This window comes from Ziziphus jujuba, chromosome 5 (genome assembly GCF_031755915.1).
Source record: "Ziziphus jujuba cultivar Dongzao chromosome 5, ASM3175591v1".
NCBI lineage: Eukaryota > Viridiplantae > Streptophyta > Magnoliopsida > Rosales > Rhamnaceae > Ziziphus > Ziziphus jujuba.
This window is the reverse complement of record NC_083383.1, coordinates 29,346,582-29,418,670: the sequence shown is the minus strand read 5'-3', so window position 1 is coordinate 29,418,670 and position 72,089 is coordinate 29,346,582. Positions and strand designations below refer to the sequence as shown.

Below are 72,089 nucleotides of genomic sequence, written 5' to 3'. Positions count from 1 at the left end.
CATGAATATATTTTCTTCTCTAAATGAGGCTCCCTTGGACCATTACTATCATCAAAACCAAAATCATCTTCAAAATAAACAGCCCTGTCTTATTTAACAATCCTGGTGGTGTAAGATGGACAAAAGAATCTTGAACCCCTAGATCCTATACAATAGCCAACAAAATACCCACTTATAGTTTTAGGATCCAACTTCTTAATTTGAGAATTATAAATCCTTACTTCAGCTTTGCAACCCCATACTCGAAAATGATGCAACTTAGGCTATCTTCCTGACCACAACTCAAAAGGAGTCTTAGGAACAGATTTACTTGGAACATGATTCAAAATATAAGCAGCCGTCCTTAAAGCCTCTCCCCACAAGTAATCTGGCAAGCTAGAATTTGCCAACATAAATCGCACAATGTCCAACAAAGTGCGATTTCTCCTTTCGGCTATGCCATTCTATTGAGGTGTACTAGGCATTGTATATTACGCATCAATGCCACACTCACGTAAATAAATTGTGAATGGCCCTGGGTTCCGTCCAATCTCATCATATCTGACATAAAATTCACCACCTCTATCAGACCTCACAGCCTTTATCTTCTTATTCTTTTAAAGTTCCATCTTTACCTTAAACTCCTTAAAAGCAACTAAAGAATCTGACTTCTCACAGATAAGCTCAACATGTCCATAACGAGAAAAATTATTAATAAAGTTAATAAAATACCTATAACCACCCAAAGCAGTTGGAGTGAAAGGTCCACATACATCAGTATGGATTAATTCCAAAACATCTTCACACCTTACTATCTTATCATTTCTAACCTTGGAAGTTAGCTTCCCTTTTACACATTCTACACAAGTCGATAGATCGGAGAAATCAAGATTAGCAAGTATTCCATCCTTCACTAACTTTTCCATCCTGTGCCTAGAAATATGTCCCAAACGCTTATGCCACACCATTGAGGTATTATCATTAACTCTTGGACGTTTAGAAGCAATAACAGGGGCAATAACAGAATTAATAGAAGAATTGAGATCATTATTAAATAAATCAAGTCTATATAAATTTCCACATAAAGTTCTCAAACCAACAACTTTATCATCTTGTGTCCAACTTTATTACAACAGCCACACTTTCCATTAAAGTACTCTTTCCTTTCTCCTATCTGATAAGCATCATCATACTTAATATTATTCTAAAGGTCTAAATAATAATGTTTCTCATTCATATCAAACTTGATAAATTTTTTTCCTGTCTCCTTAAGAAGTTCTTTTGCTACATCAACCTTAGGAATACTAGTATATATAGCTTCATTCATGTAATTCTCCATCATCATCATGCAGCACTTATTAGAATGCTTCCAATCCTCATAAAATTTCCTAATTACTGCACTACTATCATTAGTTGGTATCTTGGGTGAATTTATTTCCAAAGCCAAATCCAATTTCATAAATGTCAAATTCATAACCAAGGTCTTTTTCCACTTCTGATAATTTATCCCATCCAATTTCATCATAGCAGTCATAGGCAAAACATTCAGGGTGCTACTAACTGTGAAAATAAGAAGCATAATAAAGCATTTAATATATATAAAACATTAACAATTTTCCACCATGCCCAGGTTTTAATTCGAATTAAAACAAAGTTTATATACTTTGCACAAATTTGATTCAAAACCCGATTACCACTAGTTTCGCATCACAATTTCTTTTTTTTTCTTTTTTTTTTTTTTGTTTTACAAATAACAATCAGGCATGTATTATGTTTCTTCACACATCAAGATCATAGCTTCACATATCCATGTACGCAGAAGAAAAATAAAATAAAGAACATATATTTGAATCCCATATATCATTCAATGGCCACATATAGTTCAATTCGATCATCGTAGATACAACGAAGACTAATCACAAAGAAATTTATTATGCATATTAACCATGCTCTGATACCAATTGTTAAAATTTGTGGATCTAAACATACATAATAAATTCCATAAATCATAAATTACTAACCTCTAAACACAGCCATTGATAAATTAAATCTTTAATCCTGCAAAATAGAAAATAATGTAAAGTAGTGCCTATGGACACACTACTCTCAAACCACTTTCAAATCTTGGAAAACCCTAATATTAAAATACCGTATGGCATATATTTATTGCTTGCCCTAGACCTTTTATAGTCTCTGCAAGTCACACTTACCCATTAATTTTAACACATACAAAATACTAATAATTTAATAATATAATAATACTAGGAAAAATATGGATAAGTCATTAGGCTTTTAAAGAGAGTTGGTCCTCCAGTCTAATGGGCCAACTGGAGTCTTATAGAAAGTGTGTGACCAAAAGCCCTACTATAAAACATTAAAATAAACCAATCCCATTAATGGCATAAATAGGTCCTGTAAGTGAGTAATTGATTATGCTAAGTCCACAAATTATTTATTTATCTAACAGTCTTTGCATAAAAGATGAACTAGTGCTATGTACTGGTAAACCTTGTCCATCGCCTACAACAATTTCTCAGTGCCTCCATATTTGAATCGATTCTGAATCTTTGTTGGATCAGCAATAATATGATTAGTGGCATTACCATCCATTAGCCAGTGAGGATTGGCTACAATATCAGGAGAAGAGTAATGTTCATAATTATTAGTATAATTGTTTGAAGGAAGCTGAAAATTCTTATCAAATATGTGCCAACATTCTATCACAACATGACCAGGTCGATGACACAACTAATTGAAAACTTGAGCACTTCTACCTCTATTGTTACTGTTTCCACTTCGATCATTTCCACATCTGCGGGTTCTTCCACCAAGGCCACTGCTTCTATCAACCCAAGTATTACCTCTGTTTACTAGTCGATTAGATGATGAATATTCCTTACCTTTGGAACGATCTGCAACATTTGCAGTAGGAATAATGTCAGGACCTGCTTGATGTTTAATACGCATTTCTTGACTTAATAATAAGGATTGGACATTTTCAATATCAATTAGCTCACCAGAAGAATTGATGTTGGCAAGGAAAATTGTAGTTAGGCAGAGTAACTTCACTCAAGAATGGAACTTTTGGTGGTGAAATAACAATTTGAGACATTTTGCTGAGCTTTGATACCATGTAAACGTAAACACAAGAATATATGATTTCAAAGGGATAATTTTGTATTGAATATACAGGGGTTTACTTATACAGAGAGTTGAGACTTGATGATAACTATCCTAACTCACCACAAGGATATACATTGAAGATATATACGATATATTTACATATATCAATGTATAATGATCTTTCACTTTATCATAACGGTATGTAATTGAAGTTCTCTATCAGGCCAAAAAGCTGCGGTAACAATGGAGGTCACGAAGAGAGTGGAAGGAGTGGAGGATGTTTTAACTCACGTGGACAAGGCTTTGGTCTATCTCATTCTGGTCCATTAACCTCATGGAACGTCAATTCAGATTCTCCATTAAACTCCAACCCGCCAAATGGAAACATGTTTATTTAGCCCAAACAAAATAATAGAAAAGTTATGTTATGCCAAATCTACACAAGGCCCTATCACATAGTTGATAATGTTGAAAGAGGTATGACGTCATTGATGATAATGGAGAAGTTCAACAAGCTCATATTGCCCATGAAGAAGAAACATCTACTTTCTTTGTTGATTCAGGTGAAACTGCTCATATGATGAACAACACAGGTATTGTCATTTCTTCAAAACCTAATGTTGGCAATGATGTTATTTATGTGGAAAATAAACACTCTTTACCCATTTCTCATGTTGGTAATTCTTCTATTAAAACTAAATAGCAAGATCTTTCTTTGAAAATTGTATTGGTGGTTACCAAGTTGACAAAGAACCTACTTTATGTAAGCCAATTGATTTTTGATAACTCTTGCACTGTGGAATTCATTTCTTCCAGTTTTTATATTAAGGATCACAAGAACTAGAAAATGGCCAAGTAGCATAGGCAAAGAAGGTTGCTTACACTTGGTTAAGGATACAGTGAAGCCTTAGTTACAATAAAGGATGGAACTGCAACTTCAAAGCTGTGGCATGAAAGAATGGGACATCTGAATTATAATTTCTTCCAAAGTTTAAATAAACAAGAATTTATTCGCATTTCAAGCTAGGCTAAGAATTTTTCTGTTTGCACTAGTTGTCGGTTTGGTAAATAGTGTAAACTTTCTTTTAATAGTTCAAATAATATTTCAGTTGCTCTTCTAGATAAAGTGCATTATGATCTATGGGAATCTGCCCTAGTTATTTCAAATCAAGTTATCAACATTATGTTATTCTCACTGATGATTTCAACAGGCTTAGTTGGTTATTTCCATTTCAAAAGAAATCAGACTTTTATGATTTCTTTTATCAAGTTTCAATCTCTTGTTGAAAACCAATTTGACAGGAAAATCGTGGAACTCATCACCAAATCTTTTGTCTAGGTACACCTTTGCAAAATGGTGTTATTCAACACAAACACCAACACATCATTGAAATAGGTATCAGCATGATGTTTCATGCCAGGAAAATTATTCAGTGCTAAACATGTACCAGCTGGCATGGGATTTGGTAGACACAACAAATAAAAGAAAGCTATCAGTATCATTAACCACACATGGTGAATCTATAATTATTGATATATATACATTTATATATATATATATATATATTCTAAAAGTGGTGAGCTAAAATTACTAATATGTTAAGGACCATGTGCAAATTTATGGAGAACTTCTATGTGCCAAATCCATATACTTCAAATAATAACGCATTATTTAAATTTTTTTTTTTTTTTATCTTACTTAAAAATAAAACTCAAATAAAAAGTGTAACTCATAAAATTCATAAAGTCTATGTAGGATCCATTATTTAATTATTATCACTAGTTGATTCAATGTTCTTTTTAAAGTTACATTTATGATATATCCCTTTTATAGATCCCAATTCTTTACCATATCAAGTGCACATGATAGAAATAAGACTCTTTCATCAAAAATAAATAAAAATAAGACCCAACTCACACAGTCACACTCACATCCACACCCACTCCGCAGGACAACTGGTCACTCCATCCTCACCTGTTCGAAAAATGGCAACAAAGGTTCCATCAATCAAGCTCCATGAAAAGGTGGCCAGTCACCGGCAGTGCCAGCGCCGCTGAAATGGCAATGCCAGCATTATCACCCAGATGTCCGAAAGGGTAACGGACCTGGATCTGTCGGTGTTCGACAAGATCTTCGACCGTCAACGCATGTGAAATGGCAGCATGTGAGAAGCACACGGCATGTAGAAAATGGAAGTGAAGGGGTTATGAGTACCGGACTGTCAGAGAAAAATATAAAAAAAAAAAATGAAAACCCACCTTCTATAAAGTTTAAGCTTTTAAAATTAATGGTAATTCAACTGGGACGGGACGGACTACTTGATGTCGAAGCAAGCCGTGCTAGGGTTGGTGAGGTCGGTGAGCTTGAAGAGGGCCGAAGATGGGATTCACGTGAACTACATGTCGCCTGGGATGTTGCCAACGGCAATGACATGCAAAAGCTGTCATGGTTGAAAGAAGTGCTGAAGGAGAAGCATGCGGATGATGCGGCGGTGTTTCTGGCTTCCTATGAATCAGAGTTTGTCATAGGCACATTCAGAGATCGGCAGCCATTGAAGTAGAAGGCACTGAAAGCTCTTGAAGGAGTCAAGTGATCACTATCTATCTCTAATAAAACTAGTCAAAATGAATGAATGAATTATAAAAAATAAAAAACAGCTATTGAGACTGTTTTTGGTCCCTCTGTTTGTTTTTGCTTTAATTAGAACCTTTTTTTTTTTTTTTTTTTTTTTGGTGATTAAAATTTAATATGATTTTCTCTGTTGTATTTGTGATGCGTGAATGATAATCAATCATGGCTTTCCACTTCAGACTTCAAATTTAAAAGATAGCTACAAGTTTAAACTGAAGGCTGTTATAAGTAAACAAAGTCAGATACATAAACAAGGTCGGATATCATATGATAGGCAACAATCATCTGATGATAGCAACAATTATCTACAATCGTCGGCTTTTAGATGATTGTTACCCACCAAATAATGAACTAACTTCTCTCACAATATATCATTATCAATAAAATAAAATATAGAAACAACAATTTAAATCCATTTCAAATAATTCATTTATACAAGCAGTTTTTCTCATTCCCATTACAAATGGTTGTAATAGTTGTCATTTACCATTTTAATGGATACTTATAATATTTTAAAAAATAAATAACAACAATAACAATAATAATATTCTATCCCTCACCAGCATTGTATTAGTTGCCTTAATTTGAAAATCAAATAATAATAATAATAATTATTAATAATAATAACAATAAAAAGGGTGAGATTCAAGATATTCCACTACAGCAATCATTAACAGATACTAATGATGACAATGATAGTGATTACAAAAAGGATGCCTTCAAGATGATATAGGGTGTAGCAACTATCATATAAAATGCCTAATGAGCCTTCCTATTCAACAGAAAAGAAAAAAAAAATTACCAATACAACAATTCCAATGGCCAGACAGACTCGATCAATTATTAAAGCACATTCCAATAACTAATAACTTCCCTAATCAACAACAAAGTTATTTGTATGTAAATGGGATTTTACAATTTGACAATAAATATCATATATAGAATCCTTGTCTTTGGTAGTTGACATATCAAAATCGAATTTGAAGCTTACAGGATACAGAAGCAAATGGCTGTGGTGCTATATGCAGACTTTTGAGAATGATGAAATCCATTAAAACTTCTCTATCTCAATTTGTGCCTGATGGTGCGATTCTGAACCAAGAATTACACAAAGTCTTCCTCTTTGGTACACCATCCGTCTTCGCTTCCAGAGGTGTGCTCTCAGTGCTTCCTTAACAGAGCACAACGACAAAGAATTTCCCGAATAGAAGCAACAAACATTTCAGACTATACTAGGTGGGTCTCCCATCCAATTGCAAACAGCTCGAGGCCAACGTGTCCTTATGCAGTCCACCAAAGGTGCATGCTGAGGTGGCTCTGGTTTAGCCACTTCATTGTCCTTTTCTTTGGATTCATTTCCCCCAGTACTAGAGGACATTGCCACATCTGCCATAAATTCTTCAGGAGTCCACCTTGGAGGAACTGAGACCCTCAATTTGGTGAGCCTAGGCCTTTGCACTGGAGTCTCACCACCACTGGTTAATTGGCTCCCGTTCAAATCTGATTTTGCAATCCCATTAAAATGGTAAAGGTCAAACACCTTTTTACCCATCAAACCAGTCGAATCTTTCAGGCCTCCCAAACTCTTGTCCAAGTCTAAGATAACCTGCCAGAACTCACTCCATACAATAAAACCTGTGTTGCAAAGTTGATCGATCCTCTCAGTTGGAAGCTTTATATTCGTTTCCCTGAGGACTTGATGAAAACCTTCCACACTAATGAAACCACCACCTCCACTCTGATCCTGAGCATCAAAAGCTTTCCGAATCTGTGATTCCCTTTCTTCCAGTTCATTCTCATCTTGAACAGATGTATCAAGAGCAAATATGACTGTATAATGGGACTCACTCCCAACAACCCAAATTGGCCATTTTGGACATTTAAGATATTGGCCAACTTTACAGAAATTTAAGGATTCAAGCAGTGTGAGGAATCCAACTTCCACAGTTTTGGTTATGCCCTTCACAGACATACCGCCACCTAAGTCCATCCTTCCATCAAACACATTAGGAGCTGCCTGCCCGCAGAGCAGTAGGTTCACAATTTCCTGTTCAATAGTAATGTAGGCAGGAAATTTAATTCAGAATGCCGAAAATGCCAAGGTAGAGCATGACCATCAAATAGATCAATTGCTGAAGCAACAAGTCAGGAGAATAATTTATTTACTATACCTGTGAAGCATGCCCAAATGGAGCAGTGACGAGGGGTAAACTGGGATCATCCCTGTCCGCCTGAACTGAGTCCTAAATATCAATAATTTCATTGCATTAGCATCATGAAGAGGGAGTAGGGGATAGAAGTAAAAGTGGCGCCTTATCAAGGGTTCAACAGGCCCATCATCATAGTATGTTAATAGAAATGAAATTAAAACAATCATATTTTGGAAAGAACTTCTCTGCAGGCAAAAAATTACTGCCAGCTGTATGCCATCTTAAATATTCTAACTTCTATGGCTAGTTTGTTGGGTTGGTATTATTTAATTGATTTTCTGTTTTTCAGATTTTAAAAATAAGTCAACCAAACATGTATTTCTCTATTTCAAAACCCTAACATGAATTTCTTTATTTCAAAACCAAGTAAAATCCAACATCCTTAAGACGTGTGTATTTCATTTTCAGAAGCTTGAAACTATTTTCAAATTCCATACATTCAATCTTACAGATCACTATAAAATGCTTTTGAACTCAATAATATTGTGAAACTATTCTCAAACATGAATCTAGCACACCTAAACTCCATTATTGTGTAAATGGCCTCTCTCTCTCTCTCTCTCTATATATATATATATGTATATGTGCATGTGTGTGTCCTAAACTACATATTGTGTAATTGGACTTTCTCTGTCTTATAACTATGAGTTCATATGTGTGTATATGTAGACACACTGTTTAAGCAAACATCCAACATTTGTTTTCCGACATTACATTGGGAAAACTCTAATTGTAGTTTTGCAATCATTTTTAGTTACAATTCAGATATTCAAATACCTTAATTATAGCCAAAGTACAACGCCACTGGAATAACAAAATCTAGTAATAGTGGATTTTCAGGCTTATACCAATAACAAAATCTAATGGTGCACCACTTCCTCATTAATTTGAGAATTCGCAGTAATTTATGTTCTGAAACATAGAAGTAATGCTTCCTGTCATACATAGTTCCCTTTTAATTGTCTAGGGCTCTAGAGATTAGAAACCAGGGCTCCAAAAATAAATTTGGAATTTCAACAGCATTAATATTCCGTTTCATTTCTGCTTTTGGGTTGTAATCCTACCCTATCCTACTCTTACACATTCTGCTTTTAACTAAAATGCAATTAATAAAAGATACACAATTCTAGGCTAACGACCCAGTAAATTATTGCATAAGCACAATCAAATTGATCACCGGTAAGTGATATTCTACTCTGTTACCCATTTGAACTTTAAAAATTAATAATAATAACAATAATAATAAAATATTCCTAAAAGAATTATGGTAGGTGAGATTGACAAGCGAGCTTTCAAGCTGACAAACATACCAGTCCTCTAGATAGTAAGGCAGAGATAAGGAACAGCAATGCCCCCATGCGACTTTGGAAAAGTGGAAGCATTGCTTCAAGCCTCCGAAAAGCACTTGCTTGCACCGTGTAAGTGCTAACTCTCAGCACTTTCTGCAAATCCAGAGCTGATTCGAATGAAAGACCTTCAAGTGCTTTAGCCACGACCTGAGTAAATTTTACACCAACTCAGTAAATTAAATGCCCAAAACCGTACATCACAAAAACAATGCAAGAATAAAATTGGAAATTTCAATATAATCAAATATCCATTTAATCGCCACATGCGTGCAACAAGATCAACCAATCAGCCTACCTCATCCTTCAGGCTACCCTCAAATTCCTTGATGTCATGCTCAATGACATTTATAGTTGCAATCACAGCTCTTTTGTTGCTTCCACATACGAACAATATCTCACCCATGCTTCTGATCAGGGCTCTGATAAAAATAAAATAAAATAAATCTAGATTTTAGAAACCATTTTCCATGACAAAAAACATGTATTGATTAATTAATATGAAAATAAAAAATCAAGGTTCTAGCATGGAACAAAAATTACTTCCATTTAATAAGTGCTTTAAATTAGAAAGAAATAAAAATATTTCCTCTACAATCTTTATAACAGCTACCTCAAAACACCTTTGCTAAGCTAATTGCCAAAATGGACACACACACACACACACACACACACACACACACATATATGTAGAAGTATCTTACGAATACAGGTAATAACAGAAAAACCTTGAGCATAGTCATATAAAGGGTTTAAATTTCTATTTAGCTGAAGAAGGGTCATAACAAAATGACATAAGATCATGTTGCAAACAATGGGAATGGGGAGAAGTACTGTATGAGCAGTAAGGTCTTGAAATTTATTGAGTTTCAAATATTAACAAAACCATAAGGGGGAATAAAAAAGAACTTTAAAAAAGTTCTATGACACTAAAGAAAACAATTTGCAAAGAAGAGATTCAAAGAAAAACTTCATACAATGATGTTTCTCATTTTTAATAAACGTGAGAAACGAAACTTACTATTCCTGTGCATTTAAAGTACAGGCAACGAAGAGCAAAGAGAGCCAGAATTACAGAACGCTCAAAGAATTCTTCTTTTCTTCCAACATAAACAAACCACAACGCAATTATACATATTATACTCAATAGGAGAATGACAGATGCACTATGCATAAACGAGAAATTAAGGAAGGTGCTACACTAGGAATTAATTTCAATAGTGGTAAAGATCCCAAGCCTCTTCTCCAAATTGAAGCAATAAATGCATAACTTGAAATCAGTATCCATCACCTAAAATAAAATAGAAGTATAATTTACCATTCAAAGCTAATCACCTTGCTTTTGCATCTTCAGTAAGAGAAGAAAAATTATATGATGCAACACATTGACTTTTAGACAATCTCCTTGAACCCAAATTTTGTGGCGTGTTTGGTGCAAATTTACCTAATTCATCAGGGACGAAAAGGAGATATTTGAGAACAAAAGCCTGCACAAAATCAGCAAACGCTGTAAGGAAGGGAAGAAAAAAGGACCATTACATGAAATGACATTAATAAAAATTAGTTGAGAACTTTGTCAGCACAACTTTTTATAAAACGTGAAATAGCATTAAAAAGTAATCACTAAAGATAAGGATTTGGAGTGGTTGCCATACTATACTAACATATACACAGTGAGATGAAGATTTCTAACTTATCAGTCAAACAAATGAGATTCACCCTAAAGATCATCAGTGACATATATTCCACATTCCAAACACCTTTGTGGTCTATATTTTTAAAGACCAAGGTTAGTCTGACACAGGCTCTGAAGAGGTTTTCAATACAAAATAAGCAGTAATTCTAGCATAATCTGATCTTAAGTTGGTTAGGAGATGAAAATTCAAATCTTTAATTACAATTGTTTGTGTGCATGGCAGCGGAAGGAGCTAGGATCCAGGCCCTTCACCTAGGAAGTATTAATGTTAACCAAGAAAGTAAAGTGGCAAATTTTGATGGATGTTGGGGCAACTCAAGGGTAGGTTTGAAGTGACTCTAAGGATAAGCTTTTAGGGCCTATTTAGGAACTGGAATTGTCTAAATTAAGTGGCGTTAGAATACATATAATTGGGTTAGATTGTAGGCCAATCCTGCTGCCCCCTAGTCCAGTACAATTAAAACTCTGAAACAAGTCCTTAAGACTATGGTGAGCCAGTAAGGTTTCACTGTGGATAGAAGTGAATGATGGAAAAAAATAAATAAATAAATAGTAACTAAAGAAAGACATGAAAGACACTAGTGGATACCACCCTTGATATTAGGGTGCTAAATATTTTCACAAACCTTTTTTTATCCATTTCAAAAATAAGAAACTAATATATACACGCTCTTCTAACACTCACAAAGTTAATGGAACTTAATTTGCTCAACAGATAACTATTAAAACTGACCAAAAATAAAAGGGCCCGATAACAAAACCAAATAATATAAGGAAACCTAGGATGCAATATAAACACCACAGAACATTAAAAGAAAAACGAAAACACCAAATGTAGAGTTCAAATACCAAATTTTCACAGCTAATTTCTACAGATATTTCTGATTATAAAAGATTTGAGAAAATGTAAATATATGTGTGTACAAGTGGAATTATGGAAAAAGGTCAAGAATTAGTTCTCTTCAAACAAAATGGGATAATAAAATTTTGTAAAATCTGCTACATTATTGTTAATGGCTTTGAGCCACTATTGCTCCTAGGAAGTTCAACTAATTAATTGCCTTGGGAAAATAAAGGAAAATTGGTATGTAGATTTAAAATAGAACCTTTAACATCTCCAAATTTTGAATTTCTAAATTTTCAAAATTTTTATGTTTAAATCGCTATAAAAAATAAATAATTTTTGTGAGAGTTCCGATAATGGTAGAGGTCTTAAAGTTTATGTTTGATTGATTCATGCTAACACATTTGTGCAGTTAGCAAATTATAGTAAGAAGTGTAACATAAAATTAGCTTGCTCAGAAGTCAAAATAATGACTTGATGTAAGTGCAAATGCAAACCTAGAATGATAAAGTACAATGACATATTAGGCAATTCAAGTTCAACTAACATAATTAAGAGTCAGGCTCTGCATGTTACATGAAACTCAGAGACCAAAATCTTAAGAAATCAGAAAATTACCTGAATGGCTGCTAAGACGCCACAGGGCCCACCTTCATGCTGCACTAAGCCCATAGATGTTTCTGGATCAGGGCTAAACCTAAAGGAAAGAACTTCACAATATTAGCCAATAGATTGAAAGTGTTGGACATTGCCACAAGGATGGTTTTTCAAATATTACTATAATAAATGTTATTGTCACCATCCAAATAAACGAATATAAAAGAAGTTAAAAAGGCTACTAACATGGCAAAACGAAATACATTAAAATGTTAAGTGTAGAAAAATAAAGCCTACTACAATAAGTAGCATAAATAGACATAAAACAGGCTTACATTGGGGGACGGGCTGGGAAGGAAAATAAAATAAACAAATAAATAAACAAAATGGTGCCAGAATAGGACAACACTACAAAAGCAGAAAAGAAAATTTCTATGATACCATTCTGAAACACAGAACCTCTTTATTACCAAAGAGAAATTAAATCGAATTGTCTCGACATGGATAAAGAATACATAAACCAGTTAGCACACAGCTTGAAATGGAAGTCTATTGATTTAGCGCATGTGAACATAAACAAATTCCTACACTTTTTCTTTGAATATTTTGGCCATTCACCAAAACGCCAAGACATATATCTATGACCATAATCACAGTTGAAATCTAATTCCCCTCTTTAAAGTCCATGTAATGAAGGGATTACCAGCCAGAAAACTTGAAGAACAAGATCATCCATCCGTTCAATTTTGGTTGATAAATGGTTCAAAATACCCTTCTTCTTTTTTTCTTTTTTTTCCTTTTTTTTTTTTTTTTTGGGTAGAAGGTTCAAAATACCTCATTCATAGACATTATAAAGGATCAAAATTGTAATACACCAGATCAACTCTATAGAAGATTGTAATAAGAAATAAGAACTATAGAAGACTGTAATACACCATAATCAACTCTATCCCAAGCTCTCAATACATGTATACCCAACCATTTCAAACAATAATAATATATTGAGAGCAAGCAGAGGGCAGCATGAATGTCATCCAATAATGTGCCAAATATAGCAGAAAAGACACAAAAATTCCTAGTCAATTATTAGACATGTTCAACCGCAATTTTCAGAGAAATTTTATTACCATCAAACCTATAAAATCCAGTTTAAAGCCAGTTAAGTAATTTATGTAGCAATGGTAGCGCAAACCGATTCGTCTGGATTATAAGAACCCAAATTCAGTAGCACAAATAGCGTTTATCCCCTAACTTACCACAACCAAATTCTTTGGGAATATTGAAGAAGCTTTTTACCAACTAACATAAAAAAAAAATAAAAAATAAAAAAACATATCCAAAAACTTCCAACCTGATCAAATTGTCCACTACTAATCATTTGACGAAAATGTTAATTGCACAGAATTCAGAATCATACAAAAATGTAAAGGTTAAGCTCGAAGAAAGCGATTCTTTTGCCATTCAAATTCAATACACACAAACCTTATACCCTGATTGCTCCACTGTGCAAGAATGCCCTTGGTTACTTCTGCTCCGAACACCATTGAAAACAACTCGTTCGCTTCGCTTTCCGTTAACTCCTTCCCCAAATTCATCTCCTCAACGCCCGATTCTTTCTCTTTCCTAACAGCCTTGGATGCCGAACTTGAACCCGAACCCGAAACCGAAACCGGAGAGCGAGATACAGACGGAGGAGAGGCTTTCCTGGCGTCCAACATTCGCTTCTCAGCAGCGGCAGCCCTGAGCTCCCGTTGAAGCCGCCGGCTCTTCATTTCCGGCGACTCGTCCGCCGGAGCTCCGATTGGAGTGTCCCTTGGTTTACTCCGCTTGGGTTCCGGCGGCGAGCTCTGCATACTCATCCGCAGTGCCATTTGGAGCTCCTCATCCTCTTGATCCGCCATTGGAAGTCCACAGATCCAAAGCCCAAAAAAACAATTAGGGTTCCGATTTCCTCAGCAATTTACAGACCAAAAACGCACCGTATTAAAAGGTCGGAGAGCTCTCGTTTTCACGAAGAACGAAAAATTAATAAATAAAAATTTCGAATTAAACTAAAAACAAAAAAAAAACAAAAAAAAAAAAAACTGCTAGAGGGGAGAAGGACACAAATGGAAATTTATTTATGTGGGAGCAAATTCCGACGTGTCCTTACGCGGGTTAGTGGTGAATGATACGACGCCGTATTAAGCCTTTTGGCGGAATCTTCAGCCTCTAATGACAATTATACTTCTTAGATCATGGTTTACCATGCAGAACAGGTATGAGTAAATTACAGAAAAGGTAATGGCATTATGGGAAATAGGTGCTCATTGAAGGGGTGTATTTGAAATAATGACTGGCGATACTTTCCTTCTATGGAGAGGAAAGTGAAAGCATTTTTTGCAATTTGGTCTGGTCGGACAAGAGTCGCAGGAAGCTGGGTTTTGCAACGGTGTTTTTATGTGGTGGGATTGAAGTTGCACGCGGGGATTTCGCGGCCGCTTGATTGTTATCATGGTGGAATTCCAGCTAAGATTTTGACCTTTTTTAGTCAATGGGATTGTCGACCAACATTGCAATTTGGGCGTGTGCGGTGAAACCGTGAGACCACAATGGTACTTTTATTTGGCATGGTTTTTACTACGCCTACCTTTTTTTTTCTTTTTCTCTTTTTTTTTTTTTTCCTTTTTTCTTTAGGGGTAAGACCTCTAGTTTTTGTTTGGTTTCGTTTGTAAGTAAGTAATTTGCTTGTTTGTTTGTTAATTTTAGTTAATGGCTGTAAAATTTGGTTAAACATTTCAAATAAGTATACATTTGAAAAATAAATAAATAAATGAAAACGAATACAATTTTTTAAATTGTGTTTCCCTTTTTTTTTTTTTTTGTAATTAATTAAGATGTTTAGTACAGTCTTAGTTATTGCTAACTAATATTAAAATTTTCTTTTTCGATATTTAGATCATATTAATAATTAAAATTTATAATTATATATATATTAATAATAATCTCGATAGAATATATTTTTCTAAATAAAATTTTAATATATTATTAAATTTATATTTTATTATTTTTAAAAATTAATATTAAAACTATCAAGTTATTTTAAAGTTAACCAAACTAATATATAATTAAGTAAAAAAAATCAAAAACTAATTTATTACCAAACAAAACCTAAAAATTATATTGCAAAAAAAAAAAAAATCTATCATTTGTCACTTATGATAATAATCATATTTGAAATATATTGCACATAGCAATTGCTGATTGATTGTGGTAATTTTATTTTTATTTTATTACTTTTTCAACTATAAACACTCATAAGGGTAGCCAATCAAATTTGCATTTGAATCCCACCATTAATAATTCTCAATAATAACAAATAATATTTTTTTAAAAATATATTTTTTTTTATTTGATTTTTATTATTCTTATTAATAATATTGTGAGTATCAAATTGTTTTTTAAAGTATATTAAAGCCCTATTTGTCAAGGTTTTTGGAAAACCTTTAAAAGCTATTTTTGAAAATATTTGTATAATTTTTATAAAATGCTTATGACATCCAAAAATATATCTAACTATAACCATTAAAGAGTGGCGTATATGTGAAGAAACAGAAGTAAAAGCGGAAATTATGTCAAATAACACCTAAGTTTCATACATCTTTTTAAAAGTTGAGTCATTCATATTTAATTTATATTAATTTTTCAACAATATTATTTGATAAAATATTAATAAATAACTTTGTATATGTGTTGTATGGTATAATTGATAAAAGAATAATTATTATCTATAGACCTTTATATAATAGATTTTTTTAAAAAAAAATATTATTAAAAAACTATAAATATTTGGTTGTAAATAAAAAAATTATATTAAATGCTCAATAAATTTTCCACATAAGTTTTTTAAAAAAAAATTTCTTTTAAAAAAGTTTAAAACTCTAACTTATCTAAAACAATTAAAAAAAACTATTTTTTTTATGTAAACAAATATTGTTGATGCTTATCAAATGCTTTTATTTTGAAAAAAAAATAAAAAAAGAAATACAACAACCAAGTAAAGCTTTTAGGCCAAAACAAACTCTACCAAACCGATTCTATCTAACACCATTGCGTTTTATAGAAAGTTACTATTAATAATTTGAAATTTCATAAGTTTTTTATTATTATTAAAATATTAAAATATCTAACTTTATCGTATAAAACCATTCGCGGTTAGTAAAGAAGCGAAATGACAAATTCAAACACTATTTAAATCAAAATGAAACAATTTAAAATTTAAAAATCTAAATGTATGTTTTTTAAATTTAAAAATCAAATATATAACTTTTTCAAGCTAGAAAAAATTGCAATTAATCCAAATACCAATAGTACATAACCATAAAACTTCTCCTTTCTGTGCTTTTATTCTTTGGCAATTCCTTTCAATGTTATTTTTTATCTTCCATTGCTCTATAGAGCATGTGCGAAGCCAGGCTCTCCCACAGACGTCGGGTTCTTTTTCTGAAGTATCATTCTGACCTACACTTCGGGCCACGGAAAATATCTCACGGCTCATATTACTTTTGGAACATGAAAGTGCATATAAATTCAAATTCTTTCACAACCATTTTTTAAGACAAATATTTGTCACAACGTATATGATTACCCACTTGCTGGTTGATTAATTTTTAGTTTATTTTTTATATTTTGACGTTTGAATTTTAATTTTTGTTACATTTTAATTTTTAAAATTAATTTTAACCTAATTTTTAACGATTTTAAGGCATGTAATATATCTATTATAGCATAGCATGAAAATAAAAAAGAAACAAATTACGAAATTAAGCAACCGTATAAGATTCCTATATTTTCAAATATATTGGACACATCAAAATATATTGGACATATCAAATTTGATAAAAATTAAACTAAAAATAGCTTTAGCAAGTAAAGTTCAATAAAAATTAAAGTTTAATTTATCAAAATAAAAGAAAAACATAAAATTAAAACTAAATTTTGGACACTCAAATGCCCCAAAAAGAAAAAAAAAGAAAGAGTTCAAAGATCAAAATAAAAATAAGATTATAGATTAAAGAATAACACTGATAGGGTCAATGCCCAGTTCATCAAAAGAGAAGCTCAGCATCCATGAGATATAGAAATAAGTTTAGAGATGGTAAAATAGAGAAATTTTTCATTAAACAATATGTATCAATGTGGAATTTTTATTGGTGTACATAATCAATGAAAAAATATCATATATAGCATTATAAAAAAAATTAAAATAGATTTTTATAAAATAATTAGGATGAGAATTCCATATTGTTACACATTATATACAGAAAAATTTCTCCGTAAAATAACTCATAACATAATTTATATAGGGATCCGCCTTTAATGGGATGGGAATTCCCCAATTAAAATGGAAACAGTATAGTGATCAGAACAAACTTCTTTATCCCAATTCGAGGATGGAGCGAGGATGAGGATTGTACTCCTCGACTTGTTTCTGTCCTCTTTATATATATTTATATGTATATATATACATACATATACATATTTATTTAAATATAATTTTTTCATTTATTGAAATATGTATATATATTTATACTTTTTTATAATATTAACCTTATTATGATTAATAAACATTATATTTATATAATATAATTGTGTAAATATAATTTTTTTTTATGTGAAATAAATGAAAAATATATTTGAAAAAGTAAATTTTAAAGTTTTTAAAAAATCAAAAGGTAAATCTGCCCCACCTCGATTTTTCACCAGGGTATTCTCATCGTGTCCCGCTTGGTTTGAAGTGAGAACTGGAGCGGGGATGGGGCACATTTTTCAAGAGATGGGGCCGGGAAAGGCCGCCCCAACCCCACCCTGCCCGCGTATAATTAGACGTACGGTCCATAATTTTGGAGCTCAAGGACCCGGTTAAGAGTAGGTAAGATAAGAGCCTACACAAAAAGGCAAAACTTATATGAAACAATGGTACCAAGTACCAACTCATCTCGTACCATTCCACATTATTTGTCAGGTCATGTCGAACTCACTATCCCTTTTAATTTATTTTTTAATTAATTTTTAAAAAGTAAAATATTTTTTCCAGAATTTATCTTCTTCCTCAGAACCTTTGAGCTTCCTTCCATGGCAATCCTCTTCTTCCTCTACAACTTCCTTTCTCCATCTCCACTCTGAACAAAGAGTTTCAAAAAATTTGTCCTTTTAAAAAAAAAATTAATAATAATAATTAATACATAAACACAAAATCATCATCTATTTAAATCTGTAAAATTTTAAGAAAGTGAACTACTATAAAAATTTCATATTCAATACATACAGACATGAAAGAATGCAGATTGAGAGGTATTATGGTAGTAAATTCACATATGCGCAAGATCTCTAGCTAGAGGCCTTTTATGCATCGTCTATGTATCTAACCTAAACTTATAAATGATTCAAAATTGAAGAAGGGAAATTTCATCTCTAAATCTGTTTCAAAATTTTAAAGTTTTGAAAATCCAGATTCTAAAATTGCAAAAGTAAAAAATGGATTATCATGGAAACGAAAGGTCAAGATTATTTTAAAATAGAAGAAAGGGCCTATAATTTTACTTTTTTAAAAAAAAAAATTTGAGATATGAGTTGGAAAGAATCTGGCAAGTTTTTACAAATGCCAAAAAATCAGTGGGAGTGCCATTTGATAGAAGATTTTCTCAACGAGAATATGGCACGCAGATCTCCAGGGCAATGAAAGATTGACGTGCTGTAAGAACGAATCTATAACGTGTCAGAATTAAAGTAAAGCATCAGTTTCACAATTAAAGTAATTAAACGTAGGGTTGTCAGCTTTTTTAACTCACTGAATACTTCTTTTTTTTTTTTTTTAATATCAAACTATGCTTTGTACTTTGATCATCGATTTTTTTTTTTTTAATCTTTTTTACGCTTTTGGTTTCTAATCTTAAGTTTTTGGTGTATTATTAATTTTTAAACTTTTTTTTTTCTTGTCCATTTTCAGTAATTGTGAAGTGTGAAGTGTGAAGTGCATTTGATGCAATATGTAAAAATTTTGTGAAATTGTTAGATTTTGTAATCCATTGTTTGTTGTTGATAAGTCCGTTACATACTTCAAAAATGGCAAAAACTGGATTAAAAATAGTTTAAAGATCAATAATTAATTAATAACTGAAGTAGCAGTTGAAAGTCAGTTCAAAAATCAAAGTATAACTTTTGAACATACTTAAGGATTAACAATGAAAATAACCCTTAAGATATTTCATTAACAATAGAGAGCCTAGTGTGACGGTCCGCACCTTTGGAATGGCCTAGTGGCATTTTCGTAAATATTTGAAGGTCGGGATCTTCGATCCCGGGCCGTGGGAAGTTCTTAAGAATGTCACTAGGATGGTGCATATCGAATGGCAAGCCAAGATGTGAAGGTTTGCTAGAGAAAACCCCATTATGATTCCTCGCACAAAGTGATATCTATGGCTGCCAGAATGGAAATGGCTCAATAAGCTCTTTAGGGGGGTGGTCCGTGTTGGCTCTCCACGGCCCCCGGCTCCGGCTTCTAGCTTGGGCTAAGCGAGCTTCCCATGGGCGACGGCAAGCCATGGGGCGGACATATAGTGCCACGAAGGTGGGCATATGTCTCCGAGGGACAGGGAGTCCCGAGGACAGTACCGGTAGGCGCTATGAGCTGGTATTGCGCGTCACTCCTGTGTCAGAGGCTAAGTGTAGCATTCGCTATGCCGTTTTCTATCGGCTATGCCAAGAACACACGTAGGCCTTTGTTACAAGGTTGTGGCAAATGTGCCAATGAGCGGGGGCTCGGGTTCTGCCTCGCTCAAGAGGGTCGGAAGCTAAATAGGCACGGACGGGGCGACACCGTGCCATCGGGTGACATTCATATGTGGGCTTCCAACCTTGTGTCGCTACCCTGAGGGCATGTTGGCATGATGCTGGTGTGCATGCTCTAGGGTCGGATGCTATTCGAGATGTGCATGGACCAAGGCCCGAGTGAAGAGATGGGTTGCTGGCTAGATCTTGGCACAAGATTGAGTAACAAGCTACCGAGTGGGCGCAAGGCCATCGGGCTAGCTTGCTGAGCGACATGAGCCATGACGACTATGGGAACCTCATGAGCATACAATTGGTATCAGATGGGTCGATATATGAACTCGGATAGTGAAAAGGCTGGCCATGACTGGAGAGTCTTGGCGCCGCACGGTCTATTCCGCTGCATAAAATGTAGGACCGTGACAAGTGGTATCAGAGCCCGGTTTGTCCTGCAATAGGCGAACCGAGGAACGGATGGTATTGGTTGGTGATGCTTGGATCCGTAGAACCCCGATGCTACTGTGAAGGGGGCGTTCTTGCATGGAGCGTGGTTAGTTGTGGCAGCATGCCCAACTTGAACATGATGTGGGGATGTTCACCAAACGAGTACCAGTGTGCGATACAAATATCTTTAACTGGATGCTCGAGCAGCGAGGCAAATGCGAAGTTCATGAATGGGACAAGCATTTGGAATAAGTGACTGGTGCTCAGAAAGGAATTCATGCGTTGTTAAATGAGAGCACAAGCCGTAAGTAGTGCAGTTCTCTTGAATAATTGAGGGCTTGTTAGCCATGTGTTTCTTTTGGGGTATTGGTCTTAAGAATTACAGAAAATACCAAAAATAGATCCATTTTGACGAAGAGTCTTGACAGCCACAAAGAGTGGGGAAGAAAGAGCAAGCCAGTGCGGCTGGGTGGCAGAGGGCCACGTTTGTCCAAGAGAAAAGACAACCTTGTCGAAGCGAATGAGAAGTCAAGACGAGTGGATGCGTGGAGCACTGTAAATTTGCCAGAGGGCAAAACTGGCTCAGAGGAGGAGCCGAGATACAAAAGTGAGCAAGATTGAGGCAAAGAACTAAGGAAAGGACTTAGTTCAAGACGACACTAGGTGTCAACAGCCGAAATAAGGAGGTCGCAGAATAGAGGACCTCCATTCAAGATGTGGTAACTCGTCGGGAAGAGGATGCCACTTGCGCAAGGGTTGGCTTTGGAAGCCACAAGGATAAATGCACACTCGAGGGATGTTGTGCATAAATTTGCCTTTGGAGAAGGCAAAGCTAGCTTGAGAATTGCTAGCACATCACCATCGTGGAGATGGAAATTTGAGATGCACACTCAAGGGATGTTGTGCATAAATTTGCCTTTGGAGAAGGCAAAGCTAGCTTGAGAATTGCTAGCACCTCACCATCGTGGAGATGGAAATTTGAGCGCGGGAACAAGAGCTAAGAAGGGAAACTTAGCTCGTCACGGCAACAGAGTGCCAAAAAAGCATGAAGTGGAGTTCAAGAGAGAGAGGAGAACTACCACATGAAGAACTCTCGAGTTTGGGTACCGTTGGGATAGTTGACGTAAGGGCACCACCTGAGAGGAGACGGTGTGCTCGATGAGAGGGTCAATGTCACCATCGGATTATTTGGTAGAGTTCGGTCCACGAGAGGACCTTGAAGGCAAGAGGATGCCTTACTTTGGAGCTCGGGAAGCTATTCGTCCAAGAAGGGACATGAAGTTGGCTAAGAGTGATGCCAACAAGTGAAGAAAGCATTTGTCCAAGGGGGACATGAGTCTGGCTAGGGTGCCAGCGAGATACACAAGAGGCAGAATATGTCCGAGGGGGGGACACCATCTGCATATCGAGCTGAAAGTGCGGGGCGAAGCACTAATTTATGCACAAGGAGGTGCACGTTTTGAGGAAAGCTTGAGTTTGGGTGAATGCATGCAGTAGGTCCTTGGCCAAGTCCAAGAGTGGGTGCGCGAAGGTCGTCACGGGGGTGATTCTACAGAGGTAGAGGGACGAAGTATGCAGGATCTTGAGTTTGAGCCTGAAGAGCTTATGTGGATGAAAGGTGTTGCGCGGAGTGCAGGAGTCTTGAGGATAGCCAGCGGGCACGTCGATGAGGGCATCGACGTAATGAAGTGGGGGAGGATGTGACGGTCCGCACCTTTGGAATGGCCTAGTGGCATTTTCGTAAATATTTGAAGGTCGGGATCTTCGATCCCGGGCCGTGGGAAGTTCTTAAGAATGTCACTAGGATGGTGCATATCGAATGGCAAGCCAAGATGTGAAGGTTTGCTAGAGAAAACCCCATTATGATTCCTCGCACAAAGTGATATCTATGGCTGCCAGAATGGAAATGGCTCAATAAGCTCTTTAGGGGGGTGGTCCGTGTTGGCTCTCCACGGCCCCCGGCTCCGGCTTCTAGCTTGGGCTAAGCGAGCTTCCCATGGGCGACGGCAAGCCATGGGGCGGACATATAGTGCCACGAAGGTGGGCATATGTCTCCGAGGGACAGGGAGTCCCGAGGACAGTACCGGTAGGCGCTATGAGCTGGTATTGCGCGTCACTCCTGTGTCAGAGGCTAAGTGTAGCATTCGCTATGCCGTTTTCTATCGGCTATGCCAAGAACACACGTAGGCCTTTGTTACAAGGTTGTGGCAAATGTGCCAATGAGCGGGGGCTCGGGTTCTGCCTCGCTCAAGAGGGTCGGAAGCTAAATAGGCACGGACGGGGCGACACCGTGCCATCGGGTGACATTCATATGTGGGCTTCCAACCTTGTGTCGCTACCCTGAGGGCATGTTGGCATGATGCTGGTGTGCATGCTCTAGGGTCGGATGCTATTCGAGATGTGCATGGACCAAGGCCCGAGTGAAGAGATGGGTTGCTGGCTAGATCTTGGCACAAGATTGAGTAACAAGCTACCGAGTGGGCGCAAGGCCATCGGGCTAGCTTGCTGAGCGACATGAGCCATGACGACTATGGGAACCTCATGAGCATACAATTGGTATCAGATGGGTCGATATATGAACTCGGATAGTGAAAAGGCTGGCCATGACTGGAGAGTCTTGGCGCCGCACGGTCTATTCCGCTGCATAAAATGTAGGACCGTGACACTAGGTAGGATACCGAGGAGATGATCAAAACTTTAATTTCACAAACATAACAACCATAAATGTTAACATGAAAAAATTCTACAAAAATATAGGGATACTGTAAATTTTTTGAAAAGAAATCAATTTTTTAAAGATTTAAAAAAATAAAAAAATTGAATAAAATATGTAATATTAATTGATAGTCATTTTAAATATGAACTATGATCAATAAATAAGATATTTCATAATGGATATTAATACCGTTAATTTATATGTAACATACATAACAATTCAAATTAGTTTAGGTTGGAAATGTTCTAGTTAACTCATCACCAAGTTTTTATGGTATCAAGACTAGATTCATTTTGAAGGGCGGTAGAAATTTTATTTATAAAGTCCAATAAAAAAACAATTATTTGGAAACATGATTTTATTAATTAATCAAACTACAAGACAAGGCTGAAAAAGCAAAAAAAAAAAAAAAAAAAAAAAAAGGAAGAGGAAAAAACATAAACATAACATTTAGAAAGAAAAACTTATATAGCATTATATGAGAAATATATATGAAATATGAAAAGCTATGATCTTAGGATGTGTTTGACGAAAGAGTCCCACTCCATGCGAGAAACTCCTCCTTCATCAGTAGAAGTTCGAAGTGCAGCGCCTAAATCTGCAGCCCTTTTCCTCATCTCATCTCCTTCATCAGAAGCCATTAATGTCCTCACAGATTTGCTTATCATTGACGAGCTCACCAACTGTTTTTTGGCAATCTGATCCCAATCCCCAACACTCACACCAACTTTAAGCAATAGAGTTATAAGTATGGCATTCCTAGGTTGATCCGAATGCATTGGCCAAGCAGCTATAGGAACTCCCATGCCGATGCTTTCCATGCAAGAGTTCCACCCACAGTGGCTCATAAATCCTCCTGTTGATGGATGCCCAAGAATCTGAGGTTGTGGGGCCCAACCCCTCACCACCATCCCCATTCCTTCTCCTTCAACTCTCTCCTCAAACCCTTGTGGAAGGGATGGGCTTCTACAACAAGCTCTAGCTCTTGTACAATGATCTCCTTTATCTGCATCTCTGAAAACCCAGATGAACTTTGTCCCACTTTGCTCTAACCCAACAGCCACTTGTTCGATCTGATCATTGGTCATCGAAATTGTGGTTCCGAAACAAATGTACATGACAGAGTTTGGCTTTTGGTTATCTAACCACTCCAAACATTTATCTCTGCGGCCAGTACTGCTTACCTTGGATGATATTGTGACGGGATTCAAAGGCCCCATTGCCCAAATGTTGATCTTTTTTTCGTTGGATATGGTCGTCTCAGTTAATTTGGAGAGAAGCCCGAGAAAATTTCCTTCTATGGATCTACTAGTATTGTAGAGCTCTCCGGATCTAGATCCCAGAAACTGATATTCATGATCCATCTTTCTTATTGACTCGGGAGTTAGCCCTTCTAGAACAGATGGAAGGTAAAGATTATTAATGGGGATCGATATTTCATGTCCACCGATTTGGGAAGGTTTTCCCATTTCTTCCCAATAGTGTGAGAAGATGTTGAAGGCAGAGGCACAGTTGAAAGTGTAGGACTCTGCATTGGCTACGGATCTCGCATCTTGAACTGCAGAAGATGTCAAAACGTCGTGGATGATGACAACTCTTCTTGCTTTCGAGGAAAGTTGTTGGAGAAGAGCGAAGAATGGCTGGCGAAGATGCTCTGTGACATGAAAACATGGTAGGAAATTGTCTGAAGAGTTCGAATCGGACCCGTCCTCGTCCTCGTAGACGTAAGGAGGAATTGGGAAGTCATGGAAGTGGATTTTTGACAAATATTGATCGACAGGGTTTGAACCACCATGAACACGGTTTCTTACTTGGGAATTGCAGAAGGTGGATCCAAGATAATGAACGGGAACATTGTAGGAAGAAATGAGACAGGAGAGTTGTAAGAGCTGGTTCATATGGCTTTGCAGTGAGAAAGGGACCATGATCACAATCACCGACCCGGTCCCTTTGAGACCACCATTTTTGTTTTGATCATGTTGCTGCCTGTGTTGGGTAGCCATTGATGAATCATTTAACATCTCTCTCTCAACCTCTCTTTATAATTAGAAGTAAGTAAAAGTGGTACAAGTGGTAGGTAAAATCTTTATTAAATGATTGTATATTTTGAAAAATAAAACTAAAACTTAGGTATAAAAATAAAAGCTCATGACGTCAAACCCACACCAACTTTAAACCCTAAGCCCTAATAAAAATAAAATAAAAAGAAACGAGCTTAATTATAATTTTTCGTTTACAAAAAATACTCATGATATAAACGTTTTAATTAGTAAATATACTCTTAAAATTTTTTTCTTTCCATTCATCTTGCTTGAAGATTAATAAAAACTTAAAAAATAAAGAAAAATGGATATGTTGACCTCTCTTATATCTCAATAAAGATTATAATTCATGAAAATGCAGCTGGGATGGGGAGTTTTATTAGAGAAGTACTTTTTGCAATGTGAAATTAACAAAACATCCCATAACCTCTCTTCTTCTTTTTTTTTTTTTTTTAAGTATTGCTATTGTTTTATTTATTTATTTATTTATTTTATTAAGGTGTGTTTGCCTCTCTCACTAGCTTAGACTTTAGATAAATAATTTTTTCTTTGTAGATATAAATAAATCAAAATAATTCTTTGATGATTTTGTGAGCTGGGTTTTTGAACTTTTATAGAGTTATATAATGAGCGTTTGATTCTCATTTTCAGAGAGAGAGAGAGAGAGAGAGAGAGAGAGAGAGAGAGAGAGAGAGAGAGGTGGGTGGTAGTGAATGTGAAAATGTGAATTAGAGCAACACTCCAATCAACCCACAGCAATCGGCTTTCATTGGTGACCTTCACATCAGTAGGCACAGCCACTGCTTGCCAAAGTTCTTTTTAGAAAAAATTGAAAACTTTCAACTTTAAAGGGGTGTATTTAATTTAAAATTTGAAGGATTTTAAAAGTTTTTAAAAATTTAAATGTATTTGATTTAGATTTTAAAAGAATCCATACAAATCTAATGATATTCAATTCAGGTTTTGATGAATTTTATAAAAGTCCATTAAAATCTAGGTGTATTCAATTAAGAGTTTATAAATTTTTTTTAAAATTTAATAGTATTCAAAAAGTCATTGATTTTAAAATATTTTAAAAATGATGGATTTTAATGGATTTGAAAAGATTTTAATAGTAAAATTATGAAGAAAATTGTCAATATAAAATCCAGCCTTAAACTCAAAGATTTTATTGGATTCTTATAAAATCTTTATGAAGTCGGTAGAATTCTATAACAATCCATCAAATCTTTTAAAGTATATAACTCATTTTAAATCCATCAAATTCTAAATTAAATATATCCCTAAAAGTTTCATTAAATATATTTCTTTTTTTGCTAAATTTGGAATTCATTTGTCAAGTTTCATTAAATATATATATATATATATATATATATATAAGTACATATAAAAAGCGGAATGTCCATAACTGTTACAGGTTTTCGAACCCCCTTTGATATTACCAAAATTCCCATCAGTTTTTACTTTGCCTTCAATATACTCTCTACTGGTCCTTGAAATGTGTGCTGTCTATAAAAGCGACGAAAAAGCGCTGACTCCTCTTAAACAATAGACATACATACTCTCTCTCTTCGAAAATAGATCAAGTACCCCAAACAGAAGTTGTAAATCATTTAAAACATGCATGAAAACAGAATCATATCATTTCCAGAAAAAATACACGTATATACAGAATTTTTTTTATGTGTTTTTCATTCATTATAGTGGCAACAATCTTAATATCAGCATATAGAATTCCCTTCCCCACAATCATATCATCTGAAAATCAGATCTCGTGGTATAATAGATAGAGACAGACAAACTTTGTAGCTATGAAATTTGAGGAAAAACTATTCAAAAAAAAAAAAAAGGAAGAGGAAAAAGAAAGAAATCCACAAAAAAATTTTCTGGAACTTGTTTAGAAACTATACAAATAAGTCGATGAAAAGTCCACCTGATACAAACCCAGTTTTGTTCCCATAAAACTCTAAAACTCAACAAAAACATGCTATAAAACATACATCAACTGAAAGAAAAAGTTTCCAGCTTCACAAATCGATCAGAGTTTGAGAAAAACACTAAAAACCCACAAAAAAACTGCAAAACAAAATCAAACCCAGAAAAAGCATAAAGCAAATTAGACCATAAAACCAACCCCATAAACGGAATAACTCAGAGAAATCTAGGAAAAAGAAAGGAAAAAACAAAACATAAAAGGTAAAAGAATTTTCAATTTTCCATAGGTTTACCTAAAGAAGGAAATTAAGAGGATGTATTCCATTTAAAGTTTGATAGATTTAAAAAGAGCTATAGATTTTAGATGATTTGATGAATTGTTATGAAATTCTACAGACTCCATAAAGATTTTATAAAAATCCAATGAAATCTTTGAGTTTAAAACTGGATTTTATATTGACAATTTTTTTTATAATTTCACTGTTAAAATCCTTTTAAATCCATTAAAATCCATCATTTTTTAGAAGATGTATTCAATCTAAACTTTAATGGATTTAAAATGAGTTATAGATTTTATAGGATTTGATGAATTATAATGGAATTTCATAAATTTTTTAAAGAATTTATAAGAATCTAACGAAATCTTTGGGATTAAGACTGGATTTCATATTGACAACTTTTTTTCACAATTTCACTGTTAAAATTCTTTCAAATCTATTAAAATCCATCATTTTTTAAAATCTTTTAAAATCAATGACTTTTTGAATACTATTAGATTTCAAAAAAATTTTACAAAATTCTAATTGAATACACCTGGATTTTAATAGATTTTTATAAAATCCATTAAAATCTGAATTGAATATCATTGGATTTGTATAGACTTCTTTAAAATCTAAATCGAATACCTACAAACTTTTAAACACTTTTAAAATCTTTCAAATTCTAGATTGAATACACTCCCTTTAAAGTATTTTAAAATCAATGATTTTTTGAATACCACTAAATTTTAAAAGAATTCTACAAAATTCTTCTAATTGAATACAAAAATCTGAATTTAATATCATTAGACTTGTATGGACTCCTATAAAATCTAAATCGAATACTTCTAAATTTTTAAAAAATTTAAAATTTTTCAAATTCTAAATTAAATACACCCATAAGTGATGAGTCTTCTCTCTCAAAACCAGTGTCTCAAAGTAAAGTCAATCCCAAGAGAAGAAAGGCTTTTAGAGAGACAAATAGAGAGAGAGAGAGAGAGAGAGAGAGAGAGAGAGAGAAGGGGAGAAAATGACTCTATCTTCTCGTCCATTTTATTGCAATAGAGAGAGAGAGATCATAATTGTTTTATTTTGTTACAAATAAAAATGTTTAAAATTTATCAAAAAAATAATAACAATATTAATACATGCTTACTAATTTTAGTTATATGTACTATTTTATTTTTTGAATAAATTTTTTTTAAAATTGATAGTTTAATTTTAATATTTTAGATATTTATTATAAATTAATCCAATAAATTTTTAATTTTATACCTAACAAAAAATTAATAAAATAATATTTAATACTATTAAATAGTGGTCCATGCAACATGGCCATGCCTATGCCTAGTATATATATAAAAGAGAAATATTTGGTATCAACGCCATCGAAAAACTGCCAGTAACTTAATGGAGGTCCGGTAACAGCCTCCACCAGATTGGCATTCCTCTGGTGCATGTTGTGTTTGGAGAAGAAGACATTAAAATAAATTAAAAGACTTTTTGAAAGCCAAAAATAAGAAAAAGATTTAATAAGGGTATTATTATGATATAAATTTTTTTAGGAACTGCATGGAGTTAATTTTACTTTATAAGTACAATTTCTTTTTATTGTTATTATTATTCTCATTTTGTTTACTCCAAAACTAGTTGAGCCGTCACTTGTGTGTTTGGAATGATGGACTGGGTTAAAATTGTCCCTAAACCCACGTTTGATGACTATAATGGATAGGATTATAAAATCTCAAACTCCAAAATAATGTTGTTAGAGTATCTCCAAATGACGCTTTAAAATAAAAAATTATATTTTTTATATAAAAAGCATCTTTTAAAATAATTAATAAAATTTAAAAATATTCTTTAACAAAATTTTCTATTTATGTTCTTTATTATTTTATTTGTAGTTTTTCTTTTTTATATAAATTATCTATTTTTTAAATATTATAATAATGGCATAAGAACATATACTATATTCAATTAAATTTATATAATATTGAAATAAAAAATAATTTTAATTCTCTACATTTGGAAAACCAAACAAATTTTTTATATTAAAAAATCAAAATAAAAATCCATTAAAATTTTTTTAAAATATTATTTTTTTAAATAAAAAGTATAATACATTTAAAAAATCCTTTGGTATGCTCTTGTTACCGGATTATTTCAACTCGCCCGATGGTGAGGGATCATTTACTCCAGGCCATGTGGAAAGCCAAATAGCGTTAGTTTGATGCCCATGCGGCTGACTTTTTTTATATTTTATTATTTTTTTAATTTGATTCTTTATTACATTTTTTTTTTATTTCTTTTCATCTGTATCATTTATTTCTTTTTCTTTTAATTTAATTCCTTGCTCTTTTTTATCTCATTCTTTGTTTTGCTTTTCGATTTCATTCTTTTTTCTTTTCTTAGGGATCATTTTTTTTTTTTTTTCATTTGGTTACCGCCTTTGTGAATATTTTATTATTTCATTTTTATTTTTATTTTTTTTAATTGAGATCTTTAATTTTAGTTTTATTTTAATTTGGAAATTGTATAGTTAACCTTTATAGTAGGGAATTTTGTTTAGTTTTTAATATTTTAAGTTAATAATTTTTTTTTTGACTTCTAGTAAAACATCTATATTGAGTAAAAATTTTCTTTAATTAGATTCTATCCATGTTGAAAGAGAAAACTAAAATTGAGAATCTTAATTGAAAAAAAATAAAATAAAGATGGAGCCTAAGTTGAAACCAATAGGAAAATAGAGACAATCAATCGAAAATTTTGGAACTTGAAACATTCAATTGAAATTGAGGGCAAAATAGAGAGTCAAAAAATATATTCAACTTTAGAATCCTTTTTGATAATAGGTATAGTGATAAAAAACTAAAGTAGAGAATAAATCACATAAGATAGAAAAACATATAACATTGAAAGATACTCTTTTATTCAAAGAGCAGTGCTTATATAGACATTACATCTAACAAACTCAACCGAGTAATACATAAAAATAGGACCACTATGCTACAGTAACAATATTCTTAAAGACTAGTTAAAGACTAGACATTACCCAACAAAATTGAACATGTACTCAACAATAAACAAACTTCCTAAAGACCAGGTCAATATAAATTTCCAACAATCTCTCCTTTAAACTTATGTTCTAAACATCTAGTTTAATAACTCAAGTTGCATTCTCCATATTACAAACCCCAAGCAGCTTCCTTAGCCTAAAAAAAGTTACTGAATTTAGAGGTCTAGTAAAGATATCTGCAACCTGATCTTCACATCTGCAATATTCAAGCTCAATGACATCATCTTTTATAAGATCTCTTAGAGAATAATATCTCACATCAATATGCTTGCACCTTCCATGTAGAACAGGATTCTTAGACAGCTTGATAGTTAAACTATTATCACAATAGATTTGTGTAGGACATTCTTGCTTGAACTTCAGTTCTTCAAGAAGTCTTCTTAGCAAAAGAACTTGACAAGCACAACATGATGCAGCTACAAACTCAGATTCAGTTTTGATAATGTCACAAGTGGTTGCTTTTTAGATAACCATGAAACTGCAGCTGATCCCAACACAAACACATATCTAGATGTGCTCTTTCAGTCATCTACATCTCCTGCATAATCACCATCAGTAAAGCCATATAAATACGATTTTCTCCCATTTTGTAGAAAAGCCCAAAATCCATGGTACCGTGCAAGTACCGAAAAATTCTTTTTGCGGCCAAAAGATGTATCTATCTCGAATGTTCCCTATACCTGCTGATGAACTTACTTAATGCATTATATCAGGTCTTGTTGCTATCAAATACATTAAAATTCCAACTATTTGTTTATAAAATGTACTATCAACCATTTTGCCTCTTGCATCCTTTACAAGCTTCAAACCTTTCTCCATTGGAGTAGTGACATAGTTGCAATCCTTCATGTCAAACTTGTCTAAAATTTCTTGGACATATTTCTTCTGAGGAATAAAGATACTAACAGTAGATTGCACTACTTCAATGCCTAAGAAATAGTGCATCAAACCAAGATTAGTCATATCAAATTCTAACATCATAGAATCCTTAAATTTTTCAAACATGGCTCTATAATTTTTGGTATAAAGCAGATCATCCACATATAAACATACCATAATTATCCTCCCATCAACTCCAATTTTAGTATAGAGAGTATGTTCATATGGACACCTTTGAAAATATTTGTTTATAAAATAAGCATCTATACGACTATACCAAGCTTTAGGTACTTGTTTTAGTTCATAAAGAGCATTTTTCAATTTGTAAACTTTATGCTCACTACCAATTTGCACATAACCAATAGGTTGATCGATAAATGCATGTTCTTGCAAATATCCATGTAAGAATGTTGACTTCACATCTAGTTGATAGATGGACCATGAATTTTGTGTTGCCAATGCAATCACCAATCTGATTGTATCATGCCTTGCAACAGGAGCAAAAATCTCTTTTTTCCACGCCATATTCCTACTTATACCCTTTAGCTACTAGATGTGCCTTGTACTTGTCAACTTCGCCATTCTTCTTTAACTTGGTCTTATAAACCCATTTAACATTGATTGTTTTCTGCCTCTTTGGAAGATCTGTCAATTCCCAAGTGTTATTCCTTTCAATAGCTGCAATTTCTTCATCCATTACCTTTTGCCACTTAACTTCTTTTACAGCATCATCAAACCTTGTAGGATCACAATCAGAAAACAAAGCTAGATGAGTAAGAATATCTTCAGAACCAACAATTCTAGTTATCTCATAGTCGGTTATCTAAGCTGGCCTTTTTCTATGACATTGAGGGCGAGAACCAGCTGTTTCATCAAGTTAAATGGTTGCTGTGACTTGATTTCTTTTAGGAATATCTAGAACGTTTTAAATTTCTGGAGGAACTTCCAAAGTTGCTTGCTGACCTTTGTCACCTTCATCTTCATTGTCAACATTTACTGAAATTTGCTGTCCATTGCCAATATCATTCCATGACTAAATTTTTTCTTCATCAAAGACCACATCACGACTTATAATAATTTTCTTGATAATAAGATTGTACAACTTGTAAGCTTTTGACTGATCACAAACACCCAGAAAAATACACTTTTCACTCTTTGCATCCAATTTTTTTCTTTTCTCGTCAGGAATATGAGCATATGCTATGCATCCAAAGATTCGAAAGTGACTAACCATTGGTCTACATCCTTTCCAAGCTTCCTCAAGGATCATATTTTGAACAGGTAGAGTGGTGCTTCTATTCAAAATATGAATACTCCATTTAACTGCTTCGGGTTAGAAGCTCTTGGGAAGCTCACTTCTCCTCATAAGACTTCGCACCATATTTAGAATTGTACGATTTTTTCCTCTCTCACACCTCATTTTGTTGAGGTGTATACGTTGCAGTAAGCTGTCTTTTGATTCAATGCTCTTCACAAAAATAATTAAATTCTTGTGAATTAAACTTTCCTCCATGATCTATGCTAAAGACTTTTATTGGACTTCTAGCATCTTTCTCAACAAATGCCTTGAAATGCTTAAAGGCAGCAAATGCTTCAGATTTTTCCTGTAAAAAATAAACCCAGCATTTTTTACTAAAATCATCAATGAACATTATGAAATAATGTGAGGTAAACATTATTTCATAACGTTTACCTCCATTTGATGTTGGTTTTAAAGGGCCACAAAGATCGGAATGAACTAGTTCCAACGGCTTCTTAGCTCTCTAAGATTGTCCTTTTGGAAAACTATCACGGTGTTGTTTGCTAACAACACAATCTTCACAAACTTCTGTAGGTGAATCAAATTGTGGAAGATCATCAACCATCTTCTTCTGTTGTAAAGTCCTCAACCCATAAAGTTTAGGTGTTCATATCGTAACTGTCATAACCATGCTTCATCTTTTACACTTGCAGAGAAACTAGAATGTGTTGTCTTGTGAAGATACAATGGGAACATTCGATTTGTGGTCATTCTGACTTGGGCAATTAAACCCAAATTGTCATCTTGAATTTGACAAACACCATCCTTGATAGAGATCTCATATCCCTTTTCTTGAAGCTGTCCAACACTAAGCAAGTTAGATTTCAAATCAGGAACATATAGAATATCTAGAATAGAAAGTGTAGAATTTCTCTTTGTTTGGATAGAAACTCTTCCTTTACCCATAATAGATACTGTAGAGTTATCACCAAACTTTACAGTATGCCTAAAAGATTCATCCAAATCAGAAAATGTAGATTTGACTCCACACATATGGTTGTTGCAGCCAATATCTAAATACCATAAATTCTCATTAGTTTCTTCTTGAATGTGAGACACAATAAGAAGAGAAATCTCTTCTCCCTTTTCTGCAAAATTGGACTTTTCACTACATTCACCACGATCTTTGTTTAAATTAGTACGACATTTTGAATGATAATGTCCATACCTATGGCAGCGAAAACATTCAATTTTTTATTTGTCTACATACATGGATTTAGACCTAGCTGAATTTTGACCATCACGACCCTTTCCATTTCCTTAAGAGTTAGCTACTTTATTTTTTCCTGATTTGTGATGCTTATTCTTTCCTTTTGAGCCACCTCTGTCATGCCTGACACTTTTTGTTTCTGCCTGTAACATTTGTTCTTCCTGATCCTGCTTACTTAACTTTTGGTCATGCACCAACAAAGAACTTTGCAAATCATAAATTGACAGTGTATCAACATCTTTAGATTCCTCAATTAAATAAATGACAAAATTGAATTTTACCGTCATTGATCGAAGAATCTTTTCAACTATAGCGACATCCTCCAGCTTCTCTCCATGAATCCGCATCTTGTTTGTGATAGCCATCGTCCTTGAGAAATACTCTGAAACTAACTCTCCTGACTTCATTCGTAAGTTCTCAAATTCAGCACGGAGGGATTGAAGTTTGACTCTCTTTACCCTTGCTGTCCCTTGATACTTCTTCTTCATGGAATCCCAAATCTGTTTGGATGTGTCTTTGTTTAGAATTGTCTCCAAGATTGAATGATCAATAGCTTGGAATAAATAGTTCTTTGCCTTGAGATCTTTCAACTTTTGTGCTTCCAACTTTGCTTTCTGTGCATGTGCATCTCTCCACACAGTGCTAGCTACTGGTTCTGCAATCCCTTCACTAACAACCTGTCAATACTCTTTGGACCTTAGGAAATTCTCCATTAACATGCTTGAATAGTCATAATGACCATCAAAGCGAGGTATTGCAAGTTGCAAAAAGTTAATACATGTTTAACAATAAATTAAACTAAAAAAAGAGCAATTTAATACATGTTTAACAATAAATTAGATATTTTTAATATTATAAAATTATATAATTATAAAAAAAAATCCCTTTTTAAAATAAGTTTAATGGGTTTATCATATATTGTCATGTTTTCTCCATCAAAATTTGTTACTTTATTGGGTATTATTAGATAACATTAATATAGATTTGATACGCTATTGTCAATTCAAATCTTTAAATTATCATGCAAGTTTGTATAGCGTTATTGTGTCGTGTGAGATTTTATCAGACGTAAATTGTATATTTATCTATGAATGAGAAAAAAAAAAAGCTTAAAATTTTGTTAGGTTCATTTATTATTGTATGTCTCATACATTCCAATATTCCATATACATACTACACTTATTTAGCAGTTTGGCATGCCGTTACATGTTTTCTAAAAATAATTCTAATAAAATTAATTTATTTAAATTGTAACATCTAACGTTTTTGTAATTTTTTTAAAAAAAATTTGTAAATATTAAATTGTATTTACGGATTTGTACAACTGCCAATCATAGTTTAATTGATTTTACTTAGTTTATATAAGCAAATGAGATTAATGTTCAAAAAGGCTACAAACTGTTATTACAAGGACAGCTTCACAGTTTTCTTTGCAAAGATTTTGAGATTGAATTTTTAAATTTCAATATTAAAAGATATTAAAAATATTTTTAATCGATTAAAAATGTTAATATATATTCTTTTGGTAAAACGGAATAAAATATCACGAATTCAAAATTTCCATTTCTCCTTATTTATTTCTTAAGAGCATCTCTAATGTTAACTATCATTTTAATACTTTTATTTTTAAAATTGATATAATTCTATTAGTATGAGCATTATATTGATACATATCAATGCTAACATTAAATTCAACATTGATTTCCAAATAATGAATGCTAAAAAAATATCATTCTTAAATTATAGATTTTATTTATATTGTTGTATGATCCAATGTCAAAAATTAACAATGCTGAAAATTTGGTACAAAATTTTATAATACCAAAACTTAACATCTTTCATGGAAGATACCAAACAGAGACATATGCTTAAATGGCAAAGCTATTGACGATGCTCTAACATTAAAATTAGTTCATTGTGGAAATCCATCTCTATTTTTTATTTATGTCATTGTTGAGAAGTGGGAAGTGACTCATTGAAAGCAATAACAAATGGTAAAGGAAGAAAGATACAGCATATTTCGCTGAAGCAAATGGCAAAATTCTTTAGCAAATTGAATAGGGTATCTATCTTCTCCTAGAGAGTCAAATGAAGGAGGTCATTGCTTAGTCAGATACATATGGATACACTTATCTTGTAAACAATCCAGGCATTGTAAAGTCAACAACGTCTCAAAGACAAAATTAAAAAATGAAATTTGTTGAACAAAAACTAAGGCAAATGCCTCCATTCAAGGCTATAGATGAGGAAAAGATATGATGAAGAATAATTAGGATTCTTAAGACTCAAGAATAAGAAAATTTTATGTTGACATTGTTTGCTCTGTAAAGAACATGGAATAGATAAAAGAAAGAGATAGTACGTAAGGACACCAGAGGAAAAATCTAAGGACTTGCCAAGGGTCCAAGGATAAAATGTGGCTTCACCATAAAATTAATAACAATAATAATAACAATGATAAGAAACAAATAAAAGTTTATTATTATTGTTAATTTTAAAGTTCCAATTTTTATGGGTATAAACAGAAATTGTGGGGAAAGAAGAGGGATGTTGTTGCAAAGGAAAGACATCATATTATATTATTATATTATTACATTTTTTTTCTATTAAAAAAAAAAAAAAAAGGAAATTTTTAACGTTAGGTGGAAAAGGACAAAGCACAAACTCGTTGGGCATCCAAGCGAAGGAGAATGAGTCCATAAAAACATGGTAACCGCCGAAAATCGGAGTTCGTGAAAGACGACGAGAGGCGTTATCTATGGTGACGTGAGACGACCACCACCAGCTCTCCCACCCACTCCCACTCCGCCACGTGTCGTCCGAAACTTCCCTCCAATTCCAATCCCTATCTGTCTCTGCCATTCCTGTTTAGTATTTATCCTCTCCGCTTTGGCCTCGAACTGATTACCACCACCACCACCTCATCATCATCTTCATCTTCTTTTTCTTTATTTTTTTGGCCCTGTTTTTGATCTCTGTTTTTTTACCTTTTGGTGTTCTGGAAAATTTCTTTTGAATCGCAAACAGAGACAGACATGGATCACTCTGCAGATGCTCATCGTACGGACTTGATGACCATAACAAGGTTCGTCCTCAACGAGCAGTCCAAGCACCCAGAGTCCCGCGGCGACTTCACTATCTTGCTCAGTCACATCGTTCTCGGCTGCAAGTTCGTTTGCTCTGCCGTTAACAAGGTCCTTCCTTTTTTTCTCTTCCTTGGCATTTTTCGACTGATTTCTCAACTGGGTATGGTTTTTGCTAACTGGGATTTTTCTCTTCTTTTTTTTTATCATTTTTTTTTTGGATATTTTGTGCAGGCTGGTTTGGCCAAACTTATTGGGCTTGCTGGAGAGACAAATGTCCAGGTAAGTCTTTAATGGGTCTTTTAAAAAAAGCCAACTTTGTCTTTATATGCTTGATTTTATTGGCATGCAGGGTATCTGTAAAAATTTGTAGCAATTTTCAAGGATATATTATTTTATTTATTGTTATTTCTTTTGGTGGGGTTGTTCTGTAATGTGAAGTTGTTTTCAATTTTGACTTGGAAGGGTGAAGAGCAGAAGAAACTGGATGTGCTTTCAAATGAAGTTTTTATCAAGGCCTTAGTAAGCAGTGGCCGAACTGTAAGTCACTGAATCATTTGGTTTCCATTCCATTTCAAATTCACTAAAAGATTTTTCCTTTTTAACGGTTTTGGATTTTTTTTTTTCCCCCTTCTTACCAGTGCATCCTTGTATCAGAAGAAGATGAAGAGGCAACTTTTGTTGAGCCATCAAAGCGTGGAAAGTATAACTTCTTTTTGTGCTGATTGTTTTTGGAAATTATGTAAAATTTAAACTATATGTTTTCCATTAATATGTTGTCATTTGTTTCAGGTATGCAGTTGTTTTCGATCCGCTGGATGGTTCCTCTAACATTGATTGCGGTGTTTCAATAGGGACGGTATGGTTCCTCTTACTCCATCCAGAAAAATATTATGTTTCATTGAAAATTCTGATTATATGCATATTATGCATTTATTTGATTTGCCAGAGAAACTCAATATTGGGGTGAAAAATTTAAAAAGAAAAAAAAAAAAATTGTTTCTCTTGTCTTTCATCTAGATTTTTGGGATCTATGTGCTGAAACATTTACAAGAACCTACTCTAGATGATGTTTTGCAACCGGGGAAGAATATGTTGGCTGCAGGCTATTGCATGTATGGAAGCTCTTGCACGGTATGTGACAATATATATGTATATATATATGTATCACCCTTTCTTTTGTTTTAGATGGATGGAGTTTGATTGCTTTTGTTTTGAGTGATGATATTTATGTGCCTCTTGCATATAGAATGGATTTGTACTGACACCGCTTTATCTAATTTTTGGGATTTTGCGGTTTCACAGCTCGTTTTAAGCACCGGAAATGGAGTTAATGGGTTCACCCTTGATCCATCTCTTGGGGAGTTCATATTAACTCACCCAGACATTAAGGTAATATTTGTAGATACCGCAATTTATGGTGCATTCTACTTAGAAGTGATTCTCATGCTTGTAAAGTTGCCAAGATAAGAATTACAACTTGTACATATGCTTTTTCTGCTCAGATTCCCAGAAAAGGAAAGATCTATTCTGTGAATGAAGGAAATGCTAAGAATTGGGATAGTCCAACCGCCAAGTATGTAACATTCCATTGTAATTGTCATTTTTTTACTTTGAATTTTGGTACATCAAATTCCTGATTCTTTTTCTAATTACACTTTAACAGGTATGTGGAAAATTGCAAATTTCCAAAAGATGGTTCATCACCAAAGTCTCTAAGATACATAGGAAGGTATTGTGGAGTCTCAGCTTAACAATGCAAATAATTCTTGTGTTTTAAGTTCTTTTGTTTGATACTCCTAAATTCCTTGCATGATTCGTTGTCTGTTACTGCAAAATGATTTATGTAAATGTTGTTTTGTTGGTATGCGTTTGGTCATGGTTTTATTTTATTTTATTTTTTGTGGTTTTTAGGAACTGATTTTAAAGCTTGGTTGTTTTTGAAAACCATTTTGAGGAGGATTTTAGATTTTGGTTATTAATTTTTAATTATAAAGACCATATTTCTACCATCATATCCTCTCTTTCATTCCACTTTCTCCGACCTCTATATTTTTTCACTTCTCTTTCGCTGCTATCTGTCTCCTTTACCTTACTCTCATCTCTATCATGCCTTTCTCATATGTTATTGAAAAACAAAAACAATTGCCAAAAGATTTTCCCTCTATTTTTTTTAAATATATTTTATTTATTTTGTTAAAAACTTTGAAAGTTCTTCATTATCAATCTCGTATCAATGTGCAGAAAATAACAATTGATATATTGGTGCTGTGTTTTTACTGTCAGTAAGAAATTAAAACTTATAGCACTTATGATCATGATTAACAGTATGGTAGCTGATGTCCATCGCACATTGCTTTATGGGGGTGTCTTTTTGTACCCAGCTGATAAGAAGAGTCCCAATGGAAAACTGCGGTATGTTAAGTTCAATTGCATCTATGTTTTCCCTTAGAGATTCATTACAACTCCAGATTCGAATTTTGTCATGAAAACTAATTAGTGACAAAAAATTTTATTTAATTTTGTGTGTGAAAACTAGTGTCTTGTATGAAGTCTTCCCAATGTCATTCCTGATGGAGCAGGCTGGAGGTCAATCTTTCACCGGCAAAGGACGGGTATGGATGAAACCAATCTTCTTGTTATGTTTTACTGAAACATTTCGTTACTACAAAACTGTTGAAGCACCTTATGTATCTTTTTAATTGACAATTAAAGAATACTGTAAATGTGAATTTAACTTAAAGCCTATGTTTTGGCAGGCATTGGACTTGGTTCCAAAGAAGATACACGAGCGGTCACCTATTTTCCTAGGCAGCTATGATGATGTTGAGGAAATCAAAGGACTTTATGCTGCCGAAGAAAATAAACTTGTATAATTCACATTCTCCTATACTAAATACAACTTCTGATTGTTATTAGCTACACTAATTTCTAATCTTCCATTTACCACAGAACCGTAATGGAATTATATAAATATTGATGAATAAACGAGTTTCCATTCTCATATTTACCCAAAAAAAAAAAAAAAAAGCTTCTATTTCCATAGTTTGTTTACCACACAAGGATGCTGAAAGTATATACATGAGAATCTTATCCTGTTCCTGAGAAAATCTTGTAAACATATTGCAGAGGTTCTCCTTTTTTTTTTTTTAATTTTTTTTTTTAATTTGTGGTATAGATGGAGAGTTTGTGGTAATAGATGGAGAGGTTCTTGTAAACATTAACAACTATAGGCGAAAGTCCTAATTAGTGATTCATGTTAATTTTGAATTAAAAGAGAATTCTACTATTAAATTCTTAGTACAAATAATTTATAAAAAACAGTTAAATTACACTCTTGCCTCAACTTTAAGCTCTTTAACTCTACATGATAAAAAGGGAAATTACAGAAACAAAAGAAACAATCAACAACTCAAAAAGCTAGAAGGGTAGCTCAAGAAATTTCATTCACTCAGCCATCTCATAAGTACAGTTGAACTACTCATTTAAAATACTTGACACCAAGAAATCCGTTCATTCACCAATATAAAAACTAATATTACATAGACAGAGTTCAGCTCAGGTCACAATTACTAAAAGAGTAAGCCAAAGTCAAGCTGTTCTTAAAGGAGGTGAAACAAGAATAACACCATCTCCTCTAACAAAGAGAAAAGGAACTGTGCGCCTTGTAGTCTGAAATGAGAAAAAAATAAAAATACAACAAATTAGACGGACAAATCAATACAGAGAAAAAGTGAATAATGTTGTAAAATTGGACCCACTGTTGTTTGCCATAAATAAATTGAGTGCCGTCATCCAGCAAAGATGTTTCATTGAGTGGATTATATTGAGTGAAGCATTATAAAACAGTGCAAATAAATCTTCCCAACATGTCTTAAGGTAGTTAATATAAACAACTTTCTCTGCATAAGATTTCATTGCATACATCATTTATCAAGGAAATGAATTCCTTGTAATACACTGTCAATATTTTTCACCTATAACTCGACTAAATAAAAAAAAAAATTCATTAAAAACTTTCATAACTTAAAAAGGGAAAAGGACATCTCTATCTAATGGTTCAAAATACTCATTGTGTGTTACAGTTCTACATTTTTTAGTCTCATAAACAAACAGTCATAGCTTATAACCTCATAAGTAAAATAGGAAAGAAAGTGAAAGCAAAACTTACCCTAACAATCTCTTCATATGTTTCATCATCAATTTCTACAGTAGTAACGATTTCTTCAACATCACCAAGAATCATATTTAAATGCTGATCATAAGCCTGTAAAGCCAGATTGCCATACACAAAAAGTAAAATTTACATTAGACTTGAGACCAATATGAAAAGCAAAGCTCAAGAGTTAAAACTAGAGGCCCTGCAAAAATTATGCATAGGCAAATCATGGACAGATACTGCTTGTGCCATTACTTTCTTTTGGGTTACACAGAACCGCAACAGAGGTGAAACAAACAGGAAAAAAATGGGTTAACATGTAAAAAAGGAGAACCAGAGTAGGTAACGTTGTTGTAGAGGTGCAAGACTATGGTAACATCAATAGAGGAGTTTTCTTTTGGCAAAATAAATTCTTATAGTTAAAATGTTTTCCTTATTAAGGAATACCTAGGCTAAGTATGAGTTCATATCCACTTCCACAACAAACGAAATAAATGAGGAAGAGGCAATGCCACCTATACGTCTAAGCAGGCAACCACCTCCTCCTCCTCTAAGTGTGGCATACATACACCACAATGTTTAAACACAATAAGAAATATATGACTGTATGAGCGCAAGAAATAGGGCTTATTCTATTCTTTGACTTTCTCCATTATCAAAATAGGCATATCTACATTCAAATTCTTGTTTCTATTTGAACACAATAAGACATTAGTACGATCAACCAAAGCAAAGTCTGCAAGCAACCTAAGGCTATGTCAATGATCAAAAAAGATGATTTAGCGCCATAAACAAGTGGATTGATTGGAGTTCTAAAATGGGGTGGCAAAGTAGCATAAAAAATTACTCCAAAAGTGGTGCCTTTGATGAGCTACAAAGTCATAGTATCAACTTGATTGCCTAAACCAACTCCTCAACTAAATTACCACGTCAACCATGATTTCAGTCCTAGAAGTTCAGGACAGGAAAAGGGTCTAAGCTAAACTCAGAGATTGAATTCACTACAACAAAGCTTCCAGTTGCATTATACACCTTCCATATCACATTTTACAAACCCATTGAAATAAATCATCTTTCCAATTTATTATTATTATTATTATTATTTTTTGTGTGTGTAAAACCTAACCTAACAGTATATACCTATGGCTTCCATTGTCAAAATCCAAGCTTCTTCAACCATATAGCTATTAATTTCATACACATGCACACTTATAAAACCAGTAAATTATGCATTTTTTTCTCACTCCAGCAAAAAAAAAAAAAAAAAAAAAAAAAAAACTATACAACACAAATTCAATGACTAAGCTTATAGACAGAGCAAGTGGATCGCCAAAAAAAAAAAAAAAAAAAAAAAAAAAAAAAAAAAAAAACTAATTTCCTTTCTATGACATTGCATTAGAAGGAAAAACAAATGGGTTTCAATCACCATCTTCAATCACTTAGAAAGTACATGAAAACCCTGATTACAAATTTTTCTTAACCTAGAGAGAGAGAGGTAGAGAAAGAAAGGAAGGACGTACATGGAGCTTGCCGCGGAGCTCACGGTCGGATCGGAGCTTGACGTAGATGCGCTCGTCGAGGCTGAGCCTTATCAAATCCAACGGCTCCTTAACCGCACTCTCTTCCTCGCTCGCCATTCTCCTCTCTCTCTCTCTCTCTCTCTCTCTGTTTTCTTTGGGTTTTTGGTTTGGAGGTTTTGATTTATACGCGGCTACAATTTTTTTATTTTTTTTTAATCTTTCCAATTTATGATTTTATAATTTTTTTTATATCCATTTTTATTTTTGACATTTAAGTTTTAATTCTATATTTTCGAATTTGTTGACCATTTTTTTTATTTCCCAAAAATCATTTTAAACAATACTAAAGCATTTAAAATATTTATGATTTTATTATAAAATGAAATATAATCTTTAAAAAAAAAAAACTGGGATAATATTTAAAAATAACTATAAAGTTTTTTTTTAAATGATAAAAAAATTAAAAAAAATTTAAAAAAAGCAAATCTTTTTTTTTTTTTTTTTTTATTCTTTTTCGTTGGTCCAAGGAAATTTTTAGAATGGACGCTTTGGCTCAGTAGTTCTTCTTCCTGTGTAAATTTTGCCTTACCTCCTTATCGCCGCCATTGGAGAAGATGAAGAGAAGGGTTATCTCAGCAGCGCCATCTCCGTCGGAAAAGAGGAGGAAGAAAAGGGTGTGACTGTAGTCCACCTAGCACCACTGTCGTCTGTCCATTTGAATGGTAAGCTCGATGCCCATGAATCTATTGCGATCCCGCCCCAACAACAAAAGTAAAAAAAAAAAAAAAAGACAATGAATAAAAAATGAAACTGAATCTAAAATTGTCTTGAGGGTGCTAATATCTTTCTCTGTATAATTCGTTGTTTATTGTATATGACTATCTTTAGCGCCTATTTTTCATAACACGAGGATTTGTTGGATTTGGGTCATTTTGATATTATATATCATATTTTTTTTTGTCAGCATGATATAAGGTAGGTTACTTCATCTCTCCAAGCATTTTGCCTTTTTTTGGGATATTTCAGATGTCGATCATGTTGGTAGAAATTTTGTTTAATGATATATATATTTCCATGTGATGAAGTTTTGATCTGAACTCTATATTAGATTGCTGAAGAATAAAGATATGGACTAAAGAACACGTATAGTTGACCTTATAGAACTTGAGCCGGTTTCGATTGGGTTTTAGGAACCAAGTTGCTGAATGACTTTAACTTTTGAAAATGAATGATAAGAATAGAATTTAAAAAAAAGAAAAGAAAAAGAAATCTACTGTGTTTCCTCTTATTTTCTTTTGTTTCGACTAAATGTTAGATTTTCAGTACTTGGTAGTAATGGAGGCAGAAGAATTTTATCTCTGTTTGAAATCATGAATTGGGTTGGTTCATATTGAGCTAGACTCCAATTAGCTAGCTTATCTGTGCCTTAATAATTCTTGTTTCTTATGTTCCATTCTTAAACCCAAGCTATTGTTTGCAAAATTACTAGGCTCTTAGATTTTGCATGCTTGTGTTGATTGAACCCTCTAGAAGTTCATAGTATCCACATACCTACTAAAAAATGGAAGGAAAGCTACTACATAATATTCAAATATAACATTAACATAAAACATCTAATATAATGATCAGAATTTAGTTTTGAAACCTGTTTGAGATTGATCTTGAACCTGTTTGAGATCTTATACAGAAACACATTTCTATTAAACTTCATTTCTTTTCATATTTAATAACAATTTATTTTAATTAATATATTTTTTTCCTTATTTTTCAGACTAAAATATTCTGTTAACTCTCTTTTCTTTTTCTTTTTCTTTTTTCCCTTTTTTTTTTTTTTTGTTTTTTTTGTTTTTCCCCGGTTCAACCACTTCAATTTCTTGTGCCAGTGGAGCTGTTTGTTAATATTTGCAGTTTTGGTGAAATGTATGTATTTGAATGTGATCTCTAAACATGTTTGCCTATGAGCTTTTCTTGGATAAAGTTGCTCTTCCATGTTTCTGATATTAAATTGCAATATGGTTAAGTTGGCAATAGAGTGTCTTTTTATTAATCTATGAATGTTGTGGGTGGGTGTATATGTTTTTGAGCTTAGCTTCTTTATGTTTTGGTTTCATGACAAAGCCAGATATTTAGGCAAGAAAGTAGAGACAACTATAGTCTGTGAATGATTTATGCACCCTCGTATTGTGTAAATTTTAAACCTTATATATTGAGGCTAGTGTTTCTATCTTTAGATGTCCTTATGCCTCACTGTCCTTGCAAATTTGCCTTTTATTAAAGCCTTTTTAGCTATATTTTTTAGTCCTTGTTCCTTTAATTTTTAGATGAATATTGTTTTGAAATCTTGTAGACATTTCTTGTATTAAAGCATGCTCCAAACTTTAGGTAGCCAAGGAGAGATTTTTTTTTTTTTTTTTTTTTTTTGGATGTGAAATTCTTAATGATAACTTCTCATGTTTGTGACTGTTGCCAAATGGAAATGTTCAGGAAAAGGACAAGCTTTGAGTGCATACCTTTGTGCATTCGCTTCCTCTTGTTTATGGAGGAAAGCCATTGACCTTTGTGTAATAGCCTTAAAGTCCCACTGAGCTGATGAGCTCCCCCCCCACAAAACAAAAAAGAAAAAAACAAAAAACAAAAAAACAAAAAAGAAGAGAGAGAAAGAGAATAGAAGCGGGAGTTAAGAGTTGTGTGGGATGCCTAGATCACTATTATAATTCTAAGCTTACTTTTTTTCTTTTTTTGGCTCTGATTACTTAATGTTGGTATGCTGCAAGTTGTTATTAATCCCTTGCCATATGTTCTCCAAAGGAAAATATGCTTAGACTATAAACTTACACCATGCTGCTGTCTTCTTCAGGATTTCTATGAGATAAGCTCTAGTGGGATAAAGAAGATAATGTTTTCAAAGGCGTACTGGAAAACTGTGTTTGTAGCTTGTCTCTGCGCGGTTCTTATTAAAAAACACTCTTTCTCTTTCTTTTTTTTCTTTGATAGGGTAGTGTAGATCTTTAATTGATCAGTTTTCCTATTTTATAAAATCTATGGTCATATTTCATTAAGGCTCCTGACTGTAGCTTTTGCCAAATTTCCCTCTGTTCGCATAGAAAATGGTCATCAAGAAGTTCCCAAAACCCATTCCTCTGCTGCAGCCAATCCCACCAAAGCCACCCTCTCCAATCCCAAATCCAACTCTTCCATCCCCCCCAGAGGTTTCTCCAACCCCTCTCCCCACGCTTACACTCTTTCACTCCCCTAACCACACCCACCTCCTCAGCTTCCTGAAGAACCATATCAACCCCCCTTTCACCCCTCAAAGCCTTCTCTACTTCCTCAAGTCCAAGCTCCACCACCACCCAAATTTCACCCACTATGACTTCCACATCTTCTCTTGGGCCTCTACTATCGACTCTTATCGCCATGACCACTCCACCTTTGAATGGATGGCTCGCACCCTTGCCATCACAGACCGCTTCACCGACCTCCGCTCCCTTCTGCATTTCATGGTCTCCAATCCTTGCCCCTGTTCTGATGGTATTTTCTCCTGCTCTCGGACTGAACATATTTTTCAGTTTGCCATTGTTGCTTACTGTAAAGTTGGGAAACTGGATGATGCCGTTGATGCCTTTGAGTGTATGAGGAAATTGATTGATGGGAAGCCTAGTGTGGTTATTTATAACATTTTGATCAATGGGTTTGTGAAATGTGGTTGGCATGACAAGGCTTTGGGGTTTTATAGTAGGATGATCAAGGATAGGGTTAGGCCGGATGTGATTACTTTCAATATTTTGCTTAATAGCTATTGTCGCAATTCGGAGTTCAAGTTAGCTTTGGAGTTGTTTAAAGAGATGAAAGAGAAGGGATGCAGTCCCAATGTGGTCAGCTTTAATACTTTGATTAAGGGGTTCTTTAGGAAAAGGAAGTTTGAGGAAGGGATTGAGATGGCTTATGAGATGATTGAAATGGGATGTGAGATTTCAAATGTGACTTGTGAGGTTTTGGTTGATGGGCTTTGTAAAGAAGGTCGAGTTTTGGAAGCATGTGATCTATTGATTGATTTTTCAATTAAAGGAGTCTTGCCTAATGGGTATGATTATTTTGGTCTTATTGAGGCACTTTGTGGGAGTGGAAATTCAGCTAGAGCTTTAGAGATTGTGAATGAGCTATGGAGGAAAGAAAATCGTCCGAGTTTGATTATATGTACCACTTTGATAGAGGGCTTGAGGTTGTCTGGGAAAATTAGTGAAGCATTTAGATTGACGGAAAGGATGCTTAAAGAGGGCATGGTTCCAGATAATGTGACTTTTACTTGTCTCCTTCAAGATCTTTGCAATGTGGGAAGGACTGTTGAAGCAAACAAATTAAGGTTGTTAGCTTGTAGCAAGGGGTTGGACTCCACAGGCATGGCATATGATATTTTAGTCTCTGGTTATACTCGAGAGGGCAAAAGAAAGGAGGGGAAAATGTTGGTGGATGAGATGTTGGACAGGGGATTTATACCTGACATTGCTAGTTATAATAAGTTGATGGGTGGGCTTGCTAATGCAAGAAATTTTGTGTGATACCAATTTTACTGTTTTGCTGGGAGAAAATATGGAAACTTTTCAGATTTTCTATTATATTTGTCCTAACGTTTGAAATGGGGATGGAGCTGGAAATGTGACAAACTGTTTGTTTGCTCTCTTGCATATGGGTTAAATCGTATATATACCAGTGCAATCCTCCTGATTTCCAAGTCACAGAAATCTGTTTCTCATGGCCAAAACATCAAAATGGCCTAAATCATATATTTGTATTTTTGAATTGTTAATTTCTGGTGTTCATCGACATGCTTAACATTTCCATCCCAACATGCCCAGGTTTCAGTTACAATGGCTCAATAATTTCTGCCACTTTCTTCTCTCTCTCTCTCTCTCTCTCTCTCTCTTTTATTTTTTAAATAAATATATTGTAGTTATTCATCTCCAAGTCAACCTCTGTTAAGGTGTCAGCAGTTCCCTATCACTGCTTCCAGTGTTGGCAATGCTGGGCCACCTGGGCCAGAATGTGGAGTGGCTTCAAAAGCAGAAACATGCTTCAACGAGTCTAGGTTCCTCCTTGATAAAAGCTTTGGATGGTTAAGCTAACAAAACCAGTATATTTCTTCCACTTAGTCATGACCATGATGTAATCCATCTCTATTGGGATAAGGGTTGTTTGTATCAGGAACTCTTGATTTTCTTGAACCTTCACAAAACTTTTCCTGTCGTAGGTGCATTAATTCTCTGTGGACTTGCTTACCCATTTTGGAATCTACGGTTTTGGTGCAAGTGCTGATGATGAGAGCTATCAATGATCTGGCCTCAGGGATTATGCTTAAAGCGGACATGGAGAGTGAGAAGTTTATGAGTGAAATAAGTAAGCATTGGAGGTTGTGCTTATGTTTGATGGGCCTAAGATGGATAGATTGCATAAGAGCCCACAGGCTTTTGCTGTTGATACTAATGGCATCTTAGAGGTATTTATTTTGACATCTTCAATAATATTATGCATATGCATACTTCCTTTTTCTTAAGTTTTTATTATTTTTTATTTTTTATTTTGGTTTTGTCTTTTGCTTGGAATTATGTGTATAACAAATGATGTGTAATATGTGTATATTATCTTCTTCTTTTTTTCTTTTTTCTTTTTTTTCTCCCCTCTTTTGGTGATTGTGTAAATTAATTATATGTGTATACATGCCTGCATTTATTTTGTAACCATGTACATGAATGTTTGTTATTTAAAATATATATTATGATGATCTATGACTGAGCATTGCTAGAATTTGAGTGGGAACTGAAGCTTTATATGGTTCTTTTGAAGTCTGTTGGTGGACTACTTGAAATTGTTGATTACATTAAAGGGGTCAACTCTTTTAGAAATTGTCTCAGCAGGCCTTGGGTGAAGGAAATTTCATCTTTCTTTCCCTAGAAGAATATTTGAGCAAACCTTGTGGCTAATCATTAAGGATAAATTTGAACTTTTATTTTGGAAAGTCGGACAAAATGAGTGGTGATCTTTGTTAATGACTAAACTTGTAACTTATGTTTGGCGATAATATGTCCTTATGCAAGTTCAGTCTCTTTCAAAGCCTTTAATTCTTTAGTTACCCTATATCTACTGGTTGGTAAGGACGTGTTTGGTACTGAATGACTAATTCCTAATGGAAGAGGAGTATTTATTTCTAGGAATAGAAGGTTTTAAAACAACTATTATTCCTATTTGTCAATATTTGGTATGTTAGTTAATATTGAAGAAAATAATATCTGTAGTTCTTATTTCGTTATATGAATTTTATTATTCATCAGAGTTGTTTGCCACCCTGGCAATTAAGCTCCATGTTTTTTGATTGGTAAGGTCTTAAATGGCCATAACCTTGGTTCAAATACAGATTGGTTCAACAGAGGGAACTGCGTGCTGCATGCCAGAACTTATTTTTGTTGCTTTCTTTCAAGCAATAAATAAAGTATCTGATTCTCAGGCTTGTGTTGAGCCCCTAGTTCATACTAGAAGCATTTTCACATTCTGTCTGGTTTCGCATATTCTTCCTGTTTTAATTTGGTAAAGTAACCAAAGAAGTCCAAAACTGTAGTGTAGCTCCACTTAAAGTTGCTACGATGTAATGGGAACCAAAACTGAACATGGTCAAAAATTCCATAACAATCATATGATGCTTTTTAGATTTGACAGGCCTTTGCCAAATGTTTAGTACTTTTTTCATATGGCACTGCTTTTAATTGCTTCAAGCTTTCTTATTTATACTGTTGTCATTTTTATGATTGCTAGTCATAGTCTTGCAAAGACTTGTAATATATCGGATTCATTTTCATAGTGATCTTCAGGTTATATTATCAAATTCAATTGTTGCATTTCGTGTACTTCTCAAGAGCAATGGCGATTGAATTTGATGGGCTCAGTTTGTTGGTTATCATTCTTGGAACAGTGAAGTATAAGTTGAAATCAGTTGTACATTGTGCTGAAAACTGACTGTGCTAAGTGGGTTCACTGCACTAAATGGATTCATCACTCATCACTGTCATATTTCCTCTACTTGAGGTCTGCTTGATGATTCAATTAACAAAAAAAAAAAAAAAAAAAAAAAAATTGTGTCATCTGGATTGAATCTGTATCATTTCTATAATTACTGAATGATTTGATTTAGATTATGTGAGGAAAAATAAAAATTCCTGTAACATTTTTATTTGAAATATTTTATGGCAGGAGTATGCTTATGTTGTTACTTATAAATCTTAATGTGTGAATCATAATGTTTCCCTATCTAACAAGGAACATGTTTTCGTCTTGTTGTGTTGGTTTGTACATTGACCTTTGCCTAACAATTTTTTTTTTTTTATGAGGTCTTGTGACACTTTGGCAGTGTATGATTGGGTGATAGGCCCTGACATATTTAAGAGACATACTGTCTGATAATCAAATGTTATGGGAAACTATAAGCTCAATATCTAAACTCTGGCTTGTTCTGTAGTGATGGTGATGGCAACACATATACAACATAAAAGTATAGCCAAAAAACCTTTCCTGCTTGTTAGTTGAAAAATTCCTCTTTGATTACATTATCCCAGGGTGGTAATGAGTTAATCATTACCTGGAGTTTCTAAGCTACCATTTTGATATTGGATTAATGTAGGTTTGAAAACATGCTTGATTTCTCAATTTCTGAAAAAAATTTGGTTCTATGTTACATGTTTGGAAATCATGATGTGAAGCTAGTTTTTTGAAGTTGAATGTGATTCATGGTGGTTTTTGTTTTAGGGAAGGAGGTGAGGGGCAAAAAGTTAGCAAAACATACTTATAAAAGTGAAATGGAAGGAAAAGCTTATCCTGTTATCCAAATGGGTCTCTATAACATCAAAAGGAAATGGACAGGAGTAAACAAAGGGGGGAAAAAATAAAAGCAAAGAAGTGGACATGAGAGGAATGTGGTTTGTTGTTGTTTGTACTCTCTCTCTCTCTCTCTCTCTCTCTCTCTCTCTCTTCCCTCACATTGTTACTTGTTGCTTGTGGGCACATGGGGGCCTCCACTCTAATCCCCCTTGCTCTATATGGGCTTTTGAGGTGCTTTCCTTTGACCCACATGGGGCCCATTTTCAGTGACCCTCTAAGTTTTGGTAGGGATGGTAAATTGGGATTTTTTTGTTTTTTGTTTTCATTTTTCTTAACCACAAGAGTTTTTTGAGACGGTTGGGTTTCTTTATTTATTTATTTTATATGAATAAATAAAATTCCAAGGCATTGTTAATTGCATGCACATGCTTTCATGTTCCAATGACATAAATGTTTTGCAGCATTTTTAGCTTTGGTTGGTTATCAATGAGAGCTGTAAGCTTAAAATTAAAAATAAAAATGAACCAGACATCATTAAGTATGTAATCTTGGCACATGGTTTAGATTGCTTCTTATTTACTCCACTAATTGATTAATAATCAGATCTTCAAAATTTCATAGTTTGCTTTACCACATCTAAACTCAAAACTTGTTATTAATTAATAACGTATGCAGATGAAGGATTCTAAAGTAAGATAATGTATATATATTAAACTAAAAAACAAATCACTATGGAAAGTTCTATTGGTATTGGTTTTTATTTTATTAGAAATAAAGCTAAAATTAATTACTAATTTAATGCTTTTCAGGCGGAAAAAAACGGCGGTCACTAATACAATTAATCATTATAGTCACTACTGTACAATATATATATATATTTTTTTTTTCTCACCATTTAATACATTCTTATTTCATGTAAAATAATAATAATAATAACAATAACTTTTGTAAAAGTGACTTGTGTAATAATGTTTCTTAAAAGTACGATTATTATTACAGTATTTTAACCCTTATTGATGCCTTAAAGTTCAAGCTACCCTCCTCACCACCCCAAATTAAATTACAAAATTAATTAATTAAAATGAATCTAAAATACTAATTTTCTCGGTGGGTTTATTAAGAAAATGTAAATTTTTTAAAAAAAAAAAAACAAAAAAGAGAAGGATAAAAATAAAAAAGAGTGGGGGGCAAAAAAGAATCAACTTGGTGGGGTGCTTAGCTGGTGCCAGATAAATGCAGGGGTTAAACCACATGGTAGACAGAAGGTGTGAGTGTACATTCACATCACATGGCTCTCCCATGTGAAGTAAACCTTTTGTCTACATGTTAACCCCCCAAAACCCTCTCTCTTTTTTCTTTTTATTTTATTATTTCTTTTTATTTTTATTTTTTAAAAAACAAAATATTAGTATTTTTTTTTTCCCTTCCAAAGATAAAAACTCACCCACCCTATAAAATTTTCTTACCTATTTAGTGCCTATGGTTTTTATTTTTGATTTTTTACTTATATATATATATATATATTTTTTTTTGTATATATCTATTATAAAATTACAAATTCACACCTTCCCTCTATTTCTGCCTTTCTTTTTGGCCTTTTTGCACATTTTCAGCAAATTCCTTTTTGTCTCCCATGGTTTTAGTTTTTCTTTTCTTTTTTTTTCCTTAATTTACCTGTGTTTTTACCAATTGCTGGGAGTAAAAAAGTAAAATTGTTAGATTTTGGTGGGACTTTTTTAAAGGAAAAAAAACAAAAAAAAGAGTGGGAATAGTGAATTTGAATAATTATGAGATGGACAAAATGGACGTACTTGAACCCCACACTCGCATTGCCTTGACATCAATTAAGCTGTACCTTTGTCTTTTAATGAAGAAAATACATAACTTGGAATTGTTTGACATTGAAATTTAAAGATTAATGACACATTCTATACATATCCTCCCAATTCCCATGCTCACTCATTCAGTCTTCTTCTTCCATCATTATGCTTTTATCTCTTTTATTCTATCTATTTCTTATCATTTGACACTCCATTTTATTTTTATTAATCATCACTTACCCTTCTCTCTCTTTCTCTCTCTCTCTCTCTGTTATGTATGTAATATACTAATATTTAGTGTAAGTTTATAACTTAACCAAATTCTTCAGTTCGGTAAACATTATATATACATATATATTAATTGTGCGCTCGTTCGTTAATGTTTTATGTTTTAATTTTTTTTGCATATGTGATTATGATTATTTTGTACAACAGCAATCATGTACAAAGTCCCAAAAAAAAAAAAAATTGTTTATCAACTCAACAGTTTGAAATGATTTTCAATTTACTGATTTTGTTTTTCTATATATATATATTTTTTGTTTGAATTTATAGCTCTTTGAGATGTTTTAAATGATCATTTATAAGATAAAGCAATTATGTAATAATCATAAGGCAATTATGTTGGGGTCAGTGATAAACTAATGAGAATGCACATTCCAAAAATTCAGGGTAAAAATCTCCCTTCCCCATATTGTAATAATAATAATAACAAAAGAATATCAACCAATTATATACAACTTAAATAAAGCTTAAAAATAGAAAACCGAAAATATTTTTTACACCACTAGCACCTAATGACATGTAATTCTGGGTAAAATATGTTGCCTAATAAAAAATTTACCTAATAAAAAAATTACTATATACACATTACAATTGTACTTCTTATAATCTTTTAGTATTTTTCAAATCTACCCGTCTCATTTACATAAAGTACACATTAAATCCCATTAGATTTTTACTTCATATAAACAAGAAGGAAGAAAGTAAAAGTACTATAGAAAAGAGTTATTATATTGTATTATTGAATTATTTTTAAAAATAAATAAATAAATTTAGGGGTATTAATATTTCTAGAATATATATATATATATATATATATATTGTAAATTTTGTAACATGCATCACGTAGTCCATGAGGTCAACTTAAGCTTTTGATGCAATTTTCACGACTACGAATCCAAGTTTGCCATGTGAATAGTAATGTTATTGCAGAGTGACAGCCCTCCTGCAGGTGATACATGCTTTCATTAATATATATATATATATATATGTACAATATGCATAAATAGAGAGAGAGAGAGAGAGAGAGAGAGAGAGAGAGAGAGAGAGAGAGTAAATTTTACAGTATAGTAGTAGTAGAATAGAAGTTAGCTTTGGCCTTTGGGTGTAAAAATACATTATAAAAAGAATAAATAAATAATGGTGGGTATATTTATACATATATATATATATATATATATAATGGGAAATGGCATCTGTCCAGCTAGTTCAGAGAAGTTGTACAAGGCATCTATCTTATCCACCTATAGATATGTTCTGCCATTCAAGCCCCACATCTTTCATCTCTCTCTCTTTTTATACCATCGCATATACTATAAAATTACCTAAAAAAAAAAAAACAATCTTATATACTATACAATTATCATTTTAATTATAAGCCCACCATCTTTTTCTATTAATACCATACCACTATGCGATATATAAATATATAAAAAGTTAAAAAACAAAAGAGAAACATTATGAGGCTGTCTGTCCACCCCATTTTATTTTATATATATATATATATATATATATTAGATCTCTTCTTTTTACATGTTAGATCGGACCCATATGTTAAACTAAGAAATTATATATCTCCATGTCTTATTTTTTAAAAGAAAGAAATCTGTACAATTACATTTTTTTTCATGAAGGACAAATTTTATTCTAAAAAAGTTAATTGATGATATTAATTTGTTTAAAAAAATTGTTTTCTTTTGAAAATTTCAAATTGCATACCATTAAGTGTTGTACGCTCATTTATCAAAAAAGAAAGAAAGAAAAAAAAAAGTTTTGTATTCATGGTTTGATAAGAAAATTACAAATACTATTTATTCAAATAAATCATATTCAAATGCCGATTAATTTTTGTACATACAAAAATCATGACAAGATGAAAAATAAATATTTACCCTTTCCCTTGTTTTCATTTAAAAAAAAAAAAAAAGGAGTTAAATGTTTTGTTTGTTTATATAGAATTAATTATTGAAATAATAGAATTTCATACGATATAAAAAAAGAAATTAGCAAGAAACAATTTTTTTTTTTTTTTTTGGTGGTAATTTTATTCTCTAAAGAAATGTGATTAATGTTTTTGTAGGTGTCAATTACGTAACCTTCACCCTTAGCCCAAAAACCAAAATGAAAAGTATGCGTATTTTCTTTGACCAAGTTACCTTTCTCAACACTCTACCTCTCCATCTCTTGATGTTTTTACCAAAATACCCATTTCTTATCCATTTTATTACCAAATTGCTTACATATTCGAGTTGACCAAACTGTCCCTTGGAGCATGATCCTCATGGTATTAGCTTTGTTTAACTTTGGGTTTGTGTACCTAATGTTAAAATATACATGTTATATACAAAAGTTGATTTTATATGATTTGTGCATTTAATGGCTTATTGATTGAATGGGTCCCATTTTATTTGCATTATATATGTGTTGGGCATTCCACTCGTTTTTGGGCTCAATAATTGAGTTACTGAATTGATTGGGATTGTAATTTTTTTTTTCTTTATTATTATTATTATTGTTTTTTTTTTCCCTAAAATTACTTTATCTTTTTTACTTTTTATCTTTACTTCATAATCTTATAGTTTAATTTTTATTTTTATTTATTTGTATTTTACTCGATGACCCTTCTGTCCCTCATTTCAAAGACTCTTTTCGGTTTGACATGTACCTTTATTTTTTTCATTTTAACAGATTTATTGACCAAAAAGCTCACCACATAAACTCGAAGACCATTAACAACCACTAATTCAACACTCAATTTTTCATCACATACATTACTTTTAATTTACCTTGTCAATTTTATTTTGTCATCATCAATTTTTCTTTTTCTTCTTATTTAATTTTACTATGTTTTAAGTGGAGATGGTATTTCAAAACTTCAATATTCCCAAACAAAAAACATGAAATTAAATACTAAACAATTTTTTTTTAAAAAAAATAGGAAAATAAAATTACTCCTTAGCCCAACAACCTTATCACCAAAAAAAGGAAGTCACTTTCACTAGGAAATGCACACAAATAAAGGCCAAGAGTTTTAATTTTTAATTTTTAATTTTTAATTTTTTTGAAAAAGAAACGTAACGTTTAGTATAAAATCGTGCCACAATTGTATCTATGGGCTACATAGTTTGATCTTGACAGAATTAGAGAAACACCCAATAAATTACAAGCTACCATGGGTCTAATGGTCCCCAAAATTTCCCTAATAAATTTCTAAATCATGGATAATAGTAAGATCAGGACCGTCCATATTCGTCTACCATTTATTGAGGTAGGTCGATAACCCAACTGAATTGTCCACCATTTACTTCAATTCATAAATGGCTTGGCCTAGTAAAATGACCTACATCTAACTAAGATTAATTCAACAGTGGAACCCACTAAATATGTCTTTCTATTCTCATCTTTTTTTATTCAATCAAAAAAATTAGAAATTTCATGTTCTATTTTAATTTTAATTTTAAATTTCTTTTTTTTTTTTTTTGAAATAACAAAATGTTAATTTAATTTTATTTTAATTTGTAATTTTTGGGAGTAAAGGGGCGAATTTTTCTTTGCTCAATTATGATAACAACTTTGTCAAACTACGATTGTCGCAATCACAGTAGGCCCATGCACCACATGTAGAGTACCACAGTCCCACCCAACAAGTTGAAATTTTGAAGGCTGTTCTTTTTAGTTTTTATTCTTTTTTTATTCTTTTATCTATCAAAACAATATTAAATAAAATATATTTTCATGAAAAGGGTACTTTTGGTATTTCAAAAACTCAATGTTTCATAATTTTTTTTTAATTTATTTTTTTAAATTTTTACACAGAACAAACCCAGATCACCAATCGGCCGATCCAATAAAATAATATTGGGAGATTAGCTTCAATGATTAAAAGGTCAATGGGTACCATGTTAGGGGTAATAAAGTCATTTCACAAAGGGTGTGGCCAACCGCCACTGAAATCCAAACCCCTTTCATTCTTCTTCTCTCTCTTACATCTAAAACCAAAAAGAGCAAAAACCTGAGCTTTACTTCCATCAAAAACTAAAAATTTTATTTTATTTATATTAAAAAAAACAAAATAAAAAATAAATAAAAAAAAGAAAAAAGCTGACTTCGATGGGCCGGCTTTTAACTAAATTTAGCTGGACAGACAAAAACCAACTTATTATCATTATCGTCTTGATCTGCAGCTGTTCAAAAAATGTCTGTAACACAAATTTCATATTACTTTTTTTTTTTTCATTATATAATTAAATTTATTTTTATTTTATCATCAAAATTTTCTTTTATTTTTTTATTACATCTTTCTGTGCCACTTTAATTATTACTGAGACAAACCCAAGTGAACGTCTTGGTGCTTCTTTTTTTTTTTTTTTTTTTTTTTTAGCCACCCTCACACACGCGCCGAAAAAAAAAAAAGGTCTAAAAGATTCCGCAGCTAAAAAAGAAAAAGAGAACCAAGAAAAAAAAAATCAAAAATTAAAAAAAAAAATCACACACATATATAAAGAAATAAATAAATAAAAAAGAAAAAAAAAAAACTTCTTGAGATTGACAAGCAGATCCCCACCGAAATAAATTAATAAATTCACCATACACCCATCTTCATAAAACCCTTAGAGAATTCACCATCGTTTTTTGTTTTTGTGATTTATATTTTTATTTTTTCATCTGTAAGTAATTGTTGTGTAGGGAAGGGGAGAGAGAGAGAGGGGGAGAGAGAGAGAGAGAGAGAGAGAGAGAGAGAGAGAGAGAGATAGAGAGCTAGAGAGAGAGAGAGAGAGAGAGAGAGAGATTTGGAAGCTAAAGGGGTCCTATGCTGGGGGACTCATCAACTGTGCTTGGAAGCTCCTCCGGCGATGCTGCTTCGGCAGTGGCCGCAACTGAAACACCAACAACATCAACAATAGCAGCAGCAGCAGCTGCTGCTAATACCCTTGAAGGTGGTGGTTCCGATGTCGGCGATGGCGGTGGTGGTGGTGCTCCTTCGAATTCCGGCGATGAAGATAGGATTAATAATAGATGTGAAGAAGGTGATAGAAGCTTCGGAGGAAATCGATGGCCTCGTCAAGAAACCTTGGCACTCTTGAAGATTCGCTCCGATATGGACGTGGCGTTTCGTGATGCAAGTGTTAAAGGTCCATTGTGGGATGAAGTTTCCAGGTGACTTATTTATTTATTTTTTTTCCTTTCTTTCTACTTGTTTGGTGGGATGGAAAATCAATCAGAATTTTCTTATGTTTTGGGTTTTGTGGGTTGGCTTTAAAACCAGCTTGAGATCTAACCCGAAATGAAAATTTTGATTTTGGGGCCTCCTTTTCAGCTCGGTTTTATTTATTTATTTATTTTTTTTTGAATCTTTCTCAGTTTTTTACTCTTTTTGGTACTTAATTTACAATTTTTTTCTTTTCCTTTTTCAGTTTTTTTTCTTTCATTTGGGTTTTTAATCCAAAAGATTAATCTTCCATAATTTTTTTTTCTCTCTCTTTCAATTTTTCAACTCTGCCGAGTTCTCTTTCTCTTCCCTTAAACAAATTCAACAATTTAGATATTCAGCATCTCCGGATTGGGTTCTGATTTTTTTCATTTCCAGCATTCACTTTTCTTTTCCCCCATTATTATTGTCAAAGGAAAGAATGATAAGTTTGAATGAATAAATTCTGCAAAACATGATGAATTTTTCTCTTTGCTTTTTTCAGCTCCCACAACTCTCAGTACTCATTCACTCTCTCATTCATTTTTTTTTTTTTCAAAATTATCAAAAAAGTGAAAAATAAAATTAGTAGAGAATAAATTCTTCTCAACTTGGGTTCAATGATTTTGCAATGAAAAGTGTTACTGTCTTCATCAAATTCCTCACTGTCAAAGTGTGTCTCCAAAATGTTATACTCGTCTTCTCTTCCTCAACTTTGTTTAATTAATTATATAATTATTATTATTTTTTTTTTCAGTGTATTTTATGTGCCAAAAATGTCAGTACACTTTGTTTTGTTGCTGAATTCAAGATAGGGTAAAAAACAGATATTAATTTTAGAGATTCACTTTTTTTCTTTTTTTCTTCTTCTTTTTTTTTTTTTTTTACAAATTATATATATATATATTTTTTTTCCCTTTTTTTTTTTTTTTGGTTGGAACTGTTATCATCAGGAAGCTAGCAGAACTTGGTTATCATCGAAGTGCCAAGAAATGCAAAGAGAAATTCGAGAACGTGTACAAGTATCACAAAAGAACCAAAGAAGGTCGAACAGGCAAATCAGACGGCAAGACATATCGTTTTTTTGATCAATTGGAAGCTCTTGAAAATCAACCTTCTTCTTCTACTTTCCCGGTATCTCCAACTTCACAACAACAACATCATCAAAAAAGTACACATCACCAACACCAACCAACCTCCATGGCGGTTGTTTCAGCTTCATCTACATTGGCAACAATGTCAGCTGTTGGTGGAGGAGTGACAGCAAACGTCGTCGTTCCATCACATCAAAGCACTGTTCCATCAGCTACACATCCTTTAATGTCCATTTCATCTCAACCCTCTTCAACAACAACAACTCCTACTATAAACCTTACGTTCTCTTCTTTCCCTCCCACAAACCCTACCATTGTTCCTCCTCCACCACAACCAGTTCTTATTCAACCATCTAGTGGTGCAACAACGACAACAACAACAACAAACCCTACCAATATCCCATCTTCATTTCACTCCATTTCAGCTGATCTTTATTCGACATCTTCTTCGACCTCGTCGGACGAAGAAGTGCTCGAAGGGAGGAGGAAAAGGAAAAGGAAATGGAAGGATTTCTTCGAGAGATTGATGAAGGAGGTGATTCGGAAACAAGAGGAGTTGCAGAAGAAGTTCTTGGAAGCCATCGAGAAACGCGAACAGGAGAGAGCGGTTCGCGAAGAGGCTTGGAGGATGCAAGAAATGGCAAGAATCAATAGAGAAAGAGAGATATTAGCGCAGGAGAGATCCATAGCTGCCGCCAAAGACACAGCAGTGATGGCATTTTTGCAGAAGATGTCCGAGCAGCAAAACCAGAATCCGAATCCGGGACAACAACCACCACAAAATATTGCTCTCCAGCCACCGACGCCGCTAGCAGTGCTGCCGATTTCGGTACCGCCGGTACAATCTGCACCGACGGCTCCATCTGCAGCAGCAGCAGCAGCAGCAGTAACAGTTCAAGCCTCAGCAGCACCATCAGCACCAGCAGCAGCAGCAGCACCACCACCACCACCACCACGGCCGCAGCCAGCTTCTGCTGCGGATAATAACGGAGAGAATTTGATGGGGACGAGCTCATCGAGGTGGCCGAAAATGGAGGTACAGGCTTTAATCAATCTAAGAACGAGCCTGGACCCTAAGTACCAAGAAAGTGGTCCAAAAGGTCCGCTATGGGAAGAGATCTCGGCGGCCATGAGAAAGATAGGATACAATCGAAGTGCGAAAAGATGCAAAGAGAAATGGGAGAACATCAACAAGTACTTCAAGAAAGTGAAGGAAAGCAACAAGAAAAGGCCTGAGGATTCCAAGACATGCCCGTATTTCCACCAGCTAGATGCTTTGTACAGAGAGAAGAACAAATTCGAGAATTCTCCAAACCAAATAAAGCCGGAGAACACAATCCCACTCATGGTTCGGCCGGAACAGCAATGGCCTCCCCAACAGCAGGATCAGAACCATCCGGATTCTGGTATGGACGATATGGAAAGCGATCCGATGGATCAGAATGAAGATGAAGATGATAAAGATGAAGATGAAGAGGAAGACGGAGGAGGTGGAAATTATGAGTTGGTGGCTAATAGACCACCACCTGCTTCAGCTTCAGTTAGTGCAGCTGAGTAAGGAATTCAAGAAGAAAAACAAAAACAGAAAAATTGATGGAAAATGTGGGTCAAGACTCAGAGGGTTGTCGGACTGGTAAGTGGGTGGCTCAGAATTTCCGGCGGACCTGAAATTTTTGGCTGCAGCAAATACGGGGGAAAAAAAAAAAGGAAATTATACGCAAAAATTGCAAAAAAAAAAAAAAAAAAAATTACATGGGAAGGTGGGGATTGTAGCATATAGTCAGTGAGATTATATGTTTTTATTTATAATTTATTTATTTTTTTCTAAATTAATAATGTTGAAGAAGAAAGAGGGAGATAGAAGAGAGGAGAGAGAGAGAGAGAGAGAGAGAGAGAGAGAGAAGGGTTCCCGGGTTCCACAGAATAAAAATGGAAAAAAAAAAAAAAAAAGAGAATTAGTTTGTGTATTAGTTATTTGTTCCTTTTTTTTTTTTGTTTTTCGTTTTTTTTTTAATTTTTTTTTTGTTCATGTTGGTGTAAATGTGAGAAATGGTTATTAGTCTCTATTTTTGTTTTTTGATAATCAACAATATTTTTTTTTTCTTTTCCCTCAATTGTTTTTCATCATCTATTTTTTTTATTTGAAAAATCTAATATTTTCATATATAGAAAATGTATATTTACTATATTATATGTATTTATTGGATAGTCTAGTGACAAAATTATTTAAAATTATCAGAATTTAAATCTCGCATCTTTGATACAAAAATAAAAGTAAAACAAATCTGATAGGTATGTATATATGAACATAAATATGGTATGGAAAAAAATAATAATAATAATAACATTAAGGAAGAAAAAAAAAAAATATATATATATATATATATGAGGGAAGGTGTAAGTTGCATAGTGCATTACAGCTTAAAATGAGGGGACAATTGGATGGGAGGAGGGGTTAGGAAGAAGGGCAACCCACAAGGCACAATATGCCAACATCACATGTTAAAGAGGGTCCACCAAAAAAAAGGAATCTTCCAAGTTCTTATATTATATATACATACATATCTATACATATATATTTACAGTTTTCTCTGTACCTTGTCTTTTGATTTCCATTAAATCCATGGATGTCAGTACCAGAAAAGGACCAGGGCGATCATAGTTTAATGGGGGCTACTACCGCACCTTTCTATTTTTACTTTTTATTTATTTTTTATTTTTATTTATTTTATATACATATGATCTCTTTTTTTTTTCTTTTTGAATAAATATATATATGATCTTAAGTTGCATTATTTATATTGTCCACAAAAGATGAGCTGATCTGATCTGATGCACATTTTAATTATTTTTTGATTGTAGTTTTATCTGTTTTATAGCTTTCTGATCTCTTTCTTAATTTATGTTGTTTTAGGTACTTGTTCTCTCTCTTTCTTGGTCATATTTTAATTTGGACTTTAATCACATGCTTGATGAGTGTAACTGAATTTTCAGATTGGTGTAGGAAAACAAGAATTTGAATCAATTTTGTACAGCTAATTTTTATATATAGTTTCTATAAATGTAAATATATAAATGTAGATCTATCAAATAAGATTGATTGAGCTACTATATCATTCACATTTATGTTTGAAAAATTATGAATTTCAAACACATGGAGAAATGATTGTAAATAATTACAAGAATGTTGATCTTAATATGTATTCATGGTTAACATCGTTACTTTATTTATTTATTCCTAAACTGTATATATTTTTCTAATAAAAAATATATAGATCTATATAGATCTATACATTTGATCTTTTGAAAGCTATCTTCAAATTTATAATGAAAAATATCGAAAAACGTTAAAGGTTGATACATATCCAAATATGTTTTAGTTGTAAATTAAAAATTAAGATGTCACTTATATAATTTGTGACATCCACGCAATCATATTGTCCATTATTTGGGAAATAGTTTTTTAGAAAACTATCATATGTGATCTTCTTTATCAAAACCCCCAAAAAAAAAAAAGAAAAAAAAAGAAAAGGAAAAATAGAAAAAAAAAATCTGATATATGATCTTTAGATATTAATGTATGACGGTCCTTATGATGTTGTTTGGTAATGCCTTTCTTTTTATCCTTGTCATGATAACAGCCGAAATATTAAGTATTTTTGTATTAATATTATAGAAAAAAACAAATATAGCAAACTACTGACAGTTCCAAATTTTAATTTTGTTAATTTTGCATAACCATCTTTGCTTTTTTACAAAAATTACAAGAACATCCTTTAAAAGCATCTTTTTATTTTTTATTTTTTTATTAATGCAATGTCACCACTTCTAATAGTTTTTTACATTTTTTGAAAATTTTACATCTAAATCAAATGCATAAGAATTTGCAAAAGCTTAACTGCTATTTAATTTATGGTATTTAAATGGAAATGTCAATATTCACATGTTAAAATTTTTAAAAAAATTGTAAAATAAATTGGGAAATTGCAACAAATATGAAATCCATAAATTGAAGGTTTGTAACATATAACCCTTTTTTTTTTTTTTTCTTTTGTGAAAGCAATAAATAAAGCTACGTATGTTTGCAAATTGCAAAACTAGCTAAACATATGAGGTATTAGCTAGTATGATTTTATCCAAAAAATTAGATAGAGATTAAGACTATAATCTATATATATATAATGTGTTTTGTGAATTTTTCTCGTAATCTTCTTTTAAGACAGCTTAAATGCATAAATAACTATTAGTGATAACCCCAAATATTATATTTAATTAAGCTTTTTTGTGAAAATTCCCCCTCTCCAATTTATAAAAAGGGAAAAAAAATTCTTTACATGATCATTATTAATGACCTTTAAATGTAGTTTTTATTGGCTAATTAATTAAGAATGTTTAAAATGTAGTGGTGGATTGTTAGTTAATGTTGAGAATGTTTGAAATATAGCTCCTTTATGATCAATGCCCAATTTAAGGTTATAGAACCCAATTTCAAATCACATATCATGCTTTCACATATTAGATTACATCTCAGTTGGTTCAAAGGAATATTTTTAGATATTTTCTTGTGATTCATCTCATCTCACAAGTTCGTCTTTATATATCATGTTGAGTCTCTTTTTATGTATATTATTCTTTTTCTGGATATAAAAAGCTGTTTTAATTAGTAAAAAAAAAAACCTAAGTAATGATGTATCATCTGCCACTTTATCATTCATTATTATTATTATTATTTGAGAAAAAAAAAATTGAGATAGTCAGAATAAATGTTAGAAACCGTATGAATAGAGGGAACGACCCACATGTATCCGCGTCTTGAGGTGGATGAAATGCAAAAAGAAGGGCACAGTACCAAGCAATAATTTTAATTTATATGGAATAACGTGTCATAAATGTTTCTTTTTTTCTGATAAAGCAAAACAGCAGTATAGCTTCCTCCCTTCAGAGAGATCTCTATTAGGGCCAAAAAGAAAAGCTGCTAAGGAAAATTTTTTTTTTTTTTTTTTTTTAATCAAAGCCCAAAAATTATATAGTATTTTTATTTCTATTTTATAAAGTTTTGTTTTTGCTTTTTGAAAATCTGTATTGCAATTGTGCAAATAGATATGTATTTTGGGTTTGACATTTGGTTTTGACCAACTGGGTGCAAAGGCTTAGAATTTTTGTCCAGATACTGCAAAAATTTTTAATTTTCGTGCATGTATTATGGAGAGAGATGTGACCCACAAGTTGATTAGACTGGACCTGTGGATAGGAATCAATATTCTGTTACATTTTTACAGTCCATGATAATGAATTAATGCTCCTGTTTCTATCACGTACAGGAATCCAACTCCTCTAAACGGTAATCTGAAGGGACAACCTTCAGCCTCTTGTTTTCAGTGAGTTTGACATATCACCACCATTTATACCATGCTTTTTATTCATATATAAATATGGTTATGGCTTCTATTAGGCCTTGAATTATATTATAGTTGTATTTTAGTTTTTATTTTTTGACGTTTGATTTCTAAATTTTATTTTTATAGTGTATATTGGTTTTAAAATTTTTTTTAATGTTTTTCAAACAAACAACGAAATTATAAAATGAAATAGTCTTATAAGACTCTTGAATATTGTATCAGCATAGTGTACATATCTAAACCGTTAAAAACAAGACAAAAAATAGTTTAATGATCAAAAGCATTAAAAATTAAAGTTTAAATACTGAAATGCTAAAAATATTATTTTAAAAGATTCGTAGGAGGCTCTCGTCTTGACTCGAAGTGAGACACACAAAAAATACCCCAATGTTTAAAATTTAGAGCATTATTCCTATGAGACTCATGCTTAAGGAGATTGGGCATACGCCATGGGCACAAAAATGCACTTACCTCGAATAGTATAATATACATTTCACAAATATAGATAAATTTAATCTTTTATTTTTTGTTTTATAAAAAAATTATCAATAATCTTTTATTTTTTGTTTTATAAAAAAATTATCTTACCCTTATGAATTACTATTTATAAATTAGAAGTGTATGTTTTATTGTATATTTATTTATAATTTATTAATTTTATATTTATGTAAATTTTAGTTTGTTAATTTTGTAGTTTAAAAATTATTTCTATTTTTATCTTTTAATTTCATATGAATTTAAATATATATTTAATTTTCTACCATTAGAATTTAATTCTTAAAAAGCTTACACCCTAAAGTCTTAGGGCTTATGCCTCGTCTCATAATAATAAAAACACCTCATCTTGTGCTTTTGCTTTTTAAAACACTGATTGAAAAAAAAATTTTAGAGACCAAAATGCAAACTTATAGATCTAATGGCCTTATTGAGCCTCAATATAGTGGACTTGCATACTTATGTTATAGTGGACTTCTTCTTTCAATTATGAACAATGGAATATTATATTATCAGTAATAGGAAATAAAAGCTAGTTCATCATAAGAGAGTATACAAGTTTATTATAGTAAAATTATATAAATTATACATATGTTTAATTTTATTCTGTTGGGACATTATTGCCAAGTTTGTTTTGGATATTAGTGCTCTATTATCTGTAATATGATATGAATGACAAACAGAATAAAAAATGATTATATATATAATAAAGTTTACAAAAGATCGATCTAATTATTAATTTTATCATCTGAATCTTAATTAAAAGAACTTAAAGCTTCAAAGATAGAGATTAAAAAAGGTATTGATAATTAATTGAATATATATGAAATTTACTTTGCCCAATAAAGTTCTAATGCTAAAATGTAAAACTAATAAGCCGTCTATGTATATAACAAAATTTTAAAATCCAAACCCTTAAAGAAAGGGGGGGAAGGACGGAGGGGAGGTGGTGCTGGAAATGATATTTTTAGAAGAGATGAACTAAATTATGGTAACAAGATTAAGTGTTTTGTTTACTAACTTATTTACTAAAATATTTTGCAAACGATGTATCAATATCTTAATTGTTGAAAAGACAATGTGAGCTATGAATAAATGAACTATTAATGTAAAAATTTTAGATTAATTATACTTTAATGTCCTCAAATTTTTGTGTTTTGCAATTAAGCCCTTAAACTTTTAACTCAGCAATTTAGCCTCTTGATTTTTTAATTTGTTTTAATTTGAGCATTTTTTATGTTTGAGTAACATAGTTTAACATCCATCTCATATAATTAATATTAAACTTTATTAACTTTTGAATTAGAATGTGAAGTCTCATATCGATCAGAAAGAGGAACGAAGCATGGCTTATAAGCGTGTGGATACCTTTCCCTTGCAGACGCATTTTAAACCCTTGAGGACTGGGTTGTAAGAGGATTCCTCAGGCCTAAAGAGGACAATATCTGCATGTGGCTGGTCTGGGCTGTTACAGATGGTATCAGAGCCAGTACCCGGATCGGTGTGCCGGCGAGGACGCTGGGCCCCAAGGGGGGAGGATTGTGAAGTTCCACATCGGTCGGAAAGGGGAATGAAGCATGACTTATAAGCGTGTGGATATCTTTCCCTTGCAGATGCGTTTTAAACCCTTGAGGGCTAGGTTGTAAGAGGATTCTCCAGGCCCAAAGAGGACAATATCTGCATGTGGGTGGTCTGGGCTGGGCTGTTACATAGAATATACTGAAATGCAAAATTTTTTAAACTAATTTGAAAAATCTGCATTTTTACTTTTTATAGTTTAAAAGTTGATATAGTTTAATATCAATTAGGTGATCTACACCAAAATTAAAAAAAAAAATTTAAAATAAAGGGTAATAGAGTGTAAAATTTTAAAAATAATTTTAATATTTTACATTTTAGTACATTCTAAATTAAAAAAATGAAACAATTTAATATCAGTTATGTAAGATAACAGTTATATTCTATAGTCAAAAGTAAAACAAGGTCAAAATCACAAAAAAAAAAAATAAAAAAAAAATAAAAAATTAAGGATCTAAATTATTAAATTGAAAAATTAAGGGTTTAAATTGCAAAACTTTAAAAGTTAAAAGTACCACAATATAATTAATCTTAAATTTTAGATAATGTATCATAAATTATCATATCACTTGCAACATCAGTTAGTAAATAAAGTTGCTAAACAAATTGGTATTCGTGCCTGTAACTAGCATTATTGAAATGTTTTTCTATTGTAATTAAATTCATATGTTTATCTAGTAGTTTCATATACAAGCATTTTGTTCTTAGGTCCTATTTAATGTAACTCTTACTTATGTTTTCTCTTCTGTTTTTTCAAAAGTGTTTTCTTAGGAAACTACTCCTCACTAACTTTGATTAGAAATGGTTTTGGAGGTCTGAAATACTTTTTGAAAACTAATTAAACATTTTCATAAGCAACTTTTGAACTTTAAAAACTGTTTTTTGTTTCCCAACAGCTATGCCACAAGACTTTAGAATAGAAGATGAAATTTTAACTACTTTTACTTGTCCCTTTAACTAGGATAATTTCTATTAATCTAGTGTTTCTCTAGTTTTGTTTTTTCCCCTGTTATTTAATTTGACTGATAATTTTTAAAATTTATTTATTTATATATTTACTTTATTCTTTTTTGTATTAATAATTTAGAAATTAAACCATTTCTAAAAGGACCAAAGTAAATGGTAAATACCAAATTTTTTTTTTAATTTTTTTTTTGGTGAATAAGTAAAAAGTAAATACTGCCTTGAAGAGGAGCCAAACAATTTTATGTTTTCTATGTGCAGGTCGCAGGATTAATTGCTTTAGGACTGCATCATGACAAAGAGGAATTAATTATATTGAATCTTGAGAAATTTACCTAAAACTAGGGGGGGAAAAGACTGAGAATGTATACTAGAAGGGTAGATAAGAAATTTAATTTGATAATGAATGGATATTAATGCATATGCATGTTATATTATATATACCCAAATGTATGATCATGTACATACAAATAGAGGCCATAATGAACGTATTTAAATTATTCTAGGTTAATTAATTAAGTTGGAATTAATTTTATGCATGAATGAGCTACATTTAATTAGTAAAATTGATGAATTAAATGAATAATATGTACTACACCAATAATTTGGCCATTATATTTTGTAGTACAAACTCTTAATTATATGCAGAAAAGCGTACCTTAGCTCCGTATATACAACAGTGATTCCCCATCCTTTTTTTTCTTTTTCTTTTTTTTTTCTTTTTTCTTTTTTCTCATTCCAAATTTGTAATAAACCTGATACAATTATTGCATTGGGCAACAATGTATAAAGGGAAAAATAATGAAGCTCTATCAATTAATGCTTTTGCAGAGAAATTTTATGATTTCCTCGAGTCGTTGGCATTTATATACGCATAGATAACTTTAAAAGAAAGCTTTATTAATAAAATTATATAAATATAATATATATATATAGGATAGAACTATGGTACAGACGATTTGTATGCAGACCAATATCAAAATCAATATTTTTTCAAAAAAATATCAATTTTGCTGTTACACAAATAAAACAAAATCGATATTTTTTTTTTTTAAACTTCGATTATGATATTGGTCTGCATGTAGATCGTACATACCATAACCTCATCCTATATATCTTCAATAAAATTTATTTTAAAAATGTATGTCATTATGTTTTTAAGTAGGACAAGCAGCCACAGTTAGTGTCTTTTTTTTTTCTTTATAAATGGACATTTGCTACAGAAAATAGCGGCTTTGCATAAGAAAAAGGCAATTTTTATAATTTTGTTTTTCCCGATTAATTTGTTTCCCTTGAAAAGTATATTATTATTGTTCTGAACCAGCTGTACGTACCATCCCAATTATGCTGTTTCCAGTATCTACTTCCGTCCACATGCTTGCTTTTCAGTTTTTTTTATTTTGGGCTGTGACCATGTCCAACATTGAGACGACCATGTCCAACATTGAGACGATAAGAACTTGTATTTCATAATGAATACTTATTTATTTCCTTTTTTTTTTTTTTTTTTTTGGTAATTTTAGAAGTGTAGGAAATTACGTATTCGAACTTAACTTTTAATTGAAAAAACACATTTATGCTACTATCCCGTAATAACTTCATAATAATACATAAAAAAAAAAGAAGAAAGGAAAAAAAAAAAAATCTTATTTTGCTTTGAAGAATAAAATGGTATAACTACAAAAAGACTTTTCATAACCTTTAATTATATGCCCGTTTAGTCTTGAGGTATCTAAGTTGGGAAACCAGTTAAATACACTTCTTATTTAGGTACTCTTCAATTGCTTAATTTATTTAAATATCACTTTATAGGATATATATATATATATATATATATATATTAACAAATTAGGGAGAGAGAATTCATTATCAAGTTTTGAACTCATGATTTGGTGTACACCGGTGATGATCGGCAATTGAATTGTCGGACTTGGATAGAGATTTTATATCCTATTTTTTTGTTTAAATTCCTAACCCATCTATGATAAAATTTCATTTTTTTTTTCCATTTAGTTTATTTTATTTTTTTTGCTAAAGATTTTATTTAAGATGATATCATATTAATAATAAACAATGGCTAGGATAAGGAAAACACAAACATATAAGATCCAAATTCTTTTTATTTATAGATAGATAAAATTTTATTTAGACTCCTAGAGTTTTATCCTAATTACGAATAGACTCCATGGTTTCTAGAATCATCATTTAAATAAAAATTGCAAGTTGCTAGCCATTAATTTTAACGGTTAAATGTCATAATTATATTTAATAATATTATTCAATCATAAATTTTAATTTTTAACTTTATTATGGCTTTTAATTATAAAAATTAATTGAAAAAACTGTTAAATAAATCTATTTTAGTAAAACATAGAATACTAAATAGAGGATAATGATGATTTTTAAAAAAATTTAGGATCAAAATATAATTGTTAGAATTAAGGAAGCCTAAATGAAATTTGCCCAATGTAAATATTTGTTAATTTTGGAACTCTTCTATTTCAATGATAGTTAGCGGCCTTTAAATTAACGGACTATCCTTTGCCTTCCGATAGCTAAGACTTGAGTACTTGTTCTGCTTAAATATTCCAGACTGATCGCTAAATATTATGTTGATATATATAGAAATTAATTATACATTTTATATGGGAGATAAAAAGGTATTAAAATCCAATATTAATCATTTGAGAAAGGTACATATTGAACTGAATGAAGTAGATTTGAACAAAAACGAAGTGGCTTAGATTAACTTGGAAGAAAAAGAGAAAGTGTTTATAGAGAGGAACATAGGTCCATTTGATGAATCAATCATATTGTTAATTTTAATACGACATATAGATATACATATATATATATATATATATATATATATATATATGTAGTGCCGGCATATATTTCATTAATCTATTCATACACTTGCAATATATATTTTTAAAATAGTTTCAATGATACGCATCTTAGAAAAAAATAAAAAATAAAAAGATATCAATCTTAGATGACTACTTTAATTATCTCTTAAAATTTATTCTTTAATGAATTTAAACATAAAAATGGTTGACCTTAGAGCAAGATCAGTACAACCTCAAGTATTCCCTTAGAAACCATACACATACAATGAGTTGAATACATACAAATACTGAATTTTTATATACTTTAAAATGCAGAATATATAGAACTAATTAAATATAGTGGTTTAAGATGAAACATATGATTTCTCAATGAAAATTTTGCAAAGACACACTAGCTATCAATCTCCAGAATATATCACTAATCTAAGCGAGACAAATGCATATGATAACCAGCAAAACAACAAATTGTTGCTTCCCCAAAATATACCCTTTAACATAAATGTATGTGGCTCCAAAAGCTTGTTTAAGATATCAAACCCCAAAGGAATAATCAAAGCCATGTGCAGCCAATATGGAGTTGACTTGTTGAGTAACTGAAACAGTTTTTGCGGCGAATCGCCACTAAAAACTGCACAACCTCTTCTCATGTGGTGCCTTAAAAAGCCAGGCAAGCATACATGTGTACTAATTAAGGCTTTGTGGTCACACACCCATAAATTTTTTATATTTATATTGGGATAGACTTATAATATTGGATACTGACCTCCATAAATTGGTTTAATTCTAAGATATTTATCATAGTATTTAAAATAATCAATAGGGTATAGGAGAAGGGGATCATGAATTTCTCATTTATTTTTTAATTAAGAAGAATAGCCCACTTTGCTACACACATGTGCCTTGGAGAGCTACATTGAGCTCCATTTGGTTATTGCTCTTGACTTGTAGATTTGTAATTGGAACAAGAGCCAAACAGATGTCTAAGTTCACTGTTAAGTGATCACTAATTTTAAAATAATAATAATAAATAAATTAATGGCACTTTCCTCTCATCTGTATGCCCATTAACACGGGAGATATTTTATAACAGAATTCAGGTATCGGAATTCAAACGTAAGATTATATAGACGAGTCTCCAACATTCTGTTAAGTTACTATCAATTTCAAAAGTTTTAATCTTAAAAAGTGGACTTAACAACCATGTGTACTAAATTGACAAAGAAAGATATAAATGCTTAACTACTACAATGAAACATACAAGTTTGCAGGTAATTAAGACCATATATCCTGTTTAATGATCACTTTTTTACTGCATGAATCAGATTTCTATTTCACATTTTTGTGTACAGAAGTTTTCCTATTTAGATTTGTTATTGCAGGGTACATGTACACCAGAAAAAGTGCTTTAATCTAAAGATATAGCTCAATTTAATGCAATTCATTCAATTCGACAGCTATTATACCAAAAAGAAATTATATTCAAATTTTAACAATTTAAAAATTGAAGATGGGTTTTCAAATTAAAGAAAAGTGTTCCACTCAGTTTTAATTAATTTTGACACTTTAATGCTCAGTTTGTCCCAATTATAGTGCAGCTGATTAATAAATAAGATGACTTTTTTACATTCAAAAGAATACCACTTGATTCTATCAAAAAAAAAAAAAAAAAAAAAAAAAAAAGAATACCACTTGGGATCATAT

The 72,089-nt window shown here is 32.4% G+C and overlaps 6 protein-coding genes across 13 annotated transcripts; 3 read left to right on the top strand and 3 right to left on the bottom strand.

Annotated features, from left to right (window-relative positions):
- Nucleotides 1-6,333: 6,333 nt before the first annotated feature.
- LOC107421667 (uncharacterized) lies at nt 6,334-14,833 on the bottom strand. The gene is made up of 7 exons (XM_016030947.4): nt 13,910-14,833; nt 12,449-12,527; nt 10,626-10,777; nt 9,589-9,712; nt 9,255-9,440; nt 7,906-7,977; nt 6,334-7,781 (listed from the first exon to the last, which is right to left on the bottom strand). Exons 1-7 carry the CDS (start codon nt 14,326-14,328, stop codon nt 6,957-6,959), a joined length of 1,857 nt encoding a protein of 618 aa, XP_015886433.1. The 5' UTR covers nt 14,329-14,833; the 3' UTR covers nt 6,334-6,956.
- A 9,069-nt stretch (nt 14,834-23,902) lies between these two features.
- Nucleotides 23,903-25,399, bottom strand: LOC107421661 (zeatin O-glucosyltransferase). Its single transcript, XM_060817327.1, has one exon. It carries the CDS (start codon nt 25,397-25,399, stop codon nt 23,903-23,905), a length of 1,497 nt encoding a protein of 498 aa, XP_060673310.1.
- An 11,318-nt stretch (nt 25,400-36,717) lies between these two features.
- LOC107421671 (fructose-1,6-bisphosphatase, cytosolic) lies at nt 36,718-40,182 on the top strand. The gene is made up of 12 exons (XM_016030952.4): nt 36,718-37,289; nt 37,413-37,460; nt 37,644-37,718; nt 37,820-37,881; nt 37,971-38,037; nt 38,199-38,312; nt 38,484-38,570; nt 38,684-38,754; nt 38,845-38,910; nt 39,507-39,593; nt 39,718-39,793; nt 39,938-40,182. Exons 1-12 carry the CDS (start codon nt 37,131-37,133, stop codon nt 40,052-40,054), a joined length of 1,029 nt encoding a protein of 342 aa, XP_015886438.1. The 5' UTR covers nt 36,718-37,130; the 3' UTR covers nt 40,055-40,182.
- A 414-nt stretch (nt 40,183-40,596) lies between these two features.
- On the bottom strand, nt 40,597-43,043 carry LOC107421672 (sm-like protein LSM3B). The gene is made up of 3 exons (XM_016030953.4): nt 42,858-43,043; nt 41,350-41,445; nt 40,597-40,850 (listed from the first exon to the last, which is right to left on the bottom strand). Exons 1-3 carry the CDS (start codon nt 42,972-42,974, stop codon nt 40,770-40,772), a joined length of 294 nt encoding a protein of 97 aa, XP_015886439.1. The 5' UTR covers nt 42,975-43,043; the 3' UTR covers nt 40,597-40,769.
- A 306-nt stretch (nt 43,044-43,349) lies between these two features.
- LOC112492056 (pentatricopeptide repeat-containing protein At2g36240) lies at nt 43,350-51,140 on the top strand. Of its 8 annotated transcripts, none has more exons than XM_025075018.3 (3): nt 43,350-43,579; nt 45,715-48,351; nt 50,649-51,140. In XM_025075018.3, the coding sequence occupies exon 2, from the start codon at nt 45,965-45,967 to the stop codon at nt 47,414-47,416; it is 1,452 nt and encodes a 483-aa protein (XP_024930786.1). In that variant the 5' UTR covers nt 43,350-43,579; nt 45,715-45,964; the 3' UTR covers nt 47,417-48,351; nt 50,649-51,140. The 8 variants fall into 8 exon arrangements, with proteins under 8 accessions (XP_024930786.1, XP_048332076.1, XP_048332071.1 ...); XM_048476119.2 differs by lacking the exon at nt 43,350-43,579 and having other exon boundaries at nt 45,962-47,988; nt 48,106-48,351; XM_048476114.2 differs by lacking the exon at nt 43,350-43,579 and having other exon boundaries at nt 45,962-48,020; nt 48,106-48,351.
- A 6,161-nt stretch (nt 51,141-57,301) lies between these two features.
- On the top strand, nt 57,302-61,288 carry LOC107421676 (trihelix transcription factor DF1). Its single transcript, XM_048475522.2, has 2 exons — nt 57,302-57,979; nt 58,964-61,288. Exons 1-2 carry the CDS (start codon nt 57,633-57,635, stop codon nt 60,660-60,662), a joined length of 2,046 nt encoding a protein of 681 aa, XP_048331479.2. The 5' UTR covers nt 57,302-57,632; the 3' UTR covers nt 60,663-61,288.
- The last annotated feature ends 10,801 nt before the right edge of the window (nt 61,289-72,089 follow it).

Bases quoted from the DNA above. Each gene is read 5' to 3' on its own strand.
- LOC107421667 (XM_016030947.4), bottom strand. From the start codon at position 14,328: ATGGCGGATCAAGAGGATGAGGAGCTCCAAATGGCACTGCGGATGAGT. The intron at 9,441-9,588 runs GTAGGCTGATTG...AAATTTACTCAG, and splicing joins AGGGTAGCCTGAAGGATGAG to GTCGTGGCTAAAGCACTTGA. The intron at 7,782-7,905 runs GTATAGTAAATA...ACTATTGAACAG, and splicing joins CATTTGGGCATGCTTCACAG to GAAATTGTGAACCTACTGCT.
- LOC107421661 (XM_060817327.1), bottom strand. From the start codon at position 25,399: ATGGCTACCCAACACAGGCAGCAACATGATCAAAACAAAAATGGTGGT.
- LOC107421671 (XM_016030952.4), top strand. From the start codon at position 37,131: ATGGATCACTCTGCAGATGCTCATCGTACGGACTTGATGACCATAACA. The intron at 37,882-37,970 runs GTATAACTTCTT...CATTTGTTTCAG, and splicing joins GAGCCATCAAAGCGTGGAAA to GTATGCAGTTGTTTTCGATC. The intron at 39,594-39,717 runs GTATGTTAAGTT...TGTGAAAACTAG, and splicing joins AGTCCCAATGGAAAACTGCG to TGTCTTGTATGAAGTCTTCC.
- LOC107421672 (XM_016030953.4), bottom strand. From the start codon at position 42,974: ATGGCGAGCGAGGAAGAGAGTGCGGTTAAGGAGCCGTTGGATTTGATA. The intron at 41,446-42,857 runs GTACGTCCTTCC...CTGGCTTTACAG, and splicing joins AGCTCCGCGGCAAGCTCCAT to GCTTATGATCAGCATTTAAA. The intron at 40,851-41,349 runs GTAAGTTTTGCT...TTCTCATTTCAG, and splicing joins CATATGAAGAGATTGTTAGG to ACTACAAGGCGCACAGTTCC.
- LOC112492056 (XM_025075018.3), top strand. From the start codon at position 45,965: ATGGTCATCAAGAAGTTCCCAAAACCCATTCCTCTGCTGCAGCCAATC.
- LOC107421676 (XM_048475522.2), top strand. From the start codon at position 57,633: ATGCTGGGGGACTCATCAACTGTGCTTGGAAGCTCCTCCGGCGATGCT. The intron at 57,980-58,963 runs GTGACTTATTTA...TGTTATCATCAG, and splicing joins TTGTGGGATGAAGTTTCCAG to GAAGCTAGCAGAACTTGGTT.